The following is a 72,089-nucleotide window of genomic DNA, read 5'->3' on the forward strand; positions in this document are numbered from 1 at the left end:
TAAGTATATATACTGGGGTCCTATAGTCCCACGATCTGTCTTCTGCCCACGTATCTGGATAATAATAGGCAAACACCTTCAGGGTTGATTCAGGCTTGTGTTACCGTTCGGCCTGTCAGGGTGATCCAGCTCCTGGAAAACGAATCACAAATTTATATAGGTTAAAATAAAGGTTCTTATGTTATTTTCTCAGGACAACCTAACCTTAGTGTGGGAGAAGTCCAGTCGAGGCCCTCTCACTCGGCAGTCAATACCCATAGGGGTTGCCTCCCTCGGTAGACCATACACACCACAGTGGAGGGTCCTGCCCTGGTCTTGCCTTCTCCCTTTCCTCACTTCAAGCTTGTCCCCTTTATTTGGCATCCTTAATTCATGCAGAGCCTCGTTGCCAGAATATTAGTTCTTCCTTAGCTTGAGTTTCAGTTTCCCAGGAGCGGACTCAACCCTCCAAGTTTCAGTAGTTACTGGTCCTTTTATTCTGGATGCATGGGTCCCTTTCTGCGGTTCTCACAGCTGTTTCAGTAGTCAGTAAAACAAGGTACAGTCCCTCACACCGAGGGTTCAGTGATTCTTCCCTCCCGTGGCTGCTTGTTGAAACACTTTCTTTTTTATCTTCTGACAAGTTAAATAACAGTTATCTAGTTTGCTTTGCCGTATGGCCCTTTCCAGGTTCCTGTAGCAGGATTCATCTGATAGCCTTTCAGGTTGATACAGATTTGACTACAGATACCAGGGTTTTGGCATTCATCACTAACTCCACAGTTTCCCAGCTGGACAGTCACATTCATTTATGTTGCATTCCTTCAGGGGCTTATCACTCCAGTCCTTGCAGTCTCTCTGCTGGTTACACACTTTATTGATATCTATGCATTCTCCACTTCTGCACTTGAATTTGCCAGGTCCAGAGCATTGAATAACATTGTTACAGTTTGCTTCATCAGTGCCATCCAGACAGTCTCTCACACCATTGCACTGCCTACTCCCATGGACACAGTTCCCATCTTCACATCTGAACTGGTCTGGTCCACAGGTCCAAGAAGGGCAGTTAATTTCATCACTTCCATCCTTGCAATCAGGATCTCTGTCACATCACCACTTCTTGTGGATACATTCACCTGAGCCGCACTGCACCTCACTCACAGAACACTTCACCGGAGGTGCAGGCTGGCGGCCACACTGCTCCAAAGATTCATCCGAGTGGTCGGAGCAGTCACCTTGACCATTGCAGACAAAATTTTTTTGTCTGCATTGCTTTTGGAAATACATTGTTGTCGTGGTTTAACCCGGCCGGCAGCTAAACACCACGCAGCCGTTCGCTCACCCTCCCCCCTCCCTCTCTGGGACGGGGGAGAGAAATGGAAAGTGAAGCCCGTGAGTTGAGATAAAGACAGTTTAATAAGACAGGAAAATAATAATAACAAAATAATAATAAAAATAATAACAATAATAATACAATGGTGATAATAGGAAAGTAATAATAGTATGTACAAACAAGTGATGCACAATGCAATTGCTCACCACTCGCTGACCGATGCCCAGCCTAACCCCGAGCAGTCCAGCCCCCTCCCCCCGGCTAGCCACCCCTATATATTGTTTAGCATGACGTCAGATGGTATGGAATACCCCTTTGGCTAGTTTGGGTCACCTGTCCTGGGTCTGTCCCCTCCCAGCTCTTACTGCACCCCCAGCCTGCCCGTTGGCAGGACAGAGCAAAAGGCTGAGATGTCCTTGGCTTAGTATAAGCACTGCTCTGCAACAATTAAAGCATCGGGGTGTTATCAACACTCTTCTCATCCTAAGCCAAAACACAGCATTCCACCAGCTACTAGGAAGAAAATTAATTCTGTGCTAACTGAAACCAGGACATCTATCCACCCCTTATTCCATACCATTTATGTCATGCTCAGGTTACACTCTTTTCCATACATTCTAATTAGTCACCTATAGTAATCATGGTAGTGATAACATACAGTATAATATACTATTTAACATGGTACAATTCAGTTCATGGGCTATTCTCACCCAGTATTAAATCTCCTTGAGGTACACACCGGACCTCTCCGTTCTTTTGCATCACCCACCAAGTGTATCCAGGTCCCTGAGCGAAAACAATTCCACGAATAGGTTTGCCTTTTCCTGAGGCAGGAGTAGCCCAGACTGTTTTACCCAGCATATTTTTTACATGCACTACAGGAACTTTATCCCCATCTACAGTACGTAACAGGTTTGATTGGGCAGGTCCAGCTCGGTTGGTAGATCCCCTAGTATTGACTAACCAAGTGGCCTTTGCCAAATGCGTATCCCAGTTTTTGAACGTCCCAGCGCCCATTGCTTTCAAGGTAGTCTTTAACAGGCCATTGTATCGTTCGACTTTTCCGGAGGCTGGTGCATGATAGGGGATGTGATACACCCATTCAATACCATGTTCTTTGGCCCAAGTGTCTATAAGGTTGTTTCGGAAGTGAGTCCCATTGTCTGATTCTATTCTTTCTGGGGTGCCATGTCGCCATAGGACTTGCTTTTCAAGGCCCAGGATGGTGTTCCGGGCAGTGGCATGAGGCACAGGATATGTTTCCAGCCATCCGGTGGTTGCTTCCACCATTGTAAGTACGTGGCGCTTGCCATTGCGAGTTTGAGGGAGTGTGATGTAATCAATCTGCCAGGCCTCTCCATATTTATATTTCAGCCATCGTCCTCCATACCAAAGAGGCTTTGACCGTTTGGCTTGCTTGATTGCAGCACATGTTTCACAGTCATGAATAACCTGTGCTATAGCGTCCATGGTCAAGTCCACCCCTCGATCACGAGCCCATCTGTATGTTGCGTCTCTACCTTGATGGCCTGAGGTGTCATGGGCCCATCGGGCTATAAATAATTCACCTTTATGCTGCCAATCCAGGTCCACCTGAGCTACTTCAATCTTAGCAGCCTGATCCACCTGCTGGTTGTTTTGATGTTCTTCAGTAGCCCGATTCTTGGGCACATGAGCATCTACGTGGCGTACTTTCACAGCCAGGTTCTCTACGCGAGCAGCAATATCTTGCCACAATGCAGCAGCCCAGATGGGTTTGCCCCTACGCTGCCAGTTGTTTTGCTTCCATTGCTGTAACCATCCCCACAGGGCATTTGCTACCATCCATGAATCGGTGTAGAGATAGAGAACTGGCCATTTTTCTCGTTCAGCAATGTCTAAAGCCAGCTGAATGGCTTTCACTTCTGCAAACTGACTCGATTCACCTTCTCCCTCAGCAGCTTCTGCAACTCGTCGCGTAGGACTCCATACAGCAGCCTTCCATCTCCGATGCTTCCCCACAATACGACAGGACCCATCAGTGAACAGGGCATATTTCTTTTCATTCTCTGGTAACTGGTTGTACAGTGGGGCTTCTTCAGCACGACCCACCTCCTCCTCTGATGATATCCCAAAGTATTTGCCTTCTGGCCAGTCCATGATCACTTCCAATATTCCTGGGCGACTGGGGTTTCCTATTCGAGCCCGCTGAGTAATCAGTGCAACCCACTTGCTCCATGTAGCATCAGTTGCATGATGCGTAGAGGGGACCCTTCCCTTGAACATCCAGCCTAGTACCGGCAATCGGGGTGCTAGGAGGAGCTGAGCTTCAGTACCGACCACCTCCGAAGCAGATCGAACTCCTTCATATGCTGCCAATATCTCCTTTTCAGTTGGAGTATAGCGGGCCTCAGATCCTCTGTATCCCCGACTCCAAAACCCCAGGGGCCGACCTCGAGTTTCCCCAGGTTCTTTCTGCCAGAGGCTCCAGGTGGGGCCGTTCTCCCCGGCTGCAGTGTAGAGCACATTCTTTACATCTGGTCCTGTTCGAACTGGCCCAAGGGCTACTGCATGGACTATTTCCTGCTTGATTTGTTCAAAGGCTTGTCGTTGTTCAGGGCCCCATTCAAACTCATTCTTCTTACGGGTTACTTGGTAGAGCGGGTTTACAATCAGACTGTAATTTGGGATGTGCATTCTCCAAAACCCCACAACACCTAGGAAAGTCTGTGTTTCTTTTTTGTTAGTTGGTGGAGACATAGCTGTTCTTTTGTTGATCACATCCATTGGGATTTGACGACGTCCATCTTGCCATTTTATTCCTAAAAACTGGATCTCTCGTGCAGGTCCTTTGACTTTATTCTGTTTTATGGCAAAACCGGCTTTCAGAAGGATTTGGACTATTTTCTTCCCTTTCTCGAAAACTTCCTCTGCTGTGTCACCCCACACAATAATGTCATCGATGTACTGCAGGTGTTCAGGAGCTTCCCCCTGCTCTAGCGCAGACTGGATCAGCCCATGGCAAATGGTAGGGCTGTGTTTCCACCCCTGGGGCAGCCGATTCCAAGTATATTGGACTCCCCTCCAAGTGAAGGCAAATTGTGGCCTGCACTCTGCTGCTAGAGGGATGGAGAAAAATGCATTAGCGATATCAATTGTGGCGTACCACTTGGCTGCCCTCGATTCAAGTTCATACTGAAGTTCCAGCATGTCCGGCACTGCAGCACTCAGTGGTGGCGTGACTTCGTTCAGGCCACGATAGTCCACTGTTAGTCTCCACTCGCCATTAGACTTTCGCACTGGCCATATGGGGCTATTGAAAGGTGAATGGGTCTTACTGATCACTCCTTGGCTCTCCAATTGACGAATTAGCTTATGGATGGGAATCAGGGAGTCTCGGTTAGTGCGATATTGCCGCCGGTGCACAGTTGTGGTAGCGATTGGCACTTGCTGTTCTTCGACCCTCAGCAACCCCACAACAGAGGGGTCCTCTGAGAGACCAGGCAAGGTAGATAATTGTTTAATGCCCTCTGTCTCTAAGGCAGCTATACCAAAAGCCCACCGGAACCCTTTTGGGTCCTTGCAATATCCTCTTCTAAGATAGTCTATGCCAAGGATACATGGAGCCTCCGGGCCAGTCACAATACGGTGTTTTTCCCACTCATTCCCAGTCAGACTCACTTCAGCCTCCAATACAGTCAACTGCTGAGATCCTCCTGTCACTCCACAAATATAGATGGGCTCTGGTCCTTTATAGCTCGATGGCATTATAGTACATTGTGCACCGGTGTCTACTAAAGCCTTATACTTCTGTGCGCGTGATGTGCCAGGCCATCGAATCCACACAGTCCAATAAACTCGATTGTCCCTTTCCTCCCCCTGGCTGGAGGCAGGGCCCCCCTAATCCTGGTCAGAATCTTCTTCGTTTCTGTGTTTGAAGGATTGTCTGCTGGAAGTTGGAGCAGCAAACTTTTCGGAGAATCCTTTTTTCCTGATTGTTTTCTTTTGCAACTCACGTAGCCGTGCCTCTAGGGTCGCGGTAGATTTTCCATCCCATTTTCTCATGTCCTCTCCATGGTCTCGTAAGTAAAACCACAGGGTGGCACGGGGTGAGTACCCACCATATCGTCTTCCTTGTGTGGGTGAACGCCTACCCCTGACAGCTGAGACACTGCTTTGTACAGGTGCGGAGGAGAATAATCTCTCTTCAAGTTGGTGAAACTTTTCAGAAAGTGTTTTCTCCCAGGTGTTCTCTTTTGGTCGGTGGGCACTGGTTGGTTCAGGTGGGGAGGACAATAGATTCTCTTCAAGTTGGTGAACCTTTTCAGAAAGTTTCTCCACAGCTGAGACGCAGGCCTGTAAGGAAGAGGAGAGACTTTCTTCGTACTGCCGGAGTTGTTTAGCCGCTTCATCCACTGTGGGTTCCTCATCCTCTTTCCAGGCCATTATTGCCAATGAGCTGGCATATGATGATGGTGCACTCCGTACAAACTTCCGCCACATGGGTCGTGTACACTTGACTTCATCTGGATCTTTGGATGTTTGTGTCTGGTCTGGATCCTCATAAATCACTTCCCGTACGGCTAATTCCCTCAGGTACTGGATTCCCTTCTCTATAGTGGTCCACTTGCCTGGTAGACATAAAAGTTCTTCCTTGAAGGGATACCTTTCCCTCACAGCTGAGAGGAGACGCCTCCAGAGGCTGGTGGGTCGTGCTCCATCTGCAATTGCTTTGTCAATGCCGGCGTCTCGAGCAAGGGATCCCAACCGTCTGGCTTCCCTGCCGTCTAATTCCACACAATTGGCTCCAGAGTCCCAGCACCGGAGCAGCCAGGTGACAAGCTGCTCACCTATACAGCGACCAAAATCTTTTCGCACATCTCGTAGCTCGCGCTCGTTTAGGCTTCGGGTAGTTACTGTTGCTCTTTCGGCATCCTCATCTTCCTCCTCCTGAATCCTTGATGGCCCAGCGTCGTCATCATCTTCGTCATCTCTATACTTAGTTTTGGCAGAAGCCTTACCTGGATTGGCAGAAGACTCTCTGCGTTCTAAACGACTTGAATTTCTATACCATATTTTCACCTTCTCTACAGGGGCAGCTTGCACTGCTACTGCTCGTTTCTCTGACACGGCCACAGGAGCTGGAGCGGCTGCAGGAGCTGGAGCAGTTGCAGGAACCGGAGCTGTAGTGGCTACAGGAGCTGGAGCTGGAGCTGCAGCAGTTGCAGGAGCTGGGACTGGAGCAGCAGTAGGAGCTGGAGCTGGAGCGGCTGCAGGAGCTGGAGCTGGAGCTGGAGCAGTTGCAGGAGCTGGGACTGGAGCAGCAGTAGGAGCTGGAGCTGGAGCGGCTACAGGAGCTGGAGCTGGAGCAGTTGCAGGAGCTGGGACTGGAGCAGCAGTAGGAGCTGGAGCTGGAGCGGCTGCAGGAGCTGGAGCTGGAGCAGCTTCAGGAGCTGGGACTGGAGCAGTTGCAGGAACTGGGACTGGAGTAGCGGCCGGAGCTGAAACTGGAGCGACTGCAGGAACTGGAACTGGAGCGGCTGCAGAAGCTGGAGCTGGAGCGGCTGCAGGAGCTGGAGCTGGAGCGGCTGCAGGAGCTGGAGCTGGAGCGGCTGCAGGAACTGGAACTGGAGCGGCTGCAGGAACTGGAACTGGAGCGGCTGCAGGGGCTGGGACTGGAGCGGCTGCAGGAGCTGGGACTGGAGCGGTTGCAGGAGCTGGAACTGGAGCGGCTGCAGGAGCTGGGACTGGAGCGGCTGCAGGAGCTGGGACTGGAGCGGCTGCAGGAGCTGGAGCTGGGGCGGCTGCAGGAACCGGATCTGGAGCGGCTGCAGGAACCGGATCTGGAGTGGCTGCAGGAGCTGGGACTGGAGCGGTTGCAGGAACCGGATCTGGAGCGGCTGCAGGAACCGGATCTGGAGCGGCTGCCGAGTCCACCGTAGGGGTCACAGTGGCCGTTGGATCTGTCACAGGGCTTGGAGTGGCCGCAGGGTCTGTCACTAAGTTGATAGCAGTATCAATGGCAGCTCGATAGGCATGAGCCAGGCCCCAGCACGTTACAATGATTTGTGTTACTTTAGAACTGCCAGCATCATGACACCTTTTTTTCAAGCATTCTGCCAGTTTTTGAGGATTTTGCCATTGCTCAGGGGTGAATTTCCAACACACTGGGGGTGCCAACTGCTCTAGGTGCCTGCCCATATCCACCCATACTCCCTGCCACCCACAACTATCCTGCCCCCGGGCAGATCTCCAGAAGAGCTTCCCAAGTAGTTGTTTAACTTTAAGCAGAACCTGAAGTGCATTCAGGAGGCAGAACAACAAGACTATGGTATTCTGAGTATTCCAGAAATATTCAATATCTTGGAGAGCTATTGTGACAAGCTCAGGGGATAAGAGGGTGGTGAAGGAGGAAGGCAGAGTGACCCAGGAGGATACAGGGGTGGTGAAGGAGAAAGGGAGAGTAAGCAAGTAAGGAAAAATATCCTCCCCTTTCCCCTCCACAGCTTGACTCCCTAATGGAAAAAAACAATAGGTATAATTGCTAATAGTTTCCAAGATACAGTTTCCAAAGTACAGAGTCGACGATGTTACTGAATACAAATAACAAGTTAGAGTCATGACCACATATTTCATCGTCTCATAAGCCATTGCTACAACACACAGCACCATAATGATCTGAAACCAGGGCCCGGAGAGGATAAACAACACGACAGAGAGTAAATACGGAAAATAATGTAGTATAATACTCAATTTGGAAAACAGGCGCAGCAGAGTTGAGATTAAAGCAATCAGCATCATGACAAGTGACTATTAAGCAGGTCTAATCCTTACACCAATTTTAGTTTAACACACTCTGGTCAGATCTGCCGTTATCTCAACCTTTCGGGCCCCACGTTGGGCGCCAAAAAGGCTGTCGTGGTTTAACCCGGCCGGCAGCTAAACACCACGCAGCCGTTCGCTCACCCTCCCCCCTCCCTCTCTGGGACGGGGGAGAGAAATGGAAAGTGAAGCCCGTGAGTTGAGATAAAGACAGTTTAATAAGACAGGAAAATAATAATAACAAAATAATAATAAAAATAATAACAATAATAATACAATGGTGATAATAGGAAAGTAATAATAGTATGTACAAACAAGTGATGCACAATGCAATTGCTCACCACTCGCTGACCGATGCCCAGCCTAACCCCGAGCAGTCCGGCCCCCTCCCCCCGGCTAGCCACCCCTATATATTGTTTAGCATGACGTCAGATGGTATGGAATACCCCTTTGGCTAGTTTGGGTCACCTGTCCTGGGTCTGTCCCCTCCCAGCTCTTACTGCACCCCCAGCCTGCCCGTTGGCAGGACAGAGCAAAAGGCTGAGATGTCCTTGGCTTAGTATAAGCACTGCTCTGCAACAATTAAAGCATCGGGGTGTTATCAACACTCTTCTCATCCTAAGCCAAAACACAGCATTCCACCAGCTACTAGGAAGAAAATTAATTCTGTGCTAACTGAAACCAGGACAATTGTCCACTACTGCATGTGAACTCTGCTGCACTACAAGTCACATTGCCACAATTCTCTTCATCCTCTCCACTGTCATAGTCTCTTTCACCATCACATTTCCATGACACTGTTCTCATATGACACAGCTCAGCACTTTTGTCAGACCCATCTTCACAATCCGGATCCCCATCACACTGCCATCTGTTTAGCACACACTGACCACTGTTGCACACAAAATCAGATTCAGCACACATCTTTTTCACATATCTTCTTCACACAAGCACTCTCATCACTGCCATCTGAGCAGTCTTCACATTTTACTCTAGCACCGTTGGCAGCAGTGCACAGTCAGGCGAAGGCGAGCAGCAGGCAGAGCACCCAGCACCCCGCACCGTCACCTGTGTCACTTATACTACTCCTATTACCCATGCTGTTAGTGTCAGTGGCATCCTCCTGGTACCGTTTCTGTCTTTGCCTCCCCCCTTTTCTTTTTGCCACTGACCATTCACCACAAATGGATGAGACACATGATTACTAGTTAGGAAAGAGAGTGGAACGTCTGCTATACGGCTGCAGGCAGTGCCAGCTGCAACCTTAGGTTTGTGAAAGAGCCTGCCGGTGGTCATTTGGCAGTGTGATCTGCGTCTCTGCACTCCTGCCCTGCAATAGAGCTAAGTCGTCATTAGTAATAGTTATAACACCGATCTGGGGACGAATAGTCTTTTTTGCATTGCAAGATAAACCTTTTATAAAAAGAATGCCAGAGTGAAGCAGCACAGCCGCTGCTGCCGCTGCCTCCATGGTTATGTCAGACAGGCTGCAGGGTCCTGATGTCCGCCCCTCTGCTCTGTGCCGACTCGCCTCACGGTGAGGGTCAGCTACCGGTGTCCACTGACGCCTCTGGTCTCCCGTAGCAACTCGATCTCGGATGTTCTGCAATTACTTCAATTTCCCCGCGTTTTGCAGCTTCTGTCAGGTCTATTCTGTGTCTCTCAGAGCCGTCCGTGGCTCCGCAGCGTCTCTCAGGGCTCTCTCCGTCCAGCGGTAGTCCCTCCGTAGTGTCTCGGCTCTCCCAGCACTGCTCTGGTCTCGGCCTGTTCAGGTCTCAGCGAGTCCAGGTCTCGGCCTGTGCGGGCCTCATATGTTGCAGGAAGCATGTCATGTCATGCTCCTGCCTTTTTCTTGTCACAGTCAAAACATTTAAGAGCAAAAATAGGATACACAAGATACACAAGATACACCGGGCCCATATATTAGGCACCACCACTCAAAACTTGGATAAAACAGCACTTCTTTTCAGTCTGTCAAGCACTTCGTTCGTCTCTGCCCACTCCCCTTGCGGAGAGTACGGAACAACGGATCGGAACTCTGCACTCGCTTTGCAGCAACGCTGCGTCTCACTCACACAGCACCATCGCACACGGAGGCCTCCAGCACATCTCATTCATACCACAGGAATATAATTTAGAATGATAACCAACCAAACAAGTATTGTCTCTGACTGTGTTCTTCGTGAAGTGACTTGTAACACTTTGTTTCAAACCCTTACATTTACACAAATACTTTCAACACAAAATACATACATAAAAACACATACAATTATTAACACTCCAGTTAGTATCCCTCCAGCAGCCGAAAACATACCGTTTGTCTGCAGTTTCAGGAGTTTCTTTGCTCCTGCGGTGAGCAGCTGAGAGTGGAGTCCCCTCCGAGCAAAAACGCTCAGGGTGCACCTAGGGGCGTCCACGCTGCAGCTGATCCCGCAGCCGAGCAGAGTGTCTCCTGCCTGGCTCACCAAAATGACTCTCAGAAAGCTGACTCCACAATCAGTAGGATTGTAAAGTAGGTATGTTTACTCAGTGCCGTGCAGCACGGGGCGGGTAGTCCCCCCCAAAGTTGTGCAGGCCTAACGTTGCTTTAGTAAAAAGTTACATATACATAAACATTCCTATACACACACATAACCTGTCCCTTTGTGAACACTCCTCCTTATCTTAGACCCCTTGGTTAAAGTCTGAACCATGAGGTTGTTTTTGATCTGGTTCTCGGGGTCCGAGAGGCTCCTGTTATCTGGTGGTATAAGCGCAGCACAGGCACAAATGGAGCACATATTCATTCTTAATCAATTGCTCTCTAATTTCTAATTCCAATGTTTCAGCTTGCTCTTTTCTGGATCCACGGGTATTCTACTATTAGTGTTCAAAGCCTGACAGACCCCGTCCTCCGTGGATCAAAATACAGGGGGTCTTAAGGGTTCTTTTGGTCATTCTGTCATAAAATACTGGATCATTTTTAATTTACTCTTTAATTTTCTGGGGCCCCTATTGTTCCAATTTCTAATCATTATTCATATTGGACTTTTTGGTCATATATCTAGTAATTTGCTCCCTTTCTGGTCCTTGGTCTTCGATTTTATCTGACCCATCCGGGAATTTTACTAGTGGCAATTCCCACAGCCCTTGGTTGCCCAGTGAGAGTGTCTTGCAGGGGGTTTAGGACCTATCACCCACCCACGTATCCCTCTTCTCACCAGTCCAGCCCCCCCGACAGGAGATTAGAACCAGTGAGAAAACAAAAAGACCACCACGCTGACTTTAGAAGTCTCAGTTACACTCTCACACACAAAAACTGGCAACCGTACCCTTACCCAACCGGACGGTATCTTACGAATCAGTCGTCTTCGTCCAGACTCCAATCGGACGGTATCCACCAGCGTCTCTGCTGTCTTCGTCTGGGATCGAACCAGACGGTATCCAAACGTCTGTCGTCTTCATCCGGTTCGATTCCGGGCACCGGAATCCAACCGAACGGTATCCAAACGACTCTGTCGTCTTCGTCCGGATCTTCGCGCGCAGAATTACGGGCAAAAAACAGCCGGCAACAAGGGAGCTCAAAAAAAATCAAATTCTTTGCTTACCTTTATTCAGGTTCAGGATGGCATTAGTCCCGATCTGACTCAAACAGGAGCCACCAAATGGTGGGGCGCCTCTCCTAGATTAAATCAGAATTCAGGAACTATAACCATCCCGGACGAGCCCCCAAATTGTTATAAATGGCTCAGGATTCAAATTAGGATTAAATAAAAAAATAGGATTTATTAAAAGAATATAAAGGAATAGAGGTAAGCAAACAGCGCTGGGTGCACCGGGAGTCTCCGCTCCACCAGGACGCACACCAGTTACATCAAGCAGCTGATTTTTATGCACCTAGACTAATACATATTCATTACTACTTCTAAAAAAATAGATTATTATAATTAGCTTCCGGGGTCCAGTTCCTCCTACTGGAGCATGCGCATCAGTCTCCTCTGGGGGTCTCTAGGGGTCTTTCATGCTGAAGGCTCGTAGTCTTCCTCTCACCCTTTGTACTTACTCGGCACTATTCCAAGTTTATGGAACACTCTCTGTACACTCTCCCCAGGTCTTGTCTCCCAACCGTCCTTCAGCTTCTTTTTTCTTCCTCTTAATCTCTTGGCCCCCCTGGCCAGATACCAAGGATCTCATAACAGTCACCAGCAGTCACCAGTTATTATCAGTTGTTCTGAAACTCCCAAACAGGTTGACGACTCATGAGCAATTAAAACATTCTTTCCCAGCTATTTACAGTCATCTACATAACATCTATAGCAGTGTTAAATCAATCTCGAAGAAGACAGAAAAAAAACCTGTAACTGTTAGAACTAGAAGTCAGGAATAACAAAAGCAAACAGGTTCATAAATTTAAGGAGTGTTTTCTGAAGACGTGATAAATTGACTGGAATGAGGGGGAGACTGGGACACACTGCATCTGTGGTTCAAGAACTAAATTGCCAGTGCAGGGCCCAGAGGCAGACAGGATTCAAACAGAATTATTCTTTATGGACACGAATTTATGGACACGAATTGGAATTGTTAAAACATTCCTCACATCAAGAACTATGCTTTCTCTTGACTAAATGGTATTTACATGTAGTACAGTGGAAGATCAAGGAAAACCTGTAAAAAGATTTCCCCAGTGAGAAGCAAGATTTCAGAAACAGGATGTGTACAGAAAATCCACAATAACATCGAGGCAAATACAGTAATGAACTACTACAAAACCAAGGATAAAAAAATTAAAGAATATTTCAAGGTTCATTTCTTAAGATTTATGGCACCACCTGTGAGGTTGTCTTTTAATTAAACAAATTAAAAAATCTGGATTTCTGAGTACACCTTTAGTTTATTTCCAATGAAAAATATGATTTAAATTAGAGTATTTTACAGGAAGTTTTTTGTTGTTGTTGTTTTTTTTTTTTTCCCCCAGAGTTCAATTTTGTTCCTAAGAAAAATCAAACAAAACCCTCAGTTTTGTAAATAACTAACTCTAATGTAAGCAACAGTTTAGTGTAAATACCTGCTTTTATAAATGAAACAATCCCATTAAATAATGCACATCAACGGAACTCAGCAGCATTCTACCACTGACATGCTGAAGCTCTTTGTTATAATAAATTAGTAACCAGTAAGCAACAGAAACCTATTCTGTAAAGGTTAACATTCCCCCAAAGTCTTAAATGGCTCAAGACTTTAAACCGTGTGTTGTTTTTTTGTTTGTTTTGTTTGTTTGTTTTGATAGAGATGAAAATTGACAAAACTGAAATTTAAGTCACATACAAAACAATTTTCAGAGGACATTTTTACCAAGTAACTCAGTAAAACCGAAGGTCGGGGGAAGAAAAGAAGGGTTTTCTTCTAAGCATTCTCGTCATCTAAATAAATGAGGAATATATGTTCTTTAGGCTAGTTATTTTTTAGTTCATATTCTGAACTACACAGATATATAGGCAAATTGAGAGATTCATCTTACATATCTGTGACAAACATTTTAAACATAATTGCTAACAATGAAAGTCCAGCATTATTTGTATTGGAGCAAATGAACGTCAAAACAGAGATGCGCTTTTAAAAAAAGAGAAAGGTCCCCAAGTTCAGTGATCTAATGGCAATTAACAGAAAAACGGTAGTAAAGGATTACTTTATTTCGGAGAGTTTCTGTAATATAAAACAAATCCTTTCCAAAATCGAAATGTCTAGCTCGCGATTCTGAAGCAATGCAGCCAAAGTATGGAAAAAGCGTTCATTACTGCAGTCCTCCAGGAAAACCTTTAAGTAAACTGTAAAAGAAAATAGTTAAAAAGTTTAATCACAGCACTTGGCTCATGGAAAACTAAATCATTGATTTATAGCTTTTGAGGGTTTTATATGCGCCTCATGCTGTGCAACCATGAGAACAATGTACTAACTGGGTATATTCTAGGCATGTGATGCAAAAATCAGGTAAAACCGCGAACAAAACTCACCCAAGTTCCTAAGAATTCTGATATTACCAGCACTTGTGGTATTAAAACAAGGCCTATTCCCTTGAGAACAAAGGAAAACAGGACACTGAGCAATTTTAAACTCAGATAAAAAAATCTCATCTTCAACATGTTTATTCAATGCTCCTTTTCTTATGATGACATGAGGAGAACACTAAGCTATGCTAAAAAAACTGACAAGGAAATATTTTAAGCTGCTGCAAAATGACGTACGGAAATAGTACATGTAGACACTGATGACTAGACAGCTTTTCATTATCAAAACTGTCACCGTACCGTTTCAAGACAGGCAGAATCGTAATTGAGAGGTCAGAGTTGGATAAGAACACCTGAATATCAAAACAATTCCTGTAAAATGCTGGATAATTTTTAAACATGGCCATATAGTATAATCTTTTCTATTTATCCTGCTCCCCAAAACTTAGTCAATTCAGAATAAAGTAAAATCTGTTCCCTTGTGTTATTTCACTCTTGATTCTAATAGTACAGACTGATTTAGAGCAACACCATAAAGAACATAAGTACCGATTTAATAGGTCACAGAACTGAACACATTTGTTAGGAATCCAACAAAACAAGTCACTATTCACTGCACTCTGCCCTTAGCGTATAAACACACTTGGTATGCCCCAGGATATAGTTACTTCGAATATGCCATTAAATTAATAGTTATTGTAATATTATTCTACTTTTACTGTAGAAGAAGGAGGTCCTACAATTTATTCCTATAAATATCCTTAAATATCTAAAAATGCCTTAAATTCCTTTTTGTAGGTGTAAACAAATACCATATTCTGCTTACTTGGCCATTTCTTTGCTGGCTTGTTCTTACTGGTCTCAATAATACTGTATTATTTTATTATTAAAAATACCGGTCTTAAGGTATCTTAAAAAAACTTTATTAATATATATACACACACATATACATACAGATACACTGTAAAATGTTTTAACTGTGAGGTTTATAAAACAATATAAAAAATACGCTGAGGGAATTTTACCATAAAGCAGAAGAGCCAAAGTGGAAATAATACCTCAAGTTTCACAAAGTTCAATCACATGAAAGCAAACTGATAAAGACATGCATTTAAAGAGATTTTTCCTACATTGTTTATCTATTCATTTTATATATTCATTTCAAATAAGCTTTTGCAGAATAGATTTTAAATCATCACAAATGTACAAAATAAGCATATAATTTAAATGCCTGTCTATCTGATGAACTAGAAGAATAAAAACTGTGTATTTTTACATATTTTTCTGCATCATCTCTGCACAGATTTTGTTTTTATTAACTACTGTAGAAAAACTAACTTGGAATCTATCCGGTCAGGATTTGACACAATTTTAAATAATCTGCAAAAGCCTCCCATAGGAGCCATAAAAAATTGCAGCATTTGGTAGTTACATTAACTTAACTTCATTGGTAGACTGTAATGAACAATGAGCAATTTATCACTGTTGACAGAACTCATCTGAAATTTACCCTCAAAGTGATCAGTCACTCACAGCATCAAGTCTCACCAGCTATTGTCATTCAGAAATTTCTGTTTTATAGCTAAAGCTCTGTCACCTCAGAAAATGAAGACTGTCAGGAACACCAGCTTGAAGTTCATGTTTTAACAAATTAACCATTACGGTTTTGCCTCGTTTCTAATTGCATGTGGATCTGCCAGGAGAGCGGACCAACCCAACAGAGTGATGGAGAGTTAGCTCGTGGAAAAGTTACATAAGGACCACAGAAAAAGAACCAGTAACTACACTGAACAGCTTGCTGATGAGCTGCTGTCTCTTACACAGTCACTGGCAAGATTGGAACCATTTGCTGAGTTTAACTGATTCTCGTCGTCAACAGCTGGGCCTGCTAAGAGCCAGTGGTTATAGCACAACGGAGGGCAGGCGAGGTAACAGTCAGTGCAAGGCCCCTCGAGTGTGGATGCCTTCGTGGGTGACCACGAGTTAAGAGAGCCCAAGGACAGGTCCAGCCCATCACCCAGTACATGTTGACCTCAGGATGGTATCAATTGTTCTTCAGCTTCCTAGATGTGCAAGACCTTCACGCAGCTATGACACAGGATGTACGGGAGGCCACCATCATTCTTAAATGACCATCACAAACATACACACACAAAAAAAAGCAATAAAAAAGGTTAAAAATAGAACAGGATTCCTTATGTCACAGAACTAAGTTGGACTGAACAGAAGTTTACAAAGATCAGAAAAGACCAGAACAAAAACCTACACCTTGGAGGCCAGGAACTACCTTTATAACAAGACAGACTGACAGGATTCTGGATGTGAAACACCTGAACCAAACAGGGATGGGGTACATGAAAAGCTGCGTGCCAGTAAAGATGAACAGCAATAAGACTATTAATTCTAATTTGTCATTAAGATACTACCTATAGATAGGAAACAGATGGTACCAATACCTGAACGGTTACATTTGACATGCAACAAGGTTACAAGCAACATGGCAAAATGTGAACTTGTCACAATTTATCTCCATTATTCTTCCAAATCTAGGCATCCAGCAGATCGAAATGACTACTACTAGATAACAGAACATGTACTGTTAGTGGAATTTTTCTTCAAAGTAATGTCAGATACCATCAACCCTGCTTAGGTTTTTCTTTCCCAGTTACTATACCGATCAAAATTATGATGATTAGAAATACTTTAGTGGAAAAAAAACAAATAGATAAACTAACCACACGGTCTGAAAGGATGAAAACAACATCAGGTAAATCTTTCTGCCACTTATCTCACTACAAAATGCCTTCTAACTCAACGTTGTTCCATCCCAAGTCAAACACGCTTTCTGTTTTTGCCCCTATAGTACATGGTAACAAAATACCCCAAGCCAACAATATACATTTCACAAATAGCAGCAGTCCCTTCTCCTTCCCTTTTCTGTTCCAAAAAACAATGAATACTTTTTATTTTAAGAAAATTAACAAGGATTGTTCCACATGACACTGGAATGGCTCACTACTTGTGTGTTCATCCAGATTGTTATCAACTGATTCTTTGCCTGTGTCACCTGGAAAACCACTGTGAAGGAGACTATTAACCCTTTTATAGGACCACACCACAGTACAACTCATTGAAACATAACCATCCCTTACAGATGTGCCATTTCCAATTACTTTAAAGTGAAAAATGGCTAGGGGTGAGCTGTTCACATTAGGGGGGTAAAAAAAGATAAAAGTTTATTTATTTATTTATTTATTTTATCTCCACCTGCTAACAGGATTTCATGAAATGGCTGCCCTGGCACAGCCTTACTTCAAAAGAAAATTACTCATTGGCAAAACATCAGCAAGGTAAACCAGTGGAATAAACAGAAAAGCTAAACTAAACATCAAAAAAAAATCACACCACTAAGAAAGCAACCAGGACAAGATGTAAAGCTTGGATGCTGACAGTGAGAAGAGACGGACAATTCAGAAACATACTTTATATCTCTAATGAATTTAAATGACACAAATGAATGCTAATGCTAGATCAGGTTATTTATAGAGAAGCAGCACGTTATTTTTGATTTGGTATTTATGCTTACCTCACCTACTTTCATCATAACTTTGTATGTATTTTTTTCAATTACTCACTTTTATCGTTGTTCATGGCCATCTCAACTAATGCATTAAGTGCAATAAAAAGGAGACTTTTTTGGATATAGTTAAGTGGCTTAGTATGATAGGCACACATCGGTATTGCAAAAATAAGATCTTTCCTTCATCTGTCTTCAAGTCCACGCAAAGGGAACGAAATGCCTGAGTCAGGTAATTCACTGAAAGATAACAGAAAACAGGGAATAAAAATTATGTAATCACAGTTCCATTAGATGATCACAAATACATGAATATTTATCCTAAGAGTTACTGTTGCAGATATATACTAATTATAAAAAAAAAAAAATTAAATGGCTGAAAATATTAATTTACTTATTTGTTTAAATGCATCTTCTGCCTATTTTTATTCCTTACAAAAATTGTTGTGAGTGGAAAAAAAGACAAGTTACAACTCACAAATTGAGCAAAATATATTTGCAAATATAACACCTTTCTAATCGCTTCCTTAAGAGAGAAAAGAAATCACAAGCTGCATAGTTTGGGACTATATTGGTTTCAACACCTGGGAAGCCTCTAATAAAGGAGTAAAAGGCTCATTCATCTGAATAACTGCAATTACTGTCATGACAGCAACTATTCACATTCCTTTCCATAAAAAGCTGTAGTTTAAGTTATATATGCATCCACGTTATATATGCATCCACGTTATATATGCATCCACGTTATATATGCATCCATTTTGGAGAACACTAAATTATTCAGAGAATTTAGATTAAGTGAATCAATTCAGTTTTCTTAATTTCATGATGTCAAATCTTCCTCAATATCTTGGAATAGCATTGATCATCTGGAGCACAGAAAATTAAGAGTAAGGGGAAAATTTATCACATAGCAAAAGTTTAATTACAGTGCCATCTGCTGGATATTAGCATCTTGAAGGGAACAGGATATATATGTTTAAACTGAATGTGCTGCTTTGTCATCGCTAGATCATTAGACATGTGGTCAGTGATGAAAATTCATACACGGTAAGTTTCAACATAAATTTAACAGGTAATTTTTTTCCATGTTCTATAGGCTCGCAGTAAAAACCGACCATGAGAAGCTAAACTGATTCATTCTGATCAACAGCTTTCATCTGCTTATAGTTAATCTCTGCAATAAGTACTTTTTTTGTATTGTAATTCATTTGCATCATTTTCATCAAACATTTCTAGAAATGTGAGTTTCAATTTCAGGGTAATCATGCTTCACCAAAATATTCTGACTGAAACTATATGATACTGAAATTGAAAATACACTGATTCTTCCCTCCAACAGCTGAAATACTGTATTTGTTTATTAATGGTGACAGGGTGGTCTTCCAGAATGTTTAAATCCTACTTATTCTAAGTACTACCAGTATAAATACTGCACAGGTCAGTATTTTTGTCATCACTTCAAAGAAAACGTTTTTTGTCTTTTCAGGCCCTGTTTGTTTTTAAAGAAACTGCTGCTGAGAAGAGATACTACGGCATCCTGGAAATTGCACAAGTGGAGTAACTCTCATGAACTGAAGCAAAAGTCACTAAGAACTGCGATATCTCCAGACAAGTACGACCTCGTTTGCTTTTGCCTGTTAACAAAATACATTACTATACTGCATCAGCATATGGTAGCATTCTTCAATGCTGATAATGTTTACGGGTAGCCACTTGCAGTGACAGACTTGGTAGGAGAAAAGGGGAGACAGCAGAGAGGTAAGAGCTAGATAGAGTATGAGCTTTACATTAAACTTTGACAAAGCAATGAAATTCTAGAACTGTTCTGAATTTGCTACTGATTTCAGTTTACTGAGGAGCAATTAGCTGTACCATTATATGCAGTGCAGATCTTGACAAACAAATCACTGCTACGGTGATTGCTTGAGAGAATTACCAACATCTCTTTTCCCCTTTGTCACAAAATACGTTGATCTCACTGACATAAATAAAGCATATTAAAATGACCACACAAATTATGACATGAATAATAGCAAGGTTCATACTTGCTTCCCTATATTATGCTTCATCAGGTGGTAAAATTCAAATAAAACATCCTTTACTACTAAAGCATTACAGATGCTACAGTATCATTGAACTGCTGCATTTTGTACATTTGTTTTTTTGTCCGGGCACATACCTGAAAATAAGATTTAAAAAAAAAAAAAAAGAAAAAGAAAAAGATAATTTAAAAAAGACATAATAAAAACCAGAACTTACTTCGTTTTGCTGTTCTAAGCACAACTAAAGTTGACAGAAACCTCAAAGGCATAGAGGAGCTTTTAAAGAAATGTGCAGCTTTTGGTTTACTCCGTGTAGACTTTTTAGTCCATTTTTGCATGCTTCCCTTTTGTACTGCGCCTTTGAGAATAACTTCTGCAAGTCTCTCCATTGTTGCTGTCATGCTTGCATCCTGTTTCAAACAACGTGCACATTTAGCGTAAACATTAAAATACATGAAAATCATGTCTGCTAAGTACGTATGTTCCCCTAAGGATTAAATATTAAATAGCAGATGTCGTGACCGTGTATTGCAATATAGTCTGTACATGGGATACTACTTTGCGTTCCACAAGCAGTTGAACAACATTAGCACAGGGCCTAGTCAACACACACTTCACAAAGAAACAAGGTAGTCAGGGCCCCTGATATGCTGACATTATTTAATTTGCCTCTGGTTCCAGAATAAAGTCAGTTCAGACTCAGCTTTAATCAGTGCTGCCTACTACACTACCCTCTTTTGTGAAGATGCCTGAAGCTAGGTCCTACAAAAGCGTTTACAGAACTAAGGTCTAAACATGACCCTTAAGAATACTGTACAGGTAAGATGTATTGGACTTTTCAAAAACCGGTGCAGAAATATTACTTCAGAATCAAACTTAATAACAAGCTCATTTAAAATACGTTCTCATTAGCACTGGAACCACCAGCTTAGTTCTATTCAGTTAGACACTGAGTAGAGAACAAAGAAATCAAAATACCGTTGCTACTTTGCCACACGTTGCCATCAATTTCAACAAATCTCATGCATAAAGCGAACAAAAATATATTTCTTTTCCTAGTTCACAAGTTTTGTAAGCACATATGGAAAATACCATTTCTGAGATGCTACACACTACTGCAACAAAGATCACATATGTGTGCAAAAATATGTTTACAGACACGGTGCAAAATATTACAACGAATGTGAGAAAGTTAATTTGGTGAGAATTAGTTTTTCATTTGCTATGTATCTGTGGTAGGCATTTATGCTTTGCAAAGACAGCAAAGTTTCTTTTATATATACTCCCTGAAAATATCTACTTTTCATACTCATTTATAATACAAAATATCTCTTGGGAATTTACCTGACTACCAGTGTCTATCTGCCTTAGAGACCAGTAGATAAATTGAATCACAGACATATGTAGTTTAGGATCCACAAATGGCATCCACTGGAGCTGTCCAGTGACCATAGGCAAAAGCTGTAAAAATACAGAATGGCAAAGTTACGTGCAGTATACGAACTTACAGTACAAGCTAACCACAAGTAAAAAGCAAACTAAGCAAAACTAAACCAAACTAAAATCAACGTATTCCTGGAGTTTAACAGACTACATGTACAAATACTCACTGGGCAGATCTGGTACAGGTAACAGAATTATATACTGAATTTACATTTTACACAGGTTTACACAAAAAGTGGAAAGACATTGTGTGAGCTCAAGCTCTGAAGTCTAATACCAAGGGCTACAAATTTTAGATAGAATAATAATTAAACAAACAAACAAACAGAAAAAGCAGATTTCCTGAACGCTTCACTGATTTCCAAGCCTCGGTATCCCAAAAAAGCGTTACAAGTATAGCACGGTATCATCTTTTATAAGACATAACTTGAACTTTTAATACCTAGTATCAGCACTAAAATACTTTAAATTAGACGTGTGTATCTCCTTAGGAAAAAGGAATTACATACAGTATTACAGATAAAACACGAGATAAATTATCAGCTGAGAAAAGTGACTTAAAATAGAAAGACAGGTGGAATCTCAAGGTCAGACTGCACACTACACATTTCCTTAAAAATGATCTGTATAAATATCTGTATGAAAAATTATCTATTACATCTCACTGTTGGAATTAATACTGAAGGATTAACTGCTGTTTTCTTTTAATTCATGTATTCAAAGCGTGTGTAAAACAGGCAGACCTGTTACACTCAGAAATAATACAAAGAATCTTAACATTTCAACCTAAACAAATTCAAATGCCTTTACCTTCATACAATTTTCTAGAGTGTAGTTTTCTTTAGCACACTGAGGTTTCTCACTGCCCTCTCTCTCTTCTTGTATTTCTATTTTGCTAAGGTGTTGGTCTGAGATCCAGTCCATAAGAATAGTTAAGGGGTCGTAAACTTTTGAAATCCGTAGTAACTGTAACACATCCACAACATCAGTTATTTCAGTTTTCAAGTCTATGATTTTCTAAACCACAATACCAATAGACTAAAATATACGAGTACATTAGTAATACGCACATGCTTTATTTTGTGCTTAAACAAATGTTTATGAAAGCCTTGGGAAGAGATTTTCACATACAAAATCACTCTATTTTATAATTCTAACTAAATGGATCATAGGAGAAAGAAAATATTTAATGATCTGTGCATGATCCTCATTTTAATACATTTAATACACTCCTTTGCTTTATTTCATACAATCTACTTATGCTAAATTTTAACTGTGTAACTAGCATTGTTGGAAGAATAAAGATTTCGTGAAATTGTCATTCTGTCCCTCTGCTACAACTGTACAGAAAAGCTCTGTGAAAGGTATCCAGACGTTCCTGAAGACAAACTACACGAACATCTCTCTAAAACCTTCACAAGTTTTCTTGTATCTACCTTCAGACAACTGTTCTTCTCTTCACTCAGAATTCTAACTACTGATACTGCTCATATATCACTTGCGACTGTGAGAAAAGAATATGGGGCAAACTATAACCGCCATTTAAATATAAGTAGCATACTCTATGGATACAACAAGCATCCTGATCATCATGTAAGTCCTCTATGAATACTTCAGTTTGCACAAAAGAGAAAGAGAAAGATTTTACTGAGACTAGGAAGCAGATGATTTTAATCATACTCAAGAGCATCAGAACTGCAATTCACTGAAGGAGCAACGGTCAAAAGAGTTTAGGCAGCAATTGCTTGTCAGCATTTAGGTCAGATTTAAGTCAAGTGAGAAGAAAACTTTAACTTTGTATTCTTGTGAACCACTGTCTCAGCGTGCCTTTAAGAACAGAGAAAATACTCCTTTAATTAACACTTTCAAAAATAACTAACTCTAAAGTCTTTAATACTGCAAAAGCTCTGAGAGACTAAATTTCATGTACTAGAAAACGAAGCAGAAAGTATTTACAACCATTCACACAATTCTTGTCTTAAAGAAACAAAATCAGCAATTTTGCAAACAACTTGTTCAAACATTTAAAATTGTTGACTGTAACTTGCAAAGCTACTTATAAACTTGACTGTACTGCTTGACTACTTGACTGTAACTCGTAAAGCTAGTAACAGGAAATAATTAATCTTGCCTGGGTTTTTAGCAATTCGTTATTTTCCCTCAGAGAGTTAAGCAATGACCTCAGTTCGTTATTTTCATCAGTCATTTTTCTCAAGGTTTCTCTCAGTTGGCTCATTTTTGTCTCATGCTGCTAGAGAAATATCAAATTTTAAAACGTGATTAACAAGAGAGTCTTTTTAGAAATAATTCTCAACTAAGTTCCATTTCAGTGTTAAAAAATAGGACAAACTTTCAAAGATCAAATTTGTAATTCTTCATGGTCCAATCTGCACATACCACCAGTAGTGAAGAAAGCAACATCCACACCACATATTAAGAAGAAATATAAAGAAAATGGGAGCCATGGTGTACAGCCTATGGATCTTTTTTTTTTTTTCCAGAAAATACCTAGATCTTCTCATTGATCCTCTTATACATTCCTCAGTTAAGTCAGGTGTGGGAAAGAATTGTGAATGAAAACAAATGTCAAAGCTTTTGTTTACACTTAGCTCTTTTTTTTTTTTTAGCATCCATTTTAACCACAAATATGCCCAATTCTCCCTTTTTTGAATCTTTCAAATATTCTAACTATTCACTGCTGATAGTTAAGACGCTTTAGTTCACCTGTACTTAAACATCTGTCCTGCAATGTCCAGGAATGTATCCAATACGTGCTACATTTCATCGAATTGGAAAAAAATAATTGTGAAACTCAAGATAGTAATCTTTTAATATTTGTTATTATTATTAGTCCACAATATAATTTAATACCAGTACATACCATTAAAATATAAGCAAAAACAGACAAAAGAAACTGCAACAAAGGAAAATTGAAGCGACAATTACTTGTAACAGTCAAAAACCTACGTGCCTTGAAAAAGAAACCAAGGAATATGTCTTTTTTCCCCTTCACTGGAAATTTGAAATATAATTAAATATTTTCCAGCAGATTCTGGAAAAAAAAAAACAACACTGAGGCTTTGAAGCCGAGTATAAAACAAATGTTTTCAGAAAATAACATTCCATTTCTCAGAAACCGTGAGAATCTTCTATGTGAAAATAGCTTTTTGTTCAGAAGTGTTGTCTTCTGCACTAGGAATTCAACCATCCACTACATTTTCTTAAGCCTCACTCTCAGACTGTTATCATGCTGCAAAAAGGACTTAAGCGGTAAATATAGAAATGATCTCATCAACAAAGAAAATGCTACAGATAGGCTCCAAACGGAGTGCTCAATTACTTCCATTGAAAAGGCCAAACCTTTAGAGTTAACCAAGCCTAGGAAAAGCTTGCCCAGCTTGGGATGGAACAGGAGCAAGGTGGCTTGAAATTGACCATAAACTTTCAAAACAGTCAGGGACAGCAGAATTATAAGTGAAAGGTTTTGAGAGGAAAAAAAAAAGAATTAATATTCTCAATTTCTCCAAACCACATTACACAATGCTTTATAAGGCTTGCATATTTGGGGTTTTGACAATAATTTCACAGTTCTTCAGGGATTTGGCAATAATTTCACAGACCACAGGGCTGTTGTAGGTGGTGCCAAGATGTCTAAACCATCCAATTCCATTATCAAATCGGGTACCATCTGTATCATAATAAAGTGCATCACTTCATTCCTGCCAAATGTTTGTCTAGTCTGTTCCGAAGACCTGCAAATACTGGAAGCACCAGTCTTACTGACCTCTCTAACCCAGTGGTTAACTGCTTCATTTTAATCTAGTTTTCCCAAATTTCAACAGTAATCTGTACCTACACATCCCACAATTCATTGCACCATTCTGAACTGGAAACCACACCAAACTCACTAACAACAGTTTGGCACTTTTGATGCTAAATCTTTCATTTGGGGGTTTCAAACACTTTAAAGAAATAAGCATTATATCCAGCAAACATATGATGGCTTAAGAAAACTACAAGCAAGTTAAAATGTATGGGGAGCAATAAGAATCACTAAGTAAGTTATTGTACTTTTTTCATAGTTCCAAGTACTGCCTAAACGTCTTCATCAGCATCTTTTATTGCAGCGAAAGCTGCTTCACATCTGTGAAGCAATTCTTCTCGCTCAACTAGAGCACGTTCTCGTCTCTCAAGTTCCAGTGCATATTTCTCCTGTGCTGAACGCTCCCTCTATACCAAGGAAAAAAAATGTTGAAACGCCTTCGAAACACATGAAATTACCGATTTATAGTGAACTAGAATTCTTTCCTCTGCAGATATGCTTAGGTTTTGTTTTTAATTATAGTGTTACACAATAGCTGACTAATTAGAAGTATCCTAATGGCCATCTACATTCAATTGGATTTGCGGCAGGACTGCTTGGCCTTCCAAAATGCAGAATTCAACTCTGCATGGCTGTTCAAGTAACAGCATAGACAATTAAAAGTAGGATTTTGTTTCCAGAAGTTTTGGATAATGCTATTATCTGTAAGACAAAAGAGTCCAGTGCCCTAAACACTAGATTGCTGTATTGTTTCTTCAGTTAGTGGAAAGCACCTCTAGGAAAGTGGTGAGAAAAAAGATACGCACAATTCTTTTCATCTTGGATGGTGCAAAAGACAGTCCCAGCAGGAAATCTAGCAGAAGCACAGAAGCTGTTACAGAATAAAACCAATGCAGGTTTGGGAGCTCTTTAGTTAGTGGCCCAAGCCTGCTGGTGGATAAACTATTGGGAGTCACCAGCAGCAGAAAAGTAAAGGCAGAAGGGATGGTCTTCACAGAAGATCAAGTCAAGAGGGCAAGTGCTCTTGAATGCCCAGAGTGAAGAGCATAGTTTCAGGTGCTGTCAGGAAAAGCAGTGCTTGCAGGTGTTTCTCTCCATGCCAACACCGCATCACAAGACACAACTCTTGGAATAATAGCACTGTGTTCAAACTCCCTTCAGCAGAGCAAATATCTGATCTAACCACTACCCATGTCATTACCAAGTCAGTGAACTAATTTAGGGGAAGAGGTGGATGATGACAGTGATATAGTTAGTAATTTCTGAATTCTCTGTCAAAAGTGAGAATCTTTGTAACATTACTGATCATTACAAAATGTCTGAGGCCATTACAGTTCCTACCTGGAGATTCTGACGGGCGACTTGCAGTTCGCTATTACTCTGACTTTTACCCAAATGGGATGGTAAGGTGTTATCTGTGGAGAAAAAGAACACACTTTACATTAAAAATATAGTCTTAAATAAATAAAGACTGCTTATCCAAAACAGTGAAAGTGTATTTTAAGCGTTTACAGCGACCAGCATAAAGCAAGACATATTGAAATGAAAAAGTAATCTCCTAAAGAATTACGGAGAAATGCTCAAAGTTTTGTTCCATAACTTGTTTGAATCAATCTATGCACGGACTGAAACATGAGGTAGCCAAAGTTTCCTTTTTGTTATGGCTTCAGGAAAGTGATTAACTGCTGAATAGACCCGGACCTCTCCTATTTCCCGTTGAGTGAAACACTTCAGAACTGCAATTTAACAAATTGCTACTGAGTAAATTAAGAGGAATTTAGTTGTATACAATGAGAATTGATGTACAATAGTCACAGTTTCTCTGTTAAGAATTTAGTTTAGAATAAAGAGAAGCCAGTCCACCATTTAGGGAACCTGAGCACTTTCATTTCTGATAAAGGCTGCCTCACACTCGACTCTAAAAATACTAATAGATACGCCTCTTGCTCGAATATTTAGTCCTACCTAACCGACTACATTAGCAATGAGCGTGAGCACCCATATAGCCCCAATGCAAATTCCTTTTTGTCATTCCTGGTCCTCCCTTGTTCTGTCTTGAAGACCCAAGTGTACATCTTTGGCACAAATGACGATAACACAAACATTACTGCCCATTGTTCCAAACCAGTATTAGTCCGACACTGCCATTATTACAGAGCTGAATTCATTCTTAGGTGGTTAGAAACATATTCGGAGCCTATATTCATAGGTCACATAGGAAGACAGACCTGCCTTCCCATTGACGCTTACCGATGTCCAAACACAAAGAGCTAAACAGGCAGCAGCAAATGAAAATGGATCAGAACAGACTAGAGAACACAGAAAGGATAGAAGTAGGGAAGTATGTGACAGATTCTTAAGAACCAAGCATAACAATACTGCTTCTCAGCAACATGTTACAGCATAAATTGAAACTCCTTACATATTCACTCCTCTTTTGGAGTGATTAGGGCCATACTAGCTGTTCAGTGTTGCTATCTGTCTCTTACTGCAATACGAAGTATTTCTAGAAGAACCTCTGGTACAGACAGTCATGTTTATGCTGAGTTTCAGAGAGTAACGCCTCTTACCAACACCATATTTATGAAGTTCCGCTAGCGATGGTGCTTTACAATCCAGCAACTGCTCCTATTGAACATGAAGGCAACGCATTAATATTTCATCTTGCATGTGGGCCTTTTCAACAACTACATTAACAGACAACTCTTGCCTCCACCACACAAACTACATTACTTAAACTATTAAAGCTGAAAAGCTTCCAGTTATTACGAAGCTTAATGAAACACTCAAACATTTAAAATAGGGAAAAAAAATCAGAATTTGTCTCTTATGGATGGCATGTTCAGCTTGTGAAACCATTTGGTTCAAAGGCAGCATACCCTGCCACAGAATAGCCTGTCTAAAACAAACATCTTAAGACTAAGTGTCATTGCTGCTGTGTTACACAAAACTAATACCTGTGCAAAAGTCAGACTGTGCGACTGAAGGCTTTTACGCAGCAATCGAGAGTTAGAGCATTCCTTACTTTCTGCTCTATTTAATCCAAATTTAGAAAACAAACAAGCAGCATAGAGGGCAAGGAAGTCTGAGTTCTCAGGCCTGATACCTTCCTGCCAGTCACACAATAAATAGAGAACTGCCTACCTAGTCTTAACTTCTTGGATGTGACTACTAACATGATTTTCCTGCATTTTTGAAGACTGTCAACCCTGAAACCTTGACAAGTGTACGAAAGCCTGCAGTTGCAGTTTTCTTGAAAGCTAGACCGAAGTGTCAAATGGCAGAGAAATTAACATTTCTTTAAATAGAAGAATAGGAAATCTAGAAAAATAGAATACATTCTAGAAGAATTACATCTAAAGAATATTAATTCCATTAGATTTAATACTCAAGATTCTAAAATAATTTAGCCAGGAAGTTTTACAGAAGATGACACGGGAAAAGTGCTCCTCCAGTCAGACGCTAGAAGCTTCTGAACGTCACAGAACAGAGGTTGGAAATTGGCATTTACCTTCAACTTGTAAACAGCAGGGCTTCCAGGAAACAACTTAGCGGATTTTTCAACCCAGTATTTTGCTCTTTCATCAGTGACGGCATTATTGCACAGTAACTCCGCTATCTTCAGTACTAGATCTTTCTGCATTGGGTTCAACTCCACAGAACGCTAGTTTTCCCCATGCACGCACACTGGAAAAAAAGGCAGGAAAAAAAAGGTAACCTGATCTTGCAATCCACACAGAATGGGAAAGAAAATTATAACAGTCATTGAAAAGACACAGGTATTCAAATTAGACAGATCTATTAGTAAATACTTTTTGAATGAGTTAAGAAAGACCTCAGTTGCTAAATGCATCACTAGTCTACAGCACCCAGATACATCTGCTGCAACTCAAAAGAGCAAAAATTCAGAAAAGAAAGAATTTCCAAGGGAAAAAACGCAGAAGCCAGCTACTCTGCCCCCACCACCAGCTATACGCAGGCAGCTGGACTCTTACGTACCTTTAGTCTAACTCCATATAGACATTTTTGAAGAAATATATAATTAAGTCACACCCTACGACAAGCTGGGATGTATTGGCAGCAAAACTTTTGAGCACATCCTCTCCCTCCCCAAAACCTGAACAAAGGCATTCTGATGGTGAATTTTTCATTGGGCAATCATACAAATAAATGTCAATTATGTTCGCCCTGCCCCATCTCACACCCCCCCAAACAAAACCCCCCAAAAAAGCAATAAATACGAACAACTAGAAAACACCCTAGGTCTAGTCTTCCAGTAGCAACTAGATTACTGCTGTCACCTGAGCCCTTGCTAAGAATCTGTCACTGCTGTCAAATTCCCTAATCCAAAGGGCAATGTAAGATATGGAAAGAATTTAGTAGCAGCTAGCACAAAGACCCAGTCTAGGTCACAAAAGAATCATCTTAAAAAAAAATACTGATGAAGCAAAACACATCAAATGAAGAATCCCCTCTGCAGTACGTCATATACACCTTTGGCAACAGAAAGCATACATATTACACTTTTTCCACAAACATGTTTTCTTCTATGCATTTAAGAAAAGTCCAGAACAGAATGATTTTAAAAGTCCCTTTACAATGGATTAAAGCAGGACATCGGAGGTCGGTGGAGTACTTACCCTGTAACATCCAAAAGCTTCTTCTATGTTGTCCTCAGCTTCATAAATTTGTCCAAGAAATCTGTGTGCTCTCGCATCTCTCTTTTGCACACTGAGGTATGTAGATATATACCTATGGAGCAGGAAAAAAAGGATCAATATTCCTCAATAATACGAGTCCCTCTGTCCTCCCCCGCCCCCCCCCAGTGTCCACGGAAGCAGGGCAGGAATTTAACATGTGATACAGGAAATGCAGTCATGGTTGGTTCCAGATACCTGGTCTGGACCTTAAAGTACAGAACAACATTATTTTTACATGTACAGACGCTACTTATTTGCCACCAAGTATTGGTATTTACTAAAAAAAAAAAAAAAAAGAGAAAGAAACTGTAACTGTAATTACTTCATAATACAATGGAATAAAAGCCTAACTAATTATTAGTTAATAATTATTATCTAAGTTGCTGTTTTATAAAGATTTAAACAGCACTTGATACCCACATCTACTGCTACTGTAAAGCAGCATGATAGTGATCTTGATTTCTCCAGTCTACTTCATATTCACTTAGCTTTTCTAAAGTACTTTAGAGAACAGAATAGCAGAATACAGCAACGCGTATTACCTTTTAGCAAGTTCATACTCCTTTACTTCAAAATACAGCTTAGCGAACTGGATTCCTTTCAACGATTTCTGAACGGAAAACACACAACAAGCACATTTTAGATGTACAACACTTTCAAAGTAATTGCATAGGAAGACCCTTCTGATACTTTTTGAGAGACTGAATTTGATAACTAGTTATCAGCTCCAGTCCGCTCCTCATACCCAAAGTTTTGTTTCTGAAAGATGTGGGATTTGGAAAACAATGCTTTTCCAGTAACTGGCCAAGGCTACCAACGTGAAATCGAGGCGGCCGCTGCGCTGAGGGACCGGGGCGGGCGGAGGGGGTTAACGGGAACAACGGCGGGGCCTCGTCCCGTGCTGTGGAGCTGAAACGGGGACGAGCAGGGGAGAGGCTCGCTGTTGGGTTACAGCTCCGTGTAACGCAGGCACGGGTCGAATCTGTGCGCTAGGGGCGTGCAGGGTAATGCTTGTGTAAGCAGCGTTCCCTGGAGAGGCTGAGGGAAGGGTTGCTCTCGCTAGCCTCAGAAGTAAAGCATGATATGAAGATATAGCGCGTGACAGAAACATGTGATGTCTATAGTCATCTCTAACTGCATATATGAACAGCAAGTCGGCTGTTCTGAAAAAAATACTGATAGTCCTGGCGCCGAGCTGTAAGAGAGAAGTTAAAAAGAACTTACCCATGCACGTTCCCCCTCTGCACCACAGCTTCCCAGATAACACTCCAGGAGATGGTTGTCACGAAAAGTTGCCAGCCACTTTAACATACCATGTACAAAAACAACGTGGGTCTGGAAGGTAATCTCCCGAGCAAGTATGAACTAAATCCTGTGGCAGACTGCACATAAGAACTGCTCTTTACCTTTCAAAGTCCTCAAGTGCCCAAGAGCCTGCAGACAGCACAAAACAGCATCCACCTGACCAGCACCTGCCCAGCTGCCTCAGCTTCCTCACTGCTCATCAGAGGAAGAATGACATTTCAAAGGCCTTCAGTCTACTGACCATCAACATCAATTAGCATGTTCAAAATAAGTACACAACGCGATGCAAATTGCTCTTCAGCAAGCCAAAGTGAAGACAATAGTTATTTTGACAAGACTAAGATTTAATTTGTAAAATTTGACATTCCATACAAATATGTCATAACACAAATACACCCAAAATATGCCAGTGTCTGAACTTATTTAACATGCAAAAAAAATCAATTAGAACACATAAAAAACAACCATAAGCTGCAATTTTACATTTATACATCAGAAGTGTCCTTTTTAAGGAAGTGGAAATAATTAATCAATAACATCTAAATACTGATTTATACTGCTAGAACATCTGTATACTCAAAAGCCAGAATTCTCTATTTGCCCACAGTCTGTAATGACAACTCTTCCACTTACTAACCCGTTGGGAGAACCAAAGGATTCGAGCTTTTTCACAACATCCGTTCCATCTGTCACAAAACCAAACACCACGTGTTTAAAGTCCAAGGCTTCTACTGTTTTGAGTGTTGTGAAGAACTGAGAGTTATTCGTAGCCCGACCCCTATTTGCCATCGACAGCAATCCAGGACCCGTGTGCTTCACTTCAAAGCTCTCTTCTTCAAATGCATCTCCATAAATTGACCGTCCACCTGTTCCATCATGGTTAGTTACATCACCTCCCTTAAAAAAAAAGCACAGCGTTTACTTTCAAGTCCCAAAGAACAAGATCATCATGAACATCGTGATGTTCAAGAACATCGACCAATAGCACAGTTACATTCTTTCCAAAATAAGAGGTTTTGTTCAAAAAACACAGGTAAAACCTCATTCTTAGTTATCACAAGTACTATAGTTACTTGGATATAAGGCTTTCCACCTTCAGCAGATTTGCTCGTGGTAACAAAGCATTACTGGAATGTTCCTCGTTTATCCTGAACACAGCATTTTATCTTTGTTCCACATGGCAACTACTCTAAGCGGGTCATTCCCACTTTCTGCTTCCTGCTTCACTCGGCCCTTACAACTGGCAACCACGATTATCTCTATTCTCACTTAGTCCCTGCAGGCACAAAACTGACCACCCAGAAAAAGTCATGGTACCACTGATCAGAACTTTCCTGCTTTTGTGCAGAAAGTTTAAAGAAAAGAACAACGAGAGTCATACTTCAGGTTCACTTAATACCCAGTCAAGACTGGAGAGTTTTTCTCTCTGATGACAAGCCATTTGTATATTGCTATCCATTTCTGAATTTGGAAACGATTGTGCCCTGCCTTGAGGGATGTAGCATTATGCAAAAGCATTCTTGTAGCATGTAAGGAATTCAGTTTATTTTACCTGTTTTAAGTCATTATACCTCCTACTGAATATTTGGAAGACTTTTAGGAACGAAGGGAAGGTATACGTGAGCAGATACCGATCTCCTATGCCTTCAGAAATTATGGGGATACTTTTTGAGAGACTGAATTTGATAACTAGTTATCAGCTCCAGTCCGCTCCTCATAACCAAAGTTTTGTTTTTGAAAGATGTGGGATTTGGAAAACAATGCTTTTCCTGTAACTGGCCAAGGCTACAAACGTGAAATTGAGGTTACTGGTGAAGCAAGCAACAAGCCTTAATACTTGTGACATTTCACAACCACTTCTTACTGAAGAGTGTAGAAGAAGTAGAAGAAGAGAGTCTGCTACATTTAAAGTACAGCCTGTTTTTTTCCCCCAATGTAACAATGTTGCAAAAAGAACCCCTAAAATCTGACAGAGTAAACAAAAAAGATGGTACTTAGTCCTGGTCTAGTACATATCACTCACAACTGTTTCAAGATAGGTAAAATGTTTTCTTCCCACCTAAGAAATCCCACCTACTCTCAGTTTATATACAAAATGCATCAATACAGTAATTTATTTCTGATGTCATCAGTCTGAGATAGCTTGAACACACTTGTTCTGGGGATGAAAGACGAAAGGTATTTAAGGAGGAATAAAACAAGGAAACGAAAGCGAGAAAAAGCAAAACAGAAAACTGAGCAAGCAAGAGGGCAAGATGGGAGAAGCACGGGCAGGAGGAAATGAGTCAAAGGAAAGAGCTAGAGAACTACAAAGTCACAAGCAAAAACTTCAAGGTAGAAGCTATTTTTAAATATGTATTTAAAATCCGAGCTCCCAACATCGGATCAAAAAGCAGGTTTTGTCTGTGAACTCCAAACTACTGGAGGTAGTTAGGCCCAACGACGCAAAACATGAATCAACGGTCTGCATTCGAAATACACTCAAATTGCTACTCCCCACCCCTCCCCCACCCCCAAGTGATCTATGTAAAACTTTAAGCGAATTTAAATGAAAACAGGCCTCCGCGTTTTCGGTCCATCTTTTCAGGTATCACTGACACGCCAGAGCGGACTCACGCTTGACACCTTGCGGACAGGGATGAAAAGCAACCTCAAAAGAAACGCTTGCAGCCTTGGCAGACCCTTCCCTCCGAAATCAACACAACAAGGAAACCAGTAACTATTCCCTCGGTGGACTGTGCTACACAGTCAGCTGTAAGCATCGCTCGAAAGTCAAAACTAAACGCGTCCGGTGGCCTTGAGCACAAGAAGAGGAGAGGAAGTATTTTGTGTCGAGGCCACCGGGGAGTATCAACACTGTGGGAACGTATCTGTGCACCTGGCGGCGATGCACTTGACGCTGTCTAGCCCAAACAGTGCCCAAGTCGAACCCACAAAGTCACAGGACAGCTTTGCTGCTGCTGCTGCTGCTGGGAAAGGCACCAACCAAAGGCACAGCCCCTGCACGCAGTCCCTACCGGATCACGCTTAGCTCGGGCACATTCACGCCGCTTCAAAGCAACTCCGAGCGGCAGGCCGGGATCTTTCAGGATTAGGGCCCGCTGAATCGCATCAGGCGGCTGAGCGTTTCCCAGCTAAAATGGGCACGGGTGGCGTTTGTCACCCCCGGGCCCGCTGGCTGACAGGGAGCGGAGCTGTGCGCCCCCAGCCCCCCTCGCTCGGCGCTGTCGCTTCAGCGAGCGGCCGGCCAGAAACCTCCACGGCGCCGCACGGAAAGGACACTGAAACTTGAAGGCGGCGCGGTGCTTCGTTTGTGAAGGAAAGTACCTCTCCCTCGCTCCGGCCCCGAGGAAAGCCCTGCTATAAAACCCCTCCTGTCCGTGAGGCGCCGCGGGGCAGGGGCAGGGGCAGCCCCAACCCTCCCCTCACGACGCCGGCCACCCCCCTAGCCCCCCACCCCACCCGGGACCCCACCGGGACCCCACCGGGACCCCACCGGGACCCCCACCGGGACCCCCCCGCCTCCCCCCCCGCCGGCCAAGGGAAGCGGCGAGGCCTCGCTCACCTCTCTCCGAGAAGCCGCAGAGGCCTGCACGGAGGCGACACAGCGCTCCACCTCGGCCTTGCTGCGCCTCAACATGGCGACCGCAGCAGCGCCGAGCCCGGCCGGGCTCCGCTCCGCTCCGCTCCGCTCCCGTGCCGCGCCGCGCCGCCGCAGCGGCACAAACAAACAGCTCCAGGCGGGGCACCGGCCGCGCCCGAGGAACGCCGCGCACGCAGCGCGCTACGCACACTGCGCACACTGCGCACACTGCGCACGCCCCCGCTGAATGCGCAGGAGCCGTTGCCACAGTGCGGGGAGGGGAGGGGCGAGGCTGTGACGCATGCGCGGGGCGGCCGCTGGGGCTCCCTGACAGGGCTTTAGGAACTGAGGTTGCAAAGGGTCCCTCAGAAAGTAGCTGGGAGCAGCCCTGAAGACGCGCAGGCTGCAGAGTTTGAGACACGAGCTGTAACTTATTCTTCTGGATTGATTGATTTAATTTTGTAAGCCGTAAGGCGGTTGCCCCGCGGCTTGCTGGAGGTGTGCCCCTCTCGCTTTTCTGCAAGTTCCAGGCACTTTGGTCAAATGGAGGCCACTGGGCTGTCCCCAAATGGTGTGATATCTCTGTGGACAGGCTGCGTTAAAAATTCATCCCCTCCTCAGTCTCTAGCGTCCCACTGACATGCACAAGTTTCCTGCTGGACCTAAGCACTACCCACATCTCCACAACTCCTCCCGCCTTTATAAAAAAAAAAAAAAATAATAAAGTATTGATTCAAAGATCGAAGCCGAAATTCCTTTAAGTGGTATATTCTTTATTGCAGCGCTGGATGCACGGGGGATCTCTCCACCTATCGTGCATACCCAAAGCGGAAAGCAGTCTTGAATTTATACAATCAATCTATCAATATTCTACAAGCGCCTATACATATGCATTACCTATCCCCGCCTTCCCTCGCTTCTCATGCTAATTAGCCTTTTGGCACCTTGCACCTGCGTAGAGCCTCCCAAGAATTGTGGGCAGGGGTCTTTGGGACGTGGGCAGGGGTCTTTGGGAGGAAGACCCCGAGTCTTCCTCACAGTGTACTTTTCACCTTTGGTCAGGAATCTGCTGAATTGGCACGTTTCTTAATTGCGAGAGCTGGTTGTTGCCAATTCTTCCGTTTGTTGTATCTTTATAATGAATTCCAATGCCCAATTTTGAGATTTATAGTCCTTCCATTTGTTTCTCTGTCCGTCTGCCGCTTCCTTATCATGAGTTCCAGTGTCTTGTTTCGAGATATACAGTCCATGTCTGGGGATTGTCCTTGCCTCCCCAATGCCTCCCCAATACCTCCTTAATCAGTATCCACCTTGTTTCTGTAAGCAGCAGCCACCTGACACCCTGCCGGAGTTAACCCTCTGTTTTATTATTTGCCCTATTAATGGGGATTTCTTTACACATTGGCTTTAATTCCATAAGAAGAAACAGCATTTTTTTCCCCTCTTCTTTTTAAATGACGAGGATTACAAAGTTTGTCAACACCTGCCAGGCTGAGGATTAAAAGTCTTAGCGCTGGTGCAGAGGAGAACCTGAGAGCTGGCTCGGGAGTCACTGGAGGAAATCTTTGCTTTTCGTGATGTGAAATTGCCTTCATGCAGACCAGGTCAAGCGCCTTGACGCTGGTCAGCATCTCTGTGGAACTGGCACCGTGTTGTCCCCAGTGGTTGCAGCACCAGGAGGGTAGCCCGCCCGGCAGGACAGCAGTTGACCATATTCATTGCTAACCTTCCAACCAGACCACACTCAGCTTGGCTCACTACATGTTTTGATACCTTGGTGGGAACTGAGCTCAGGATTTGCCGCTGCTGGAGGCAGGAAGGCTTTAGGCTCAGCTCCTTCCCCCTACAGCTACATCCATTGGGCTTTCTGAAGCGCTCCCTACTGTTATTCTAAGCAGGAGCTTCAAAAGGAATCTCTCTTCCTCGTGCATGATTGATCCCATGCAGTAATGTCGTGGTTTAACCCGGCCGGCAGTTAAACACCACGCAGCCGTTCGCTCACCCTCCCCCCTCCCTCTCTGGGACGGGGGAGAGAAATGGAAAGTGAAGCCCGTGAGTTGAGATAAAGACAGTTTAATAAGACAGGAAAATAATAATAACAAAATAATAATAAAATAATAACAATAATAATACAATGGTGATAATAGGAAAGTAATAATAGTATGTACAAACAAGTGATGCACAATGCAATTGCTCACCACTCGCTGACCGATGCCCAGCCTAACCCCGAGCAGTCCGGCCCCCTCCCCCCGGCTAGCCACCCCTATATATTGTTTAGCATGACGTCAGATGGTATGGAATACCCCTTTGGCTAGTTTGGGTCACCTGTCCTGGGTCTGTCCCCTCCCAGCTCTTACTGCACCCCCAGCCTGCCCGTTGGCAGGACAGAGCAAAAGGCTGAGATGTCCTTGGCTTAGTATAAGCACTGCTCTGCAACAATTAAAGCATCGGGGTGTTATCAGCACTCTTCTCATCCTAAGCCAAAACACAGCATTCCACCAGCTACTAGGAAGAAAATTAATTCTGTTCTAACTGAAACCAGGACATCTATCCACCCCTTATTCCATACCATTTATGTCATGCTCAGGTTACACTCTTTTCCATACATTCTAATTAGTCACCTATAGTAATCATGGTAGTGATAACATACAGTATAATATACTATTTAACATGGTACAATTCAGTTCATGGGCTATTCTCACCCAGTATTAAATCTCCTTGAGGTACACACCGGACCTCTCCGTTCTTTTGCATCACCCACCAAGTGTATCCCGGTCCCTGAGCGAAAACAATTCCACGAATAGGTTTGCCTTTTCCTGAGGCAGGAGTAGCCCAGACTGTTTTACCCAGCATATTTTTTACATGCACTACAGGAACTTTATCCCCATCTACAGTACGTAACAGGTTTGATTGGGCAGGTCCAGCTCGGTTGGTAGATCCCCTAGTATTGACTAACCAGGTGGCCTTTGCCAAATGCGTATCCCAGTTTTTGAACGTCCCAGCGCCCATTGCTTTCAAGGTAGTCTTTAACAGGCCATTGTATCGTTCAACTTTCCCGGAGGCTGGTGCATGATAGGGGATGTGATACACCCATTCAATACCATGTTCTTTGGCCCAAGTGTCTATAAGGTTGTTTCGGAAGTGAGTCCCATTGTCTGACTCTATTCTTTCTGGGGTGCCATGTCGCCATAGGACTTGCTTTTCAAGGCCCAGGATGGTGTTCCGGGCGGTGGCATGAGGCACAGGATATGTTTCCAGCCATCCGGTGGTTGCTTCCACCATTGTAAGTACGTGGCGCTTGCCATTGCGAGTTTGAGGGAGTGTGATGTAATCAATCTGCCAGGCCTCTCCATATTTATATTTCAGCCACCGTCCTCCATACCAAAGAGGCTTTGACCGTTTGGCTTGCTTGATTGCAGCACATGTTTCACAGTCATGAATAACCTGTGCTATAGCGTCCATGGTCAGGTCCACCCCTCGATCACGAGCCCATCTGTATGTTGCGTCTCTACCTTGATGGCCTGAGGTGTCATGGGCCCATCGGGCTATAAATAATTCACCTTTATGCTGCCAATCCAGGTCCACCTGAGCTACTTCAATCTTAGCAGCCTGATCCACCTGCTGGTTGTTTTGATGTTCTTCAGTAGCCCGATTCTTGGGCACATGAGCATCTACGTGGCGTACTTTCACAGCCAGGTTCTCTACGCGAGCAGCAATATCTTGCCACAATGCAGCAGCCCAGATGGGTTTGCCCCTACGCTGCCAGTTGTTTTGCTTCCATTGCTGTAACCATCCCCACAGGGCATTTGCTACCATCCATGAATCGGTGTAGAGATAGAGAACTGGCCATTTTTCTCGTTCAGCAATGTCTAAAGCCAGCTGAATGGCTTTCACTTCTGCAAACTGACTCGATTCACCTTCTCCCTCAGCAGCTTCTGCAACTCGTCGCGTAGGACTCCATACAGCAGCCTTCCATCTCCGATGCTTCCCCACAATACGACAGGACCCATCAGTGAACAGGGCATATTTCTTTTCATTCTCTGGTAACTGGTTGTACAGCGGGGCTTCTTCAGCACGACCCACCTCCTCCTCTGATGATATCCCAAAGTATTTGCCTTCTGGCCAGTCCATGATCACTTCCAATATTCCTGGGCGACTGGGGTTTCCTATTCGAGCCCGCTGAGTAATCAGTGCAACCCACTTGCTCCATGTAGCATCAGTTGCATGATGCGTAGAGGGGACCCTTCCCTTGAACATCCAGGCTAGTACTGGCAATCGGGGTGCTAGGAGGAGCTGCGCTTCAGTACCGACCACCTCCGAAGCAGATCGAACTCCTTCATATGCTGCCAATATCTCCTTTTCAGTTGGAGTATAGCGGGCCTCAGATCCTCTGTATCCCCGACTCCAAAACCCCAGAGGCCGACCTCGAGTTTCCCCAGGTTCTTTCTGCCAGAGGCTCCAGGTGGGGCCATTCTCCCCGTCTGCAGTGTAGAGCACATTCTTTACATCTGGTCCTGTTCGAACTGGCCCAAGGGCTACTGCATGGACTATTTCCTGCTTGATTTGTTCAAAGGCTTGTCGTTGTTCAGGGCCCCATTCAAACTCATTCTTCTTACGGGTTACTTGGTAGAGCGGGTTTACAATCAGACTGTAATTTGGGATGTGCATTCTCCAAAACCCCACAACACCTAGAAAAGTCTGTGTTTCTTTTTTGTTAGTTGGTGGAGACATAGCTGTTCTTTTGTTGATCACATCCATTGGGATTTGACGACGTCCATCTTGCCATTTTATTCCTAAAAACTGGATCTCTCGTGCAGGTCCTTTGACTTTATTTTGTTTTATGGCAAAACCGGCTTTCAGAAGGATTTGGACTATTTTCTTCCCTTTCTCGAAAACTTCCTCTGCTGTGTCACCCCACACAATAATGTCATCGATGTACTGCAGGTGTTCAGGAGCTTCCCCCTGCTCTAGCGCAGACTGGATCAGCCCATGGCAAATGATAGGGCTGTGTTTCCACCCCTGGGGCAGCCGATTCCAAGTATATTGGACTCCCCTCCAAGTGAAGGCAAATTGTGGCCTGCACTCTGCTGCTAGAGGGATGGAGAAAAATGCATTAGCGATATCAATTGTGGCGTACCACTTGGCTGCCTTCGACTCAAGTTCGTACTGAAGTTCCAGCATGTCCGGCACTGCAGCACTCAGTGGTGGCGTCACTTCGTTCAGGCCACGATAGTCCACTGTTAGTCTCCACTCGCCATTAGACTTTCGCACTGGCCATATGGGACTATTGAAAGGTGAATGGGTCTTGCTGATCACTCCTTGGCTCTCCAATTGACGAATTAGCTTATGGATGGGAATCAGGGAGTCTCGGTTAGTGCGATATTGCCGCCGGTGCACAGTTGTGGTAGCGATTGGCATTTGCTGTTCTTCGACCCTCAGCAACCCCACAACAGAAGGGTCCTCTGAGAGACCAGGCAAGGTAGATAATTGTTTAATGCCCTCTGTCTCTAAGGCAGCTATACCAAAAGCCCACCGGAACCCTTTTGGGTCCTTGCAATATCCTCTTCTAAGATAGTCTATGCCAAGGATACATGGAGCCTCCGGGCCAGTCACAATGCGGTGCTTTTCCCACTCATTCCCAGTCAGACTCACTTCAGCCTCCAATACAGTCAACTGCTGAGATCCCCCTGTCACTCCACAAATGTAGATGGGCTCTGGTCCTTTATAGCTCGATGGCATTATAGTACATTGTGCACCGGTGTCTACTAAAGCCTTATACTTCTGTGCGTGTGACGTGCCAGGCCATCGAATCCACACAGTCCAATAAACTCGATTGTCCCTTTCCTCCCCCTGGCTGGAGGCAGGGCCCCCCTAATCCTGGTCAGAATCTTCTTCGTTTCTGTGTTTGAAGGACTGTCTGCTGGAAGTTGGAGCAGCAAACTTTTCAGAGAATCCCTTTTTCCTGATTGTTTTCTTTTGCAACTCACGTACCCGTGCCTCTAGGGTCGCGGTAGAATTTCCATCCCATTTTCTCATGTCCTCTCCATGGTCTCGTAAGTAAAACCACAGGGTGGCACGGGGTGAGTACCCACCATACCGTCTTCCTTGTGTAGATGAACGCCTACCCCTGATAGCTGAGACACTGCTCTGTACAGGTACAGAGGAGAATAATCTCTCTTCAAGTTGGTGAAACTTTTCAGAAAGTGTTTTCTCCCAGGTGTTCTCTTTCGGTCGTTGGACACTGGTTGGTTCAGGTGGGGAGGAAGATAGATTCTCTTCAAGTTGGTGAACCTTTTCAGAAAGTTTCTCCACAGCTGAGACGCAGGCCTGTAAGGAAGAGGAGAGACTTTCTTCGTACTGCCGGAGTTGTTTAGCCACTTCATCCACTGTGGGTTCCTCATCCTCTTTCCAGGCCATTATTGCCAATGAGCTGGCATATGATGATGGTGCACTCCGTACAAACTTCCGCCACATGGGTCGTGTACACTTGACTTCATCTGGATCTTTGGATGTTTGTCTGAGGTCTGGATCCTCATAAATCACTTCCCGTACGGCTAATTCCCTCAGGTACTGGATTCCCTTCTCCATAGTGGTCCACTTGCCTGGTAGACATAAAAGTTCTTCCTTGAAGGGATACCTTTCCCTCACAGCTGAGAGGAGACGCCTCCAGAGGCTGGTGGATTGTGCTCCATCTGCAATTGCTTTGTCAATGCCGGCGTCTCGAGCAAGGGATCCCAGCCGCTTGGCTTCCCTGCCGTCTAATTCCACACAATTGGCTCCAGAGTCCCAGCACCGGAGCAGCCAGGTGACAAGCTGCTCACCTATACAGTGACCAAAATCTTTTCGCACATCTCGTAGCTCGCGCTCGTTTAGGCTTCGGGTAGTTACTGTTGATTTTTCGACATCCTCATCTTCCTCCTCCTGAATCCTTGATGGCCCAGCATCGTCGTCATCCTCGTCATCTCTATACCTAGTTTTGGCAGAAGCCTCACCTGGATTGGCAGAAGACTCTCTGCGTTCTAAACGACTTGAATTTCTATACCATATTTTCACCTTCTCTACAGGGGCAGCTTGCACTGCTACTGCTCGTTTCTCTGACTTTGTTACAGGGTCTGCCACAGAGGTTGGAATACCCTCTGCAGGGTCAACTTGCACTGCTACAGCTCGTTTCTCTGACACAGCCACAGGAGCTGGAGCGGCTGCAGGAGCTGGAGCTGGAGCAGTTGCAGGAACTGGGACTGCAGTAGCAGCCGGAGCTGGAACTGGAGCGGGTGCAGGAGCTGGAGCTGGAGCGGCTGCAGGAGCTGGGACTGGAGCGGCTGCAGGAACTGGGACTGGAGCAGCTGCAGAGTCCACCGTAGGGGTCACAGTGGCCGTTGGATCTGTCACAGGGCTTGGAGTGGCCGCAGGGTCTGTCACTAAGTTGATAGCAGTATCAATGGCAGCTCGATAGGCATGAGCCAGGCCCCAGCACGTTACAATGATTTGTGTTACTTTGGAACTGCCAGAATCATGACACCTTTTTTTCAAGCATTCTGCCAGTTTTTGAGGATTTTGCCATTGTTCAGGGGTGAATTTCCAACACACTGGGGGTGCCAACTGCTCTAGATGCCTGCCCATATCCACCCATACTCCCTGCCACCCACAACTATCCTGCCTCCGGGCAGATCTCCGGATGAGCTTCCTAAGTAATTGTTTAACTTTAAGCAGAACCTGAAGTGCATTCAGGAGGCAGAACAACAAGACTATGGTGGTCTGAGTATCCCAAGAATATTCAGTATCTTGGAGAGCTATTGTGACAAGCTCAGGGGATAAGAGGGTGGTGAAGGAGGAAGGCAGAGTGATCCAGGAGGATACAGGGGTGGTGAAGGAGAAAGGGAGAGTAAGCAAGTAAGGAAAAATATCCTCCCCTTTCCCCTCCACAGATTGACTCCCTAATGGAAAAAAACAATAGGAATAATTGCTAATAGTTTCCAAGATACAGTTTCCAAAGTACAGAGTCGACGATGTTACTGAATACAAATAAAGAGTTAGAGTCATGACCAGATATCTTATCGTCTCATAAGCCATTGCTACAACACACAGTACCATAATGATCTGAAACCAGGGCCCGGAGAGGATAAACAACACGACAGAGAGCAAATACGGAAAATAATGTACTATAATACTCAATTTGGAAAACAGGCGCAGCAGAGTTGAGATTAAAGCAATCAGCATTATGACAAGTGACTATTAAGCAGGTCTAATCCTTACACCAATTTTAGTTTAACACACTCTGGTCAGATCTGCCGTTATCTCAATCTTTCGGGCCCCACGTTGGGCGCCAAAAAGACTGTCGTGGTTTAACCCGGCCGGCAGCTAAACACCACGCAGCCGTTCGCTCACCCTCCCCCCTCCCTCTCTGGGACGGGGGAGAGAAATGGAAAGTGAAGCCCGTGAGTTGAGATAAAGACAGTTTAATAAGACAGGAAAATAATAATAACAAAATAATAATAAAATAATAACAATAATAATACAATGGTGATAATAGGAAAGTAATAATAGTATGTACAAACAAGTGATGCACAATGCAATTGCTCACCACTCGCTGACCGATGCCCAGCCTAACCCCGAGCAGTCCGGCCCCCTCCCCCCGGCTAGCCACCCCTATATATTGTTTAGCATGACGTCAGATGGTATGGAATACCCCTTTGGCTAGTTTGGGTCACCTGTCCTGGGTCTGTCCCCTCCCAGCTCTTACTGCACCCCCAGCCTGCCCGTTGGCAGGACAGAGCAAAAGGCTGAGATGTCCTTGGCTTAGTATAAGCACTGCTCTGCAACAATTAAAGCATCGGGGTGTTATCAGCACTCTTCTCATCCTAAGCCAAAACACAGCATTCCACCAGCTACTATGAAAAAAAATAATTCTATTCTAACTGAAACCAGGACACCTCAGCAATAGGACCTCAGCAATAGGACCTCAGCATTGTGACCTCAGCAATAGGACCTCAGCAATAGGACCTCAGCAATAGGACCTCAGCATTGTGACCTCAGCATTGTGACCTCAGCAATAGGACCTCAGCATTGTGACCTCCGCAATAGGACCACAGCAATAGGACCTCAGCATTGTGATCTCTGCATTCTGACCTCAGCAATAGGACCTCAGCATTGTGACCACAGCATTGTGACCTCAGCAATAGGACCTCAGCATTGTGACCTCAGCAATAGGACCTCAGCAATACGACCTCAGCATTGTGACCTCAGCCTTGTGATCTCAGCAATAGGACCACAGCAATAGGACCTAAGCATTGTGACCTCAGCATTGTGACCTCAGCAATAGGACCTCAGCAATAGGAGCTCAGCAATAGGACCTCAGCATTGTGACCTCAGCCTTGTGACCTCAGCAATAGGACCTCAGCAACAGGACTTCAGCAATAGGACCTCAGCAATAGGACCTCAGCAATAGGACCTCAGCAATAGGACCTCAGCATTGTGACCTCAGCAATAGGACCTCAGCAATAGGACCTCAGCAATAGGACCTAAGCATTTTGACCTCAGTAATAGGACCTCAGCAATAGGACCTCAGCAATAAGACCTCAGCATTGTGACCTCAGCAATAGGACCTAAGCATTGTGACCTCAGCAATAGGACCTCATCAATAGGACATCAGCAATAGGACCTCAGCATTGTGACCTCAGCAATAGGACCTCAGCATTGTGACCTCAGCATTGTGACCTCAGCAATAGGACCTCAGCAATAGGACTTCAGCAATAGGACCTCAGCATTGTGACCTGAGCAATAGGACCTCAGCAATAGGACCTCAGCTATAGGACCTAAGCATTTTGACCTCAGTAACAGGACCTCAGCAATAGGACCTCAGCAATAAGACCTCAGCATTGTGACCTCAGCAATAGGACATCAGCATTGTGACCTCAGCATTGTGACCTCAGAAATAGGACCTCAGCAATAGGACCTCAGCAATAGGACCTCAGCATTGTGACCTAAGCATTGTGACCTCAGCAATAGGACGTCAACAATAGGAACTCAGCAACAGGACCTCAGCATTGTGACCTCAGCAATAGGACCTCAGCAATAGGACCTCAGCAATAGGACCTAAGCAATAGGACCTCAGCAATAGGACCTCAGCAACAGGACCTCAGCATTGTGACCTCAGCAATAGGACCTCTAAATAGGACCTCAGCAATAGGACCTCATCATTGTGAACTCAGCAACAGGACCTCAGCAATAGGACCTCAGCATTGTGACCTCAGCAATAGGGCCTCATCATTGTGACCATAGCAATAGGACCTCAGCATTGTGACCTCAGCAATAGGACCTCAGCAATAGGACCTCAGCAATAGGACCTCAGCAATAGGACCTCAGCATTGTGACCTCAGCAATAGGACCTCACCAATAGGACCTCAGCAATAGGACCTCAGCAATAGGACCTAAGCAATAGGACCTCAGCAATAGGACCTCAGCAACAGGACCTCAGCATTGTGACCTCAGCAATAGGACCTCTCAATCGGACCTCAGCAATAGGACCTCATCATTGTGAACTCAGCAATAGGACCTCAGCAATAGGACCTCTGCATTGTGACCTCAGCCTTGTGATCTCAGCAATAGGACCACAGCAATAGGACCTCAGCATTGTGACCTCAGCAATAGGACCTCAGCAATAGGACCTCTGCATTGTGACCTCAGCATTGTGATCTCTGCATTGTGACCTCAGCAATAGGACCTCAGAATTGTGACCACAGCATTGTGACCTCAGCAATAGGACCTCAGCATTGTGACCTCAGCAATAGGACCTCAGCAATAGGACCTCAAAATAGTGACCTCAGCCTTGTGATCTCAGCAATAGGACCACAGCAATAGGACCTCAGCATTGTGACCTCAGCCTTGTGATCTCAGCATTGTGACCTCAGCAATAGGACCTCAGCATTGTGACCACAGCATTGTGACCTCAGCAATAGGACCTCAGCATTGTGACCTCAGCAATAGGACCTCAGCAATAGGACCTCAGCAATAGGACCTCAGCAATAGGACCTCAGCATTGTGACCTCAGCCTTGTGATCTCAGCAATAGGACCACAGCAAAAGGACCTCAGCATTGTGACCTCAGCATTGTGACCTCAGCAATAGGACCTCAGCAATAGGACCTCAGCATTGTGACCTCAGCATTGTGACCTCAGCAATAGGACCTCAGCAATAGGACCTCAGCATTGTGACCTCAGCAATAGGACCTCAGCAACAGGACCTCAGCAATAGGACCTCAGCAATAGGACCTCAGCATTGTGACCTCAGCATTGTGACCTCACCAATAGGACCTCAGCAACAGGACTTCAGCAATAGGACCTCAGCATTGTGACCTCAGCAATAGGACCTCAGCAATAGGACCTCAGCAATAGGACGTCAGCATTTTGACCTCAGTAATAGGACCTCAGCAATAGGACCTCAGCAATAGGACCTCAGCATTGTGACCTCAGCAATAGGACCTCTCAATAGGACCTCAGCAATAGGACCTCATCATTGTGACCTCAGCATTGTGACCTCAGCAATAGGACCTCAGCAATAGGACCTCAGCAATAGGACCTCTGCATTGTGACCTCAGCAATAGGACCTCAGCATTGTGACCTCAGCAATAGGACCTCAGCAATAGGGCCTCAGCAATAGGACCTCAGCATTGTGACCTAAGCAATAGGACCACAGCCATAGGACCTCAGCAATAGGACCTCATCATTGTGAACTCAGCAATAGGACCTCAGCAATAGGACCTCTGCATTGTGACCTCAGCAATAGGGCCTCATCCTTGTGACCTTAGCAATAGGACCTCAGCACTGTGACCTCAGCAATAGGACCTCAGCAATAGGACCTCAGCAATAGGACCTCAGCAATGGGACCTCAGCAATAGGACCTCAGCAATAGGAGCTCAGCAATAGGACCTCAGCATTGTGACCTCAGCAATAGGACCTCAGCAATAGGACCTCAGCAATAGGACCTCAGCATTCTGACCTAAGCAATAGGACCACAGCAATAGGACCTCAGCAATAGGACCTCAGCAATAGGACCTCAGCATTGTGATCTCTGCATTGTGACCTCAGCAATAGGACCTCAGAATTGTGACCACAGCATTGTGACCTCAGCAATAGGACCTCAGCATTGTGACCTCAGCAATAGGACCTCAGCAATAGGACCTCAGCATTGTGACCTCAGCCTTGTGATCTCAGCAATAGGACCACAGCAATAGGACCTCAGCATTGTGACCTCAGCCTTGTGATCTCAGCATTGTGACCTCAGCAATAGGACCTCAGCATTGTGACCACAGCATTGTGACCTCAGCAATAGGACCTCAGCATTGTGACCTCAGCAATAGGACCTCAGCAATAGGACCTCAGCATTGTGACCTCAGCATTGTGACCTCAGCAATAGGACCTCAGCAATAGGACCTCAGCATTGTGACCTCAGCAATAGGACCTCAGCAATAGGACCTCAGCAATAGGACCTCAGCATTGTGACCTCAGCATTGTGACCTCACCAATAGGACCTCAGCAACAGGACTTCAGCAATAGGACCTCAGCATTGTGACCTCAGCAATAGGACCTCAGCAATAGGACCTCAGCAATAGGACGTCAGCATTGTGACCTCAGCATTGTGACCTCAGCAATAGGACCTCAGCATTGTGACCTCAGCAATAGGACCTCAGCAATAGGACTTCAGCAATGGGACCTCAGCATTGTGACCTCAGCAATAGGACCTCAGCAATAGGACCTCAGCATTGTGACCTCAGCATTGTGACCTCAGCAATAGAACCACAGCAATAGGACATCAGCAATAGGACCTCAGCAATAGGACCTCGGCAATAGGACCTAAGCATTTTGTCCTCAGCAATAGGACCTCAGCAATAGGACCTCAGCATTGTGACCTCAGCAATAGGACCTCAGCAATAGGACCTCAGCAATAGGACCACAGCATTGTGACCTCAGCATTGTGACCTCAGCAATAGGACCTCAGCATTGTGACCTCCGCAATAGGACCACAGCAATAGGACCTCAGCATTGTGATCTCTGCATTCTGACCTCAGCAATAGGACCTCAGCATTGTGACCACAGCATTGTGACCTCAGCAATAGGACCTCAGCATTGTGACCTCAGCAATAGGACCTCAGCAATACGACCTCAGCATTGTGACCTCAGCCTTGTGATCTCAGCAATAGGACCACAGCAATAGGACCTAAGCATTGTGACCTCAGCATTGTGACCTCAGCAATAGGACCTCAGCAATAGGACCTCAGCAATAGGACCTCAGCATTGTGACCTCAGCCTTGTGACCTCAGCAATAGGACCTCAGCAACAGGACTTCAGCAATAGGACCTGAGCATTGTGACCTCAGCAATAGGACCTCAGCAATAGGACCTCAGCATTGTGACCTCAGCAATAGGACCTCAGCAATAGGACCTCAGCAATAGGACCTAAGCATTTTGACCTCAGTAATAGGACCTCAGCAATAGGACCTCAGCAATAAGACCTCAGCATTGTGACCTCAGCAATAGGACCTAAGCATTGTGACCTCAGCAATAGGACCTCATCAATAGGACATCAGCAATAGGACCTCAGCATTGTGACCTCAGCAATAGGACCTCAGCATTGTGACCTCAGCATTGTGACCTCAGCAATAGGACCTCAGCAATAGGACTTCAGCAATAGGACCTCAGCATTGTGACCTGAGCAATAGGACCTCAGCAATAGGACCTCAGCTATAGGACCTAAGCATTTTGACCTCAGTAACAGGACCTCAGCAATAGGACCTCAGCAATAAGACCTCAGCATTGTGACCTCAGCAATAGGACATCAGCATTGTGACCTCAGCATTGTGACCTCAGAAATAGGACCTCAGCAATAGGACCTCAGCAATAGGACCTCAGCATTGTGACCTAAGCATTGTGACCTCAGCAATAGGACGTCAACAATAGGAACTCAGCAACAGGACCTCAGCATTGTGACCTCAGCAATAGGACCTCAGCAATAGGACCTCAGCAATAGGACCTAAGCAATAGGACCTCAGCAATAGGACCTCAGCAACAGGACCTCAGCATTGTGACCTCAGCAATAGGACCTCTAAATAGGACCTCAGCAATAGGACCTCATCATTGTGAACTCAGCAACAGGACCTCAGCAATAGGACCTCAGCATTGTGACCTCAGCAATAGGGCCTCATCATTGTGACCTTAGCAATAGGACCTCAGCATTGTGACCTCAGCAATAGGACCTCAGCAATAGGACCTCAGCAATAGGACCTCAGCAATAGGACCTCAGCATTGTGACCTCAGCAATAGGACCTCAGCAATAGGACCTCAGCAATAGGACCTCAGCAATAGGACCTAAGCAATAGGACCTCAGCAATAGGACCTCAGCAACAGGACCTCAGCATTGTGACCTCAGCAATAGGACCTCTCAATCGGACCTCAGCAATAGGACCTCATCATTGTGAACTCAGCAATAGGACCTCAGCAATAGGACCTCTGCATTGTGACCTCAGCAATAGGGCCTCATCATTGTGACCTTAGCAATAGGACCTCAGCACTGTGACCTCAGCAATAGAACCTCAGCAATAGGACCTCAGCAATAGGACCTCAGCAATGGGACCTCAGCAATAGGACCTCAGCAATAGGAGCTCAGCAATAGGACCTCAGCATTGTGACCTCAGCAATAGGACCTCAGCATTGTGACCTCATCAATAGGACCTCAGCAATAGGACCTCAGCAATAGGACCTCAGCATTGTGACCTAAGCAATAGGACCACAGCAATAGGACCTCAGCAATAGGACCTCAGCAATAGGACCTCAGCATTGTGATCTCTGCATTGTGACCTCAGCAATAGGACCTCAGAATTGTGACCACAGCATTGTGACCTCAGCAATAGGACCTCAGCATTGTGACCTCAGCAATAGGACCTCAGCAATAGGACCTCAGCATAGTGACCTCAGCCTTGTGATCTCAGCAATAGGACCACAGCAATAGGACCTCAGCATTGTGACCTCAGCCTTGTGATCTCAGCATTGTGACCTCAGCAATAGGACCTCAGCATTGTGACCACAGCATTGTGACCTCAGCAATAGGACCTCAGCATTGTGACCTCAGCAATAGGACCTCAGCAATAGGACCTCAGCAATAGGACCTCAGCAATAGGACCTCAGCATTGTGACCTCAGCCTTGTGATCTCAGCAATAGGACCACAGCAAAAGGACCTCAGCATTGTGACCTCAGCATTGTGACCTCAGCAATAGGACCTCAGCAATAGGACCTCAGCATTGTGACCTCAGCATTGTGACCTCAGCAATAGGACCTCAGCAATAGGACCTCAGCATTGTGACCTCAGCAATAGGACCTCAGCAACAGGACCTCAGCAATAGGACCTCAGCAATAGGACCTCAGCATTGTGACCTCAGCATTGTGACCTCACCAATAGGACCTCAGCAACAGGACTTCAGCAATAGGACCTCAGCATTGTGACCTCAGCAATAGGACCTCAGCAATAGGACCTCAGCAATAGGACGTCAGCATTTTGACCTCAGTAATAGGACCTCAGCAATAGGACCTCAGCAATAGGACCTCAGCATTGTGACCTCAGCAATAGGACCTCTCAATAGGACCTCAGCAATAGGACCTCATCATTGTGACCTCAGCATTGTGACCTCAGCAATAGGACCTCAGCAATAGGAGCTCAGCAATAGGACCTCAGCATTGTGACCTCAGCAATAGGACCTCAGCATTGTGACCTCATCAATAGGACCTCAGCAATAGGACCTCAGCAATAGGACCTCAGCATTGTGACCTAAGCAATAGGACCACAGCAATAGGACCTCAGCAATAGGACCTCAGCAATAGGACCTCAGCATTGTGATCTCTGCATTGTGACCTCAGCAATAGGACCTCAGAATTGTGACCACAGCATTGTGACCTCAGCAATAGGACCTCAGCATTGTGACCTCAGCAATAGGACCTCAGCAATAGGACCTCAGCATAGTGACCTCAGCCTTGTGATCTCAGCAATAGGACCACAGCAATAGGACCTCAGCATTGTGACCTCAGCCTTGTGATCTCAGCATTGTGACCTCAGCAATAGGACCTCAGCATTGTGACCACAGCATTGTGACCTCAGCAATAGGACCTCAGCATTGTGACCTCAGCAATAGGACCTCAGCAATAGGACCTCAGCAATAGGACCTCAGCAATAGGACCTCAGCATTGTGACCTCAGCCTTGTGATCTCAGCAATAGGACCACAGCAAAAGGACCTCAGCATTGTGACCTCAGCATTGTGACCTCAGCAATAGGACCTCAGCAATAGGACCTCAGCATTGTGACCTCAGCATTGTGACCTCAGCAATAGGACCTCAGCAATAGGACCTCAGCATTGTGACCTCAGCAATAGGACCTCAGCAACAGGACCTCAGCAATAGGACCTCAGCAATAGGACCTTAGCATTGTGACCTCAGCATTGTGACCTCACCAATAGGACCTCAGCAACAGGACTTCAGCAATAGGACCTCAGCATTGTGACCTCAGCAATAGGACCTCAGCAATAGGACCTCAGCAATAGGACGTCAGCATTTTGACCTCAGTAATAGGACCTCAGCAATAGGACCTCAGCAATAGGACCTCAGCATTGTGACCTCAGCAATAGGACCTCTCAATAGGACCTCAGCAATAGGACCTCATCATTGTGACCTCAGCATTGTGACCTCAGCAATAGGACCTCAGCAATAGGACCTCAGCAATAGGACCTCAGCAATAGGACCTCTACATTGTGACCTCAGCAATAGGACCTCAGCATTGTGACCTCAGCAATAGGACCTCAGCAATAGGGCCTCAGCAATAGGACCTCAGCATTGTGACCTAAGCAATAGGACCACAGCCATAGGACCTCAGCAATAGGACCTCATCATTGTGAACTCAGCAATAGGACCTCAGCAATAGGACCTCTGCATTGTGACCTCAGCAATAGGGCCTCATCATTGTGACCTTAGCAATAGGACCTCAGCACTGTGACCTCAGCAATAGGACCTCAGCAATAGGACCTCAGCAATAGGACCTCAGCAATGGGACCTCAGCAATAGGACCTCAGCAATAGGAGCTCAGCAATAGGACCTCAGCATTGTGACCTCAGCAATAGGACCTCAGCAATAGGACCTCAGCAATAGGACCTCAGCATTCTGACCTAAGCAATAGGACCACAGCAATAGGACCTCAGCAATAGGACCTCAGCAATAGGACCTCAGCATTGTGATCTCTGCATTGTGACCTCAGCAATAGGACCTCAGAATTGTGACCACAGCATTGTGACCTCAGCAATAGGACCTCAGCATTGTGACCTCAGCAATAGGACCTCAGCAATAGGACCTCAGCAACAGGACCTCAGCATTGTGACCTCAGCAATAGGACCTCTAAATAGGACCTCAGCATTGTGACCTCAGCCTTGTGATCTCAGCATTGTGACCTCAGCAATAGGACCTCAGCATTGTGACCACAGCATTGTGACCTCAGCAATAGGACCTCAGCATTGTGACCTCAGCAATAGGACCTCAGCAATAGGACCTCAGCATTGTGACCTCAGCATTGTGACCTCAGCAATAGGACCTCAGCAATAGGACCTCAGCATTGTGACCTCAGCAATAGGACCTCAGCAATAGGACCTCAGCAATAGGACCTCAGCATTGTGACCTCAGCATTGTGACCTCACCAATAGGACCTCAGCAACAGGACTTCAGCAATAGGACCTCAGCATTGTGACCTCAGCAATAGGACCTCAGCAATAGGACCTCAGCAATAGGACGTCAGCATTTTGACCTCAGTAATAGGACCTCAGCAATAGGACCTCAGCAATAGGACCTCAGCTTTGTGACCTCAGCAATAGGACCTCTCAATAGGACCTCAGCAATAGGACCTCATCATTGTGACCTCAGCATTGTGACCTCAGCAATAGGACCTCAGCAATAGGACCTCAGCAATAGGACCTCTGCATTGTGACCTCAGCAATAGGACCTCAGCATTGTGACCTCAGCAATAGGACCTCAGCAATAGGGCCTCAGCAATAGGACCTCAGCATTGTGACCTAAGCAATAGGACCACAACCATAGGACCTCAGCAATAGGACCTCAGCATTGTGATCTCTGCATTGTGACCTCAGCAACAGGACATCAGCAATAGGACCTCAGAAATAGGACCTCTGCATTGTGACCTCAGCATTAGGACCTCAGCATTGTAACCACAGCATTGTGACCTCAGCAATAGGACCTCAGCATTGTGACCTCAGCAATAGGACCTCAGCATTGTGACCTCAGCATTGTGACCTCATCCTTGTGATCTCAGCAATAGGACCACAGCAATAGGACCTCAGCATTGTGACCTCAGCATTGTGACCTCAGCAATAGGACCACAGCAATAGGACCTCAGCATTGTGACCTCAGCATTGTGACCTCAGCAATAGGACCTCAGCAATAGGACCTCAGCATTGTGACCTCAGCAATAGGACCTAAGCAATAGGTCCTCAGCAATAGGACCTCAGCATTGTGACCTCAGCAATACGGCCTCAGCAATAGGACCTCATCATTGTGACCTCAGCAATAGGACCTCAGCAATAGGACCTCAGCATTGTGACCTCCGCAATAGGACCTCAGCAATAGGACCTCAGCAATAGGACCTCAGCAATAGGACCTCAGCATTGTGACCTCAGCAATAGGACCTCAGCAATAGGACCTCAGCATTGTGACCTCAGCAATAGGACCTCAGCAATAGGACTTCAGCAATGGGACCTCAGCATTGTGACCTCAGCAATAGGACCTCAGCAATAGGACCTCAGCATTGTGACCTCAGCATTGTGACCTCAGCAATAGAACCACAGCAATAGGACATCAGCAATAGGACCTCAGCAATAGGACCTCGGCAATAGGACCTAAGCATTTTGTCCTCAGCAATAGGACCTCAGCAATAGGACCTCAGCAATAGGACCTCAGCATTGTGACCACAGCAATAGGACCTCAGCATTGTGACCTCAGCAATAGGACCTCAGCAATAGGACCCCAGCAATAGGACCTAAGCATTGTGACCTCAGCAATAGGACCTCAGCAATAGGACCTCAGCATTGTGACATCAGCATTGTGACCTCAGCAATAGTACCTCAGCAATAGAACCTCAGCATTGTGACCTCAGGAATAGGACCTCAGCAATAGGACCTCAGCAATAGGACCTCAGCAATAGGACCTCAGCATTGTGACCTCAGCAATAGGACCTCAGCAATAGGACCTAAGCAATAGGACCTCAGCATTGTGACGTCCGCAATAGGACCTCAGCAATAGGACCTCAGCAATAGGACCTCAACAATAGTACCTGAGAATTGTGACCTCTGAATTGTGACCTCAGCAATAGGACCTCAGCATTGTGACCTCAGTAACAGGACCTCAGCAATAGGACCTCAGCAGTAGGACCTCATCATTCTGACCTCAGAAATAAGACCTCAGCAATACGACCTCAGCAATAGGACCTCAGCATTGTGACCTCAGCAACAGGACCTCATCATTGTGACCTCAGCAATAGGACCTCAGCAATAGGACCTCTGCATTGTGACCTCAGCAATAGGACCTCAGCAATAGGACCTCAGCATTGTGACCTCAGCCTTGTGATCTCAGCAATAGGACCACAGCAATAGGACCTCAGCATTGTGACCTCAGCCTTGTGATCTCAGCATTGTGACCTCAGCAATAGGACCTCAGCATTGTGACCACAGCATTGTGACCTCAGCAATAGGACCTCAGCATTGTGACCTCAGCAATAGGACCTCAGCATTGTGACCTCAGCATTGTGACCTCAGCAATAGGACCTCAGCAATAGGACCTCAGCAATAGGACCTCAGCATTGTGACCTCAGCAATAGGACCTCAGCAATAGGACCTCAGCAATAGGACCTCAGCATTGTGACCTCAGCATTGTGACCTCACCAATAGGACCTCAGCAACAGGACTTCAGCAATAGGACCTCAGCATTGTGACCTCAGCAATAGGACCTCAGCAATAGGACGTCAGCATTTTGACCTCAGTAATAGGACCTCAGCAATAGGACCTCAGCAATAGGACCTCAGCATTGTGACCTCAGCAATAGGACCTCTCAATAGGACCTCAGCAATAGGACCTCATCATTGTGACCTCAGCATTGTGACCTCAGCAATAGGACCTCAGCAATAGGACCTCAGCAATAGGACCTCTGCATTGTGACCTCAGCAATAGGACCTCAGCATTGTGACCTCAGCAATAGGACCTCAGCAATAGGGCCTCAGCAATAGGACCTCAGCATTGTGACCTAAGCAATAGGACCACAACCATAGGACCTCAGCAATAGGACCTCAGCATTGTGATCTCTGCATTGTGACCTCAGCAACAGGACATCAGCAATAGGACCTCAGAAATAGGACCTCTGCATTGTGACCTCAGCATTAGGACCTCAGCATTGTAACCACAGCATTGTGACCTCAGCAATAGGACCTCAGCATTGTGACCTCAGCAATAGGACCTCAGCATTGTGACCTCAGCATTGTGACCTCATCCTTGTGATCTCAGCAATAGGACCACAGCAATAGGACCTCAGCATTGTGACCTCAGCATTGTGACCTCAGCAATAGGACCACAGCAATAGGACCTCAGCATTGTGACCTCAGCATTGTGACCTCAGCAATAGGACCTCAGCAATAGGACCTCAGCATTGTGACCTCAGCAATAGGACCTAAGCAATAGGTCCTCAGCAATAGGACCTCAGCATTGTGACCTCAGCAATACGGCCTCAGCAATAGGACCTCATCATTGTGACCTCAGCAATAGGACCTCAGCAATAGGACCTCAGCATTGTGACCTCCGCAATAGGACCTCAGCAATAGGACCTCAGCAATAGGACCTCAGCATTGTGACCTCAGCAATAGGACCTCAGCAATAGGACCTCAGCATTGTGACCTCAGCAATAGGACCTCAGCAATAGGACTTCAGCAATGGGACCTCAGCATTGTGACCTCAGAAATAGGACCTCAGCAATAGGACCTCAGCATTGTGACCTCAGCATTGTGACCTCAGCAATAGAACCACAGCAATAGGACATCAGCAATAGGACCTCAGCAATAGGACCTCGGCAATAGGACCTAAGCATTTTGTCCTCAGCAATAGGACCTCAGCAATAGGACCTCAGCAATAGGACCTCAGCATTGTGACCACAGCAATAGGACCTCAGCATTGTGACCTCAGCAATAGGACCTCAGCAATGTGACCTCAGCATTGTGACCTCACCAATAGGACCTCAGCAACAGGACTTCAGCAATAGGACCTCAGCATTGTGACCTCAGCAATAGGACCTCAGCAATAGGACCTCAGCAATAGGACGTCAGCATTGTGACCTCAGGAATAGGACCTCAGCAATAGGACCTCAGCAATAGGACCTCAGCAATAGGACCTCAGCATTGTGACCTCAGCAATAGGACCTCAGCAATAGGACCTAAGCAATAGGACCTCAGCATTCTGACGTCCGCAATAGGACCTCAGCAATAGGACCTCAGCAATAGGACCTCAACAATAGTACCTGAGAATTGTGACCTCTGAATTGTGACCTCAGCAATAGGACCTCAGCATTGTGACCTCAGTAACAGGACCTCAGCAATAGGACCTCAGCAGTAGGACCTCATCATTCTGACCTCAGAAATAAGACCTCAGCAATACGACCTCAGCAATAGGACCTCAGCATTGTGACCTCAGCAACAGGACCTCATCATTGTGACCTCAGCAATAGGACCTCAGCAATAGGACCTCTGCATTGTGACCTCAGCAATAGGACCTCAGCAATAGGACCTCAGCAATAGGACCTCAGCAAGAGGACCTCAGCATTGTGACCTCAGCATTGTGACCTCAGCAATAGGACCTCAGCAATAGGACCTCAGCAAAAGGACCTCAAAATTGTGACCTCTGAATTGTGACCTCAGCAATAGGACCTCAGCATTGTGACCTCAGCAATAGGACCTCAGCAATAGGACCTCAGCAGTAGGACCTCATCATTCTGACCTCAGAAATAAGATCTCAGCAATAGGACCTCAGCAATAGGACCTAAACATTGTGACCTCATCAATAGGACCTCAGCAATAGGACCTCCGCATTGAGAACTCAGCATTGTAACCTCCGCAATAGGACCTCAGCAATAAGACCTCAGCATTGTGACCTCAGCATTGTGACCTCAGCGGTAGGACCTCAGCAATAGGACCTCAGCAATAGGACCTCCGCATTGTGACCTCAGCAATAGGACCTCAGCAAGAGGACCTCAGCAAGAGGACCTCAGCATTGTGACCTCAGGAATAGGACCTCAGCAATAGGACCTCAGTAATAGGACCTCAGCTTTGTGACCTCAGCATTGTGAACTCAGCATTATGACTTCAGCAATAGGACCTCAGCATTGTGACCTCAGCAATAGGACCTCAGCACTAGCACCTCAGCAATTATACCTAAGCATTCTGACCTCAGCAATAGGACCTCAGCATTGTGACCTCAGCAATAGGACCTCAGCAATAGGACCTCAGCATTGTGTCCTCAGCATTGTTACCTCAGTAGTAGGACCTCAACAATAGGACCTCAGCATTGGGACCTCAGCAAAAAGACCTCAGCAATAGGACCTCAGCAATACGACCTCAGCTTGTGACCTCAGCAATAGGACCTCAGCAAAAGGACCTCAGCAATGGGACCTCAGCATTGTGACCTCAGCAATAGGACCTCAGCAATAGGACCTCAGCAATAGGACCTCAGCAATAGGACCTCAGCATTGTGACCTCAGCATTGTGACCTCAGCAATAGGACCTCAGCATTGTGACCTCAGCAATAAGACCTCAGCAATAGGACCTCAGCAATAGGACCTCAGCAATAGGACTTAAGCAATAGGACCTCAGCATTGTGACCTCAGCATTGTGACCTCAGCAATAGGACCTCAGCAATAGGACCTCAACAATAGGACCTCAGCATTGTGACCTCAGCATTGTGACCTCAGCATTGTGACCTCAGCAATAGGACCTCAGCATTGTGACATCAGCGTTGTGACTTCAGCAATAGTACCTCAGCAATAGAACCTCAGCATTGTGACCTCAGGAATAGGACCTCAGCAATAGGACCTCAGCAATAGGACCTCAGCAATAGGACCTCAGCATTGTGACCTCAGCATTGTGACCTCAGCATTGTGACCTCAGCAATAGGACCACAGCCTTGTGACCTCAGCATTGTGACCTCAGCATTGTGACCTCAGCAATAGGACCTCAGCATTGTGACCTCAGCAATAGGACCTCAGCAATAGCACCTCAGCAATTAGACCTCCGCATTCTGACCTCAGCAATAGGACCTCAGCATTGTGACCTCAGCATTGTGATCTCAGCAATAGGACCTCAGCAATAGGACCTCAGCATTGGGACATCAGCAAAAGGACCTCAGCAATAGGACCTCAGCAATAGGACCTCAGCATTGTGACCTCAACAATAGGACCTCAGCAATAGGACCTCAGTAAAAGGACCTCAGCGTTGTGACCTCAGCATTGTGACCTCAGCAATAGGAACACAGCAATAGGACCTCAGCATTGTGACCTCAGCATTGTGACCTCACCAATAGGACCTCAGCAACAAGACTTCAGCAATAGGACCTCAGCATTGTGACCTCAGCAATAGGACCTCAGCAATAGGACCTCAGCAATAGGACGTCAGCATTTTGACCTCAGTAATAGGACCTCAGCAATAGGACCTCAGCAATAGGACCTCAGCATTGTGACCTCAGCAATAGGACCTCTCAATAGGACCTCAGCAATAGGACCTCATCATTGTGACCTCAGCATTGTGACCTCAGCAATAGGACCTCAGCAATAGGACCTCAGCAATAGGACCTCTGCATTGTGACCTCAGCAATAGGACCTCAGCATTGTGACCTCAGCAATAGGACCTCAGCAATAGGGCCTCAGCAATAGGACCTCAGCATTGTGACCTAAGCAATAGGACCACAGCCATAGGACCTCAGCAATAGGACCTCTGCATTGTGACCTCAGCAATAGGACCTCAGCATTGTGACCTCAGCAATAGGACCTCAGCAATAGGGCCTCAGCAATAGGACCTCAGAATTGTGACCTAAGCAATAGGACCACAGCCATAGGACCTCAGCAATAGGACCTCAGCATTGTGATCTCTGCATTGTGACCTCAGCAACAGGACATCAGCAATAGGACCTCAGCAATAGGACCTCTGCATTGTGACCTCAGCATTAGGACCTCAGCATTGTGACCACAGCATTGTGACCTCAGCAATAGGACCTCAGCATTGTGACCTCAGCAATAGGACCTCAGGAATAGGACCTCAGCATTGTGACCTCATTCTTGTGATCTCAGCAATAGGACCACAGCAATAGGACCTCAGCATTGTGACCTCAGCATTGTGACCTCAGCAATAGGACCACAGCAATAGGACCTCAGCATTGTGACCTCAGCATTGTGACCTCAGCAATAGGACCTCAGCAATAGGACCTCAGCATTGTGACCTCAGCAATAGGACCTAAGCAATAGGTCCTCAGCAATAGGACCTCAGCATTGTGACCTCAGCAATACGGCCTCAGCAATAGGACCTCATCATTGTGACCTCAGCAATAGCACCTCAGCAATAGGACCTCAGCATTGTGACCTCCGCAATAGGACCTCAGCAATAGGACCTCAGCAATAGGTCCTCAGCAATAGGACCTCAGCATTGTGACCTCAGCAATAGGACCTCAGCAAAAGGACTTCAGCAATGGGACCTCAGCATTGTGACCTCAGCAATAGGACCTCAGCAATAGGACCTCAGCATTGTGACCTCAGCATTGTGACCTCAGCAATAGAACCTCAGCAATAGGACATCAGCAATAGCACCTCAGCAATAGGACCTCGGCAATAGGACCTAAGCATTTTGTCCTCAGCAATAGGACCTCAGCAATAGGACCTCAGCATTGTGACCACAGCAATAGGACCTCAGCATTGTGACCTCAGCAATAGGACCTCAGCAATAGGACCCCAGCAATAGGACCTAAGCATTGTGACCTCAGCAAGAGGACCTCAGCAATAGGACCTCAGCATTGTGACATCAGCATTGTGACCTCAGCAATAGTACCTCAGCAATAGAACCTCAGCATTGTGACCTCAGGAATAGGACCTCAGCAATAGGACCTCAGCAATAGGACCTCAGCAATAGGACCTCAGCATTGTGACCTCAGCAATAGGACCTCAGCAATAGGACCTCAGCATTGTGACCTCAGCATTGTGACCTCAGCAATAGGACCTCAGCAATAGGACCTCAGCAATAGGACCTCAGAATTGTGACCTCTGAATTGTGACCTCAGCAATAGGACCTCAGCATTGTAACCTCAGCAACAGGACCTCATCATTGTGACCTCAGCAATAGGACCTCAGCAATAGGACCTCTGCATTGTGACCTCAGCAATAGGACCTCAGCAATAGGACCTCAGCAATAGGACCTCAGCAAGAGGACCTCAGCATTGTGACCTCAGCATTGTGACCTCAGCAATAGGACCTAAGCAATAGGACCTCAGCAAAAGGACCTCAGAATTGTGACCTCTGAATTGTGACCTCAGCAATAGGACCTCAGCATTGTGACCTCAGCAATAGGACCTCAGCAATAGGACCTCAGCAACAGGACCTCAGCATTGCGTCCTCAGCAATAGGACCTAAGCAATAGGACCTCAACAATAGGACCTCACCATTGTGACCTCAGCAATAGGACCACAGCAATAAAACCTCCGCATTGTGACCTCAGCATTGTAACCTCCGCAATAGGACCTCAGCAATAGGACCTCAGCATTGTGACCTCAGCATTGTGACCTCAGCGGTAGGACCTCAGCAATAGGACCTCATCATTGTGACCTCAGCAATAGCACCTCAGCAATAGGACCTCAGCATTGTGACCTCAGCATTGTGACCTCAGCAATAGGACCTCAGCAATAGGACCTCAGCAATAGGACCTCAGCATTGTGACCTCAGCAATAGGACCTCAGCAAAAGGACTTCAGCAATGGGACCTCAGCATTGTGACCTCAGCAATAGGACCTCAGCATTGTGACCTGAGCAATAGGACCTCAGCAATAGGACCTCAGCTATAGGACCTAAGAATTTTGACCTCAGTAACAGGACCTCAGCAATAGGACCTCAGCAATAAGACCTCAGCATTGTGACCTCAGCAATAGGACATCAGCATTGTGACCTCAGCATTGTGACCTCAGAAATAGGACCTCAGCAATAGGACCTCAGCAATAGGACCTCAGCATTGTGACCTAAGCATTGTGACCTCAGCAATAGGACGTCAACAATAGGAACTCAGCAACAGGACCTCAGCATTGTGACCTCAGCAATAGGACCTCAGCAATAGGACCTCAGCAATAGGACCTAAGCAATAGGACCTCAGCAATAGGACCTCAGCAACAGGACCTCAGCATTGTGACCTCAGCAATAGGACCTCTAAATAGGACCTCAGCAATAGGACCTCATCATTGTGAACTCAGCAACAGGACCTCAGCAATAGGACCTCAGCATTGTGACCTCAGCAATAGGGCCTCATCATTGTGACCTTAGCAATAGGACCTCAGCATTGTGACCTCAGCAATAGGACCTCAGCAATAGGACCTCAGCAATAGGACCTCAGCAATAGGACCTCAGCATTGTGACCTCAGCAATAGGACCTCAGCAATAGGACCTCAGCAATAGGACCTCAGCAATAGGACCTAAGCAATAGGACCTCAGCAATAGGACCTCAGCAACAGGACCTCAGCATTGTGACCTCAGCAATAGGACCTCTCAATCGGACCTCAGCAATAGGACCTCATCATTGTGAACTCAGCAATAGGACCTCAGCAATAGGACCTCTGCATTGTGACCTCAGCAATAGGGCCTCATCATTGTGACCTTAGCAATAGGACCTCAGCACTGTGACCTCAGCAATAGAACCTCAGCAATAGGACCTCAGCAATAGGACCTCAGCAATGGGACCTCAGCAATAGGACCTCAGCAATAGGAGCTCAGCAATAGGACCTCAGCATTGTGACCTCAGCAATAGGACCTCAGCATTGTGACCTCATCAATAGGACCTCAGCAATAGGACCTCAGCAATAGGACCTCAGCATTGTGACCTAAGCAATAGGACCACAGCAATAGGACCTCAGCAATAGGACCTCAGCAATAGGACCTCAGCATTGTGATCTCTGCATTGTGACCTCAGCAATAGGACCTCAGAATTGTGACCACAGCATTATGACCTCAGCAATAGGACCTCAGCATTGTGACCTCAGCAATAGGACCTCAGCAATAGGACCTCAGCATAGTGACCTCAGCCTTGTGATCTCAGCAATAGGACCACAGCAATAGGACCTCAGCATTGTGACCTCAGCCTTGTGATCTCAGCATTGTGACCTCAGCAATAGGACCTCAGCATTGTGACCACAGCATTGTGACCTCAGCAATAGGACCTCAGCATTGTGACCTCAGCAATAGGACCTCAGCAATAGGACCTCAGCAATAGGACCTCAGCAATAGGACCTCAGCATTGTGACCTCAGCCTTGTGATCTCAGCAATAGGACCACAGCAAAAGGACCTCAGCATTGTGACCTCAGCATTGTGACCTCAGCAATAGGACCTCAGCAATAGGACCTCAGCATTGTGACCTCAGCATTGTGACCTCAGCAATAGGACCTCAGCAATAGGACCTCAGCATTGTGACCTCAGCAATAGGACCTCAGCAACAGGACCTCAGCAATAGGACCTCAGCAATAGGACCTCAGCATTGTGACCTCAGCATTGTGACCTCACCAATAGGACCTCAGCAACAGGACTTCAGCAATAGGACCTCAGCATTGTGACCTCAGCAATAGGACCTCAGCAATAGGACCTCAGCAATAGGACGTCAGCATTTTGACCTCAGTAATAGGACCTCAGCAATAGGACCTCAGCAATAGGACCTCAGCATTGTGACCTCAGCAATAGGACCTCTCAATAGGACCTCAGCAATAGGACCTCATCATTGTGACCTCAGCATTGTGACCTCAGCAATAGGACCTCAGCAATAGGACCTCAGCAATAGGACCTCTGCATTGTGACCACAGCAATAGGACCTCAGCATTGTGACCTCAGCAATAGGACCTCAGCAATAGGGCCTCAGCAATAGGACCTCAGCATTGTGACCTAAGCAATAGGACCACAGCCATAGGACCTCAGCAATAGGACCTCATCATTGTGAACTCAGCAATAGGACCTCAGCAATAGGACCTCTGCATTGTGACCTCAGCAATAGGGCCTCATCATTGTGACCTTAGCAATAGGACCTCAGCACTGTGACCTCAGCAATAGGACCTCAGCAATAGGACCTCAGCAATAGGACCTCAGCAATGGGACCTCAGCAATAGGACCTCAGCAATAGGAGCTCAGCAATAGGACCTCAGCATTGTGACCTCAGCAATAGGACCTCAGCAATAGGACCTCAGCAATAGGACCTCAGCATTCTGACCTAAGCAATAGGACCACAGCAATAGGACCTCAGCAATAGGACCTCAGCAATAGGACCTCAGCATTGTGATCTCTGCATTGTGACCTCAGCAATAGGACCTCAGAATTGTGACCACAGCATTGTGACCTCAGCAATAGGACCTCAGCATTGTGACCTCAGCAATAGGACCTCAGCAATAGGACCTCAGCATTGTGACCTCAGCCTTGTGATCTCAGCAATAGGACCACAGCAATAGGACCTCAGCATTGTGACCTCAGCCTTGTGATCTCAGCATTGTGACCTCAGCAATAGGACCTCAGCATTGTGACCACAGCATTGTGACCTCAGCAATAGGACCTCAGCATTGTGACCTCAGCAATAGGACCTCAGCAATAGGACCTCAGCATTGTGACCTCAGCATTGTGACCTCAGCAATAGGACCTCAGCAATAGGACCTCAGCATTGTGACCTCAGCAATAGGACCTCAGCAATAGGACCTCAGCAATAGGACCTCAGCATTGTGACCTCAGCATTGTGACCTCACCAATAGGACCTCAGCAACAGGACTTCAGCAATAGGACCTCAGCATTGTGACCTCAGCAATAGGACCTCAGCAATAGGACCTCAGCAATAGGACGTCAGCATTTTGACCTCAGTAATAGGACCTCAGCAATAGGACCTCAGCAATAGGACCTCAGCATTGTGACCTCAGCAATAGGACCTCTCAATAGGACCTCAGCAATAGGACCTCATCATTGTGACCTCAGCATTGTGACCTCAGCAATAGGACCTCAGCAATAGGACCTCAGCAATAGGACCTCTGCATTGTGACCTCAGCAATAGGACCTCAGCAATAGGGCCTCAGCAATAGGACCTCAGCATTGTGACCTAAGCAATAGGACCACAACCATAGGACCTCAGCAATAGGACCTCAGCATTGTGATCTCTGCATTGTGACCTCAGCAACAGGACATCAGCAATAGGACCTCAGAAATAGGACCTCTGCATTGTGACCTCAGCATTAGGACCTCAGCATTGTAACCACAGCATTGTGACCTCAGCAATAGGACCTCAGCATTGTGACCTCAGCAATAGGACCTCAGCATTGTGACCTCAGCATTGTGACCTCATCCTTGTGATCTCAGCAATAGGACCACAGCAATAGGACCTCAGCATTGTGACCTCAGCATTGTGACCTCAGCAATAGGACCACAGCAATAGGACCTCAGCATTGTGACCTCAGCATTGTGACCTCAGCAATAGGACCTCAGCAATAGGACCTCAGCATTGTGACCTCAGCAATAGGACCTAAGCAATAGGTCCTCAGCAATAGGACCTCAGCATTGTGACCTCAGCAATACGGCCTCAGCAATAGGACCTCATCATTGTGACCTCAGCAATAGGACCTCAGCAATAGGACCTCAGCATTGTGACCTCCGCAATAGGACCTCAGCAATAGGACCTCAGCAATAGGACCTCAGCAATAGGACCTCAGCATTGTGACCTCAGCAATAGGACCTCAGCAATAGGACCTCAGCATTGTGACCTCAGCAATAGGACCTCAGCAATAGGACTTCAGCAATGGGACCTCAGCATTGTGACCTCAGCAATAGGACCTCAGCAATAGGACCTCAGCATTGTGACCTCAGCATTGTGACCTCAGCAATAGAACCACAGCAATAGGACATCAGCAATAGGACCTCAACAATAGGACCTCGGCAATAGGACCTAAGCATTTTGTCCTCAGCAATAGGACCTCAGCAATAGGACCTCAGCAATAGGACCTCAGCATTGTGACCACAGCAATAGGACCTCAGCATTGTGACCTCAGCAATAGGACCTCAGCAATGTGACCTCAGCATTGTGACCTCACCAATAGGACCTCAGCAACAGGACTTCAGCAATAGGACCTCAGCATTGTGACCTCAGCAATAGGACCTCAGCAATAGGACCTCAGCAATAGGACGTCAGCATTGTGACCTCAGGAATAGGACCTCAGCAATAGGACCTCAGCAATAGGACCTCAGCAATAGGACCTCAGCATTGTGACCTCAGCAATAGGACCTCAGCAATAGGACCTAAGCAATAGGACCTCAGCATTGTGACGTCCGCAATAGGACCTCAGCAATAGGACCTCAGCAATAGGACCTCAACAATAGTACCTGAGAATTGTGACCTCTGAATTGTGACCTCAGCAATAGGACCTCAGCATTGTGACCTCAGTAACAGGACCTCAGCAATAGGACCTCAGCAGTAGGACCTCATCATTCTGACCTCAGAAATAAGACCTCAGCAATACGACCTCAGCAATAGGACCTCAGCATTGTGACCTCAGCAACAGGACCTCATCATTGTGACCTCAGCAATAGGACCTCAGCAATAGGACCTCTGCATTGTGACCTCAGCAATAGGACCTCAGCAATAGGACCTCAGCATTGTGACCTCAGCCTTGTGATCTCAGCAATAGGACCACAGCAATAGGACCTCAGCATTGTGACCTCAGCCTTGTGATCTCAGCATTGTGACCTCAGCAATAGGACCTCAGCATTGTGACCACAGCATTGTGACCTCAGCAATAGGACCTCAGCATTGTGACCTCAGCAATAGGACCTCAGCAATAGGACCTCAGCATTGTGACCTCAGCATTGTGACCTCAGCAATAGGACCTCAGCAATAGGACCTCAGCATTGTGACCTCAGCAATAGGACCTCAGCAATAGGACCTCAGCAATAGGACCTCAGCATTGTGACCTCAGCATTGTGACCTCACCAATAGGACCTCAGCAACAGGACTTCAGCAATAGGACCTCAGCATTGTGACCTCAGCAATAGGACCTCAGCAATAGGACCTCAGCAATAGGACGTCAGCATTTTGACCTCAGTAATAGGACCTCAGCAATAGGACCTCAGCAATAGGACCTCAGCATTGTGACCTCAGCAATAGGACCTCTCAATAGGACCTCAGCAATAGGACCTCATCATTGTGACCTCAGCATTGTGACCTCAGCAATAGGACCTCAGCAATAGGACCTCAGCAATAGGACCTCTGCATTGTGACCTCAGCAATAGGACCTCAGCATTGTGACCTCAGCAATAGGACCTCAGCAATAGGGCCTCAGCAATAGGACCTCAGCATTGTGACCTAAGCAATAGGACCACAACCATAGGACCTCAGCAATAGGACCTCAGCATTGTGATCTCTGCATTGTGACCTCAGCAACAGGACATCAGCAATAGGACCTCAGAAATAGGACCTCTGCATTGTGACCTCAGCATTAGGACCTCAGCATTGCAACCACAGCATTGTGACCTCAGCAATAGGACCTCAGCATTGTGACCTCAGCAATAGGACCTCAGCATTGTGACCTCAGCATTGTGACCTCATCCTTGTGATCTCAGCAATAGGACCACAGCAATAGGACCTCAGCATTGTGACCTCAGCATTGTGACCTCAGCAATAGGACCACAGCATTGTGACCTCAGCATTGTGACCTCAGCATTGTGACCTCAGCAATAGGACCTAAGCAATAGGACCTCAGCATTGTGACCTCAGCAATAGGACCTAAGCAATAGGTCCTCAGCAATAGGACCTCAGCATTGTGACCTCAGCAATACGGCCTCAGCAATAGGACCTCATCATTGTGACCTCAGCAATAGGACCTCAGCAATAGGACCTCAGCAATAGGACCTCAGCAATAGGACCTCAGCATTGTGACCTCAGCAATAGGACCTCTGCAATAGGACCTCAGCATTGTGACCTCAGCAATAGGACCTCAGCAATAGGACTTCAGCAATGGGACCTCAGCATTGTGACCTCAGCAATAGGACCTCAGCAATAGGACCTCAGCATTGTGACCTCAGCATTGTGACCTCAGCAATAGAACCACAGCAATAGGACATCAGCAATAGGACCTCAGCAATAGGACCTCGGCAATAGGACCTAAGCATTTCGTCCTCAGCAATAGGACCTCAGCAATAGGACCTCAGCAATAGGACCTCAGCATTGTGACCACAGCAATAGGACCTCAGCATTGTGACCTCAGCAATAGGACCTCAGCAATAGGACCCCAGCAATAGGACCTAAGCATTGTGACCTCAGCAATAGGACCTCAGCAATAGGACCTCAGCATTGTGACATCAGCATTGTGACCTCAGCAATAGTACCTCAGCAATAGAACCTCAGCATTGTGACCTCAGGAATAGGACCTCAGCAATAGGACCTCAGCAATAGGACCTCAGCAATAGGACCTCAGCATTGTGACCTCAGCAATAGGACCTCAGCATTGTGACCTCAGCAATAGGACCTCAGCAATAGGACCTAAGCAATAGGACCTCAGCATTGTGACGTCCGCAATAGGACCTCAGCAATAGGACCTCAGCAATAGGACCTCATCATTGTGACCTCATCAACAGGACCTCAGCAATAGGACCTCTGCATTGTGACCTCAGCAATAGGACCTCAGCAATAGGACCTCAGCAATAGGACCTCAGCAATAAGACCTCAGCATTGTGACCTCAGCATTGTGACCTCAGCAATAGGACCTCAGCAATAGGACCTCAGCAAAAGGACCTCAGAATTGTGACCTCTGAATTGTGACCTCAGCAATAGGACCTCAGCATTGTGACCTCAGTAACAGGACCTCAGCAATAGGACCTCAGCAGTAGGACCTCATCATTCTGACCTCAGAAATAAGACCTCAGCAATACGACCTCAGCAATAGGACCTCAGCATTGTGACCTCAGCAACAGGACCTCATCATTGTGACCTCAGCAATAGGACCTCAGCAATAGGACCTCTGCATTGTGACCTCAGCAATAGGACCTCAGCAATAGGACCTCAGCAATAGGACCTCAGCAAGAGGACCTCAGCATTGTGACCTCAGCATTGTGACCTCAGCAATAGGACCTCAGCAATAGGACCTCAGCAAAAGGACCTCAGAATTGTGACCTCTGAATTGTGACCTCAGCAATAGGACCTCAGCATTGTGACCTCAGCAATAGGACCTCAGCAATAGGACCTCAGCAGTAGGACCTCATCATTCTGACCTCAGAAATAAGATCTCAGCAATAGGACCTCAGCAATAGGACCTAAACATTGTGACCTCATCAATAGGACCTCAGCAATAGGACCTCCGCATTGAGAACTCAGCATTGTAACCTCCGCAATAGGACCTCAGCAATAAGACCTCAGCATTGTGACCTCAGCATTGTGACCTCAGCGGTAGGACCTCAGCAATAGGACCTCAGCAATAGGACCTCCGCATTGTGACCTCAGCAATAGGACCTCAGCAAGAGGACCTCAGCAAGAGGACCTCAGCATTGTGACCTCAGGAATAGGACCTCAGCAATAGGACCTCAGTAATAGGACCTCAGCTTTGTGACCTCAGCATTGTGAACTCAGCATTATGACTTCAGCAATAGGACCTCAGCATTGTGACCTCAGCAATAGGACCTCAGCACTAGCACCTCAGCAATTATACCTAAGCATTCTGACCTCAGCAATAGGACCTCAGCATTGTGACCTCAGCAATAGGACCTCAGCAATAGGACCTCAGCATTGTGTCCTCAGCATTGTTACCTCAGTAGTAGGACCTCAACAATAGGACCTCAGCATTGGGACCTCAGCAAAAAGACCTCAGCAATAGGACCTCAGCAATACGACCTCAGCTTGTGACCTCAGCAATAGGACCTCAGCAAAAGGACCTCAGCAATGGGACCTCAGCATTGTGACCTCAGCAATAGGACCTCAGCAATAGGACCTCAGCAATAGGACCTCAGCAATAGGACCTCAGCTTTGTGATCTCAGCATTGTGACCTCAGCAATAGGACCTCAGTAATAGGACCTCAGCAATAGGACCTCAGCATTGTGACCTCAGCATTGTGACCTCAGCAATAGGACCTCAGCATTGTGACCTCAGCAATAAGACCTCAGCAATAGGACCTCAGCAATAGGACCTCAGCAATAGGACTTAAGCAATAGGACCTCAGCATTGTGACCTCAGCATTGTGACCTCAGCAATAGGACCTCAGCAATAGGACCTCAACAATAGGACCTCAGCATTGTGACCTCAGCATTGTGACCTCAGCATTGTGACCTCAGCAATAGGACCTCAGCATTGTGACATCAGCGTTGTGACTTCAGCAATAGTACCTCAGCAATAGAACCTCAGCATTGTGACCTCAGGAATAGGACCTCATCAATAGGACCTCAGCAATAGGACCTCAGCAATAGGACCTCAGCATTGTGACCTCAGCATTGTGACCTCAGCATTGTGACCTCAGCAATAGGACCACAGCATTGTGACCTCAGCATTGTGACCTCAGCATTGTGACCTCAGCAATAGGACCTCAGCATTGTGACCTCAGCAATAGGACCTCAGCAATAGCACCTCAGCAATTAGACCTCCGCATTCTGACCTCAGCAATAGGACCTCAGCATTGTGACCTCAGCATTGTGATCTCAGCAATAGGACCTCAGCAATAGGACCTCAGCATTGGGACATCAGCAAAAGGACCTCAGCAATAGGACCTCAGCAATAGGACCTCAGCATTGTGACCTCAACAATAGGACCTCAGCAATAGGACCTCAGTAAAAGGACCTCAGCGTTGTGACCTCAGCATTGTGACCTCAGCAATAGGAACACAGCAATAGGACCTCAGCATTGTGACCTCAGCATTGTGACCTCACCAATAGGACCTCAGCAACAAGACTTCAGCAATAGGACCTCAGCATTGTGACCTCAGCAATAGGACCTCAGCAATAGGACCTCAGCAATAGGACGTCAGCATTTTGACCTCAGTAATAGGACCTCAGCAATAGGACCTCAGCAATAGGACCTCAGCATTGTGACCTCAGCAATAGGACCTCTCAATAGGACCTCAGCAATAGGACCTCATCATTGTGACCTCAGCATTGTGACCTCAGCAATAGGACCTCAGCAATAGGACCTCAGCAATAGGACCTCTGCATTGTGACCTCAGCAATAGGACCTCAGCATTGTGACCTAAGCAATAGGACCACAGCCATAGGACCTCAGCAATAGGACCTCTGCATTGTGACCTCAGCAATAGGACCTCAGCATTGTGACCTCAGCAATAGGACCTCAGCAATAGGGCCTCAGCAATAGGACCTCAGCATTGTGACCTAAGCAATAGGACCACAGCCATAGGACCTCAGCAATAGGACCTCAGCATTGTGATCTCTGCATTGTGACCTCAGCAACAGGACATCAGCAATAGGACCTCAGCAATAGGACCTCTGCATTGTGACCTCAGCATTAGGACCTCAGCATTGTGACCACAGCATTGTGACCTCAGCAATAGGACCTCAGCATTGTGACCTCAGCAATAGGACCTCAGCAATAGGACCTCAGCATTGTGACCTCATTCTTGTGATCTCAGCAATAGGACCACAGCAATAGGACCTCAGCATTGTGACCTCAGCATTGTGACCTCAGCAATAGGACCACAGCAATAGGACCTCAGCATTGTGACCTCAGCATTGTGACCTCAGCAATAGGACCTCAGCAATAGGACCTCAGCATTGTGACCTCAGCAATAGGACCTAAGCAATAGGTCCTCAGCAATAGGACCTCAGCATTGTGACCTCAGCAATACGGACTCAGCAATAGGACCTCATCATTGTGACCTCAGCAATAGCACCTCAGCAATAGGACCTCAGCATTGTGACCTCCGCAATAGGACCTCAGCAATAGGACCTCAGCAATAGGACCTCAGCAATAGGACCTCAGCATTGTGACCTCAGCAATAGGACCTCAGCAAAAGGACTTCAGCAATGGGACCTCAGCATTGTGACCTCAGCAATAGGACCTCAGCAATAGGACCTCAGCATTGTGACCTCAGCATTGTGACCTCAGCAATAGAACCTCAGCAATAGGACATCAGCAATAGCACCTCAGCAATAGGACCTCGGCAATAGGACCTAAGCATTTTGTCCTCAGCAATAGGACCTCAGCAATAGGACCTCAGCATTGTGACCACAGCAATAGGACCTCAGCATTGTGACCTCAGCAATAGGACCTCAGCAATAGGACCCCAGCAATAGGACCTAAGCATTGTGACCTCAGCAAGAGGACCTCAGCAATAGGACCTCAGCATTGTGACATCAGCATTGTGACCTCAGCAATAGTACCTCAGCAATAGAACCTCAGCATTGTGACCTCAGGAATAGGACCTCAGCAATAGGACCTCAGCAATAGGACCTCAGCAATAGGACCTCAGCATTGTGACCTCAGCAATAGGACCTCAGCAATAGGACCTCAGCATTGTGACCTCAGCATTGTGACCTCAGCAATAGGACCTCAGCAATAGGACCTCAGCAATAGGACCTCAGAATTGTGACCTCTGAATTGTGACCTCAGCAATAGGACCTCAGCATTGTAACCTCAGCAACAGGACCTCATCATTGTGACCTCAGCAATAGGACCTCAGCAATAGGACCTCTGCATTGTGACCTCAGCAATAGGACCTCAGCAATAGGACCTCAGCAATAGGACCTCAGCAAGAGGACCTCAGCATTGTGACCTCAGCATTGTGACCTCAGCAATAGGACCTAAGCAATAGGACCTCAGCAAAAGGACCTCAGAATTGTGACCTCTGAATTGTGACCTCAGCAATAGGACCTCAGCATTGTGACCTCAGCAATAGGACCTCAGCAATAGGACCTCAGCAACAGGACCTCAGCATTGCGTCCTCAGCAATAGGACCTAAGCAATAGGACCTCAACAATAGGACCTCACCATTGTGACCTCAGCAATAGGACCACAGCAATAAAACCTCCGCATTGTGACCTCAGCATTGTAACCTCCGCAATAGGACCTCAGCAATAGGACCTCAGCATTGTGACCTCAGCATTGTGACCTCAGCGGTAGGACCTCAGCAATAGGTCCTCATCATTGTGACCTCAGCAATAGCACCTCAGCAATAGGACCTCAGCATTGTGACCTCCGCAATAAGACCTC

At 45.8% G+C, this 72,089-nt stretch overlaps 1 protein-coding gene and 1 long non-coding RNA gene across 2 annotated transcripts; both read right to left on the reverse strand.

Moving 5' to 3' along the window:
- Positions 1-14,998: 14,998 nt before the first annotated feature.
- LOC140002382 (uncharacterized) lies at positions 14,999-23,452 on the reverse strand. The gene is made up of 2 exons (XR_011808753.1): positions 19,937-23,452; positions 14,999-17,914 (listed from the first exon to the last, which is right to left on the reverse strand). It is a non-coding gene; the product is annotated as an uncharacterized lncRNA (long non-coding RNA).
- A 7,861-nt stretch (positions 23,453-31,313) lies between these two features.
- Positions 31,314-34,824, reverse strand: LOC113841756 (peptidyl-prolyl cis-trans isomerase-like). Its single transcript, XM_072036805.1, has 2 exons — positions 34,556-34,824; positions 31,314-31,887 (listed from the first exon to the last, which is right to left on the reverse strand). Exons 1-2 carry the CDS (start codon positions 34,628-34,630, stop codon positions 31,567-31,569), a joined length of 396 nt encoding a protein of 131 aa, XP_071892906.1. The 5' UTR covers positions 34,631-34,824; the 3' UTR covers positions 31,314-31,566.
- Between the last annotated feature and the right edge of the window lie 37,265 nt (positions 34,825-72,089).

This window comes from Anas platyrhynchos, chromosome 4, assembly GCF_047663525.1.
Source record: "Anas platyrhynchos isolate ZD024472 breed Pekin duck chromosome 4, IASCAAS_PekinDuck_T2T, whole genome shotgun sequence".
Classification (NCBI taxonomy): Eukaryota; Metazoa; Chordata; class Aves; order Anseriformes; family Anatidae; genus Anas; species Anas platyrhynchos.

Excerpts from the sequence above, each read along its gene's own strand:
- LOC113841756 (XM_072036805.1), bottom strand. The coding sequence starts at position 34,630 with ATGTTGAGGCGCAGCAAGGCCGAGGTGGAGCGCTGTGTCGCCTCCGTG. Across the intron at positions 31,888-34,555 it reads CTGCGGCTTCTCGGAGAGAG|GGAGGTGATGTAACTAACCA; the intron begins GTGAGCGAGGCC and ends TTTTTTTTTAAG.